The following is a 71,310-nucleotide window of genomic DNA, read 5'->3' as shown; positions in this document are numbered from 1 at the left end:
TAAACAAGTCCAACAAGTAAACTAATAGTACCACAATCAGCAGCTAGCAATACTGATAACGCACTGCTGTCTTGATACAAGTTGCGGATAAAAAGTTTGTTACACGTTCAATTTACGTGTCATTCGCGCTAACGTGTTCATAAGGACACGTACAAGTCAAAAGGACTTATATGTCCGCATAGGATTTCCACATAGCCCACCAGGGGCACTTTCGTGATTTCACAGTGTTTGGAATAAAGTACAATAATTTTTACGACGGAATGTAACACTTATAACGACTTCAAATTGACCGTTAATTATGTGAAATCTAAGCACATAAATGGCTAAAGATCCTTCATGCATTGATTATTAATGATCGCCTATAAACAATTGATTTTAAGATTCCACTAACCTAAAATCACACGAAAGCAAAGAATATTCTTATAACTTCCTTAACGGTCATTCAAATTAACGGTTAATGCTTGTGAAATCTCCACACATAAACAATTAAAGACCGTTTATGTACTAATGATTAACAATCGCCCTATAAGCAATTGATTTTAAAATTCTTCTAACCTTATAACACAAATTGACAAACACAATATTCTTATAACTTCCTCAACCATCATTCAAAGTAACTATACATTTAAACCTAAATACATATATCAATAATTAACAATCGTTACATAAACCACCATTTCCAATCCTAAGATTCTTTTCCAAGGAAAAAAAGAAAACCCTTGGAGGAATAAAAAGAAAAGAGTTTTCGTAATTGAGAAATAGTTTTCGGTTTCCATGAATGGGCGAAAGTACCCTTTCCGCAGGAACAGTGATCCTACAGAAAATCCTGTAACCCCCTACCCCACAAGCCGCACAGGATGAAGTCGTAGTACAGGGGGGCAAAATCGTCCATCAAAATCGATAAAAGGCCGTCCTTCCGGTCGGAGCCGGCTTCTCTAGTTTTCCTTTTCCCCCTATAAACCGTTTTCTTATTCCATAACTCCACCACCAACCGCCCTCCCTCCCCCCTCTCTCTCTCCTCTTTCTCTCTCTATATCTCTCGCACACGAAAACGAAGATACAAAAATTTCAGAAAATATTATAAAAACCAATTTTTGCTGTAATTGAAGAAAATAGGCCTCTTCCGTGTATCAGTCTCTTCTTCCTACAGAGGTTTGTGTTTATCCTTTTTTTTTTTTTTTTTTATACTGTTCTATAATTTTATTTTTTTTTTTTGGATTAATGTGTGTTGATTTTTGTGTTTGTTTGTATATATGTGGATTTGTTTAAGCATTTGTATTGAGTGTGTGCGTTACTTTGCCATTGAGATTTGGGGTTGTGATTGTGCAGAGGAAGTCAAGGGAATGCGGTTTTAGGGTTCTCTCTGTGCCCAGACCCAGACTTCTTTGGCTGATGTAATTTTTTAATTGGGAATGGGAGGCAAAGTTATGGTTTGATTTTCAGGTGCATTGTATTGGGTAGGGGGTAATTTTTTGTGGGGTTTAATTTTTTATTTTTTTGATTGATCTTATGTGGTTTATATAATGTTTGAGTTAATGGGTAAATTTGTTTAACATAGGATGGCTTGTGGAAATTCGATTTTAGTCGAGGGTCTTTTGTGTGAGCATGTCACCGAGCAGCAGATGGGCTCAGAGATCTTGGTGCAATCTGTTCCTGAGCAGCCATCCTGCTTAGAGCCTTTACTTTATTCAGATGTTCAACATGCCAGTGTACCAGATGGGGCTCCGGAATTGTCTAGGAATGACAATGTTGGTTGTGTGAACTCTGGTGAGGTTATAGAGTCGTGCAAGGTTAATAGAGATGGTTTGGTGGGTGAGTGTGTGAATGCCAGTGATTTGGAATTGCGAAGTACGTTGAGCGGAGAATGGAGGCTCAATAGGTGTTGCTCGACTGAGAGTCAGAGTAATGTTGACGGTTCCAATAGCGAAAGTGACTGGACGTGCTTGAAGGAAGGTGGGCCTCAACTTGAGGATGGATCTGCTGCTTTAGTTGGGGTCTGTGAAATCCCTTTGGAAGTCATATGTCAGACTGGATCATCAGGAGATGGTGTCCAACAGGATGAGCAGAGAGATGATAAGAGTTTTAGTTCTCTCTATTCTAAAGAGGTTATGGAAGTTACGGAAGAGATTCTTTATCTTGAGATAAAGAATGATATCTGTGAACCAGTATCTCCTTTGCAGGGTATTGAAATTCCCTCAGAACCAGCAGAAATGGAGGCTTGCAGTAGTCCCCATAAAGAAGAGAAGGGTTTCAACATCTTAGCTGGTCCCTCTTTGGAAGCTGCGTATAAGGAGAGTGTTGTTTCCAGTGGGATAGAAGCTGATTTGTGCAACAGGACATCACCTGCACGAGATGTTGAACTGCATTCAGAAGTATCATTTGCATGTGATTTAGTGCCTAATTGTGACTGTAAGAATGAGCAGATGGATGATAGTGGTGTTAGTGGTCTGAGCAGCCTCTCTACTGAAAGAACTACAGAGGTTGTTGAGATGACAAGTAATGTTGATACATGCACTCAAATATTTCCTTTGCAAGGTTTTGAGAGGGCCTTGGAAGATTTACATATGCCTGATTTACTGGGTAGTTGTGCCCAACAGAATGATCAGAGTAGTGATAAAATTATTGACGGTTCCTTGGTAGAAAGGTCTATAGAGATTCTGGAAAAAAACAGTGATGTTATGACAGATGTAGAGGCTGTAATTCCCATGCAAATATCTCCTGTAAAAGTTGATGTCCACTATTCTAAGGAAGGTCCCTCCAAAATAGCTTCCAACTGCATTATTGAGAACTCTGTTTCTATGCAGTCATGTCAAACCTTAGGGATTGCCGATAAAAGTGTCAGTAGGCTCTCTACTGATATGGTGGTTGTTATGAAAAGCAATATTAATGAAATATTGCCTCCAGAGGGTTGCCAGGGGGCCTTTGAAGGTTCACATGTGTCAGATTCACCGAGTGTTTGCACTCAAGAGAATGGCCTGAGGAACGATAAGGTTATTGATTTTGCGTCTTCTGGAAGGGTAACAAAATTTTTGGAACAGAAAAGTGATGCTACAAACAACATGAAGTTTGAAATTGGCACCCAGATATCACTAATGGAGGAAAAGGTCTCCAATCTAAAGGAATGTTCTTGTGGACTATCCCCCTACAGTATTCATGAGAAGTCTGTTTCTCTGAAATTGTTTCAATCTTTTGATGCTGTCAACAATGGCTCTTCTGAGAGTGTGGATGTGCCAGATAAGAATGATTCCCCTGGTAATGTTGATTCTAGCATTTCATTTGACCGTTCTGGAGAGAAATACCATGAAGGAAATGATAATGTCAAAGTTGGTTGTTTTGCTAAAACCAAATGTCCTGACATTGTAGCATTGTCTTCTCGAAGGAGTGGCCGAAGTCGCAAGACTCAGACAAAAAGGGCCCCAAGGAAAGGCAGAAGCACATCCAAAGAGTTGCAACCACTTGGAAGCCTTGACACTGTCTTCAAGGCTGCTGGAAGGAAGAGAAGCTGCCTTTCCAAACCAGCTCGTTCTTCTGTATGGGGACTATTAGGGAGTGTAACACAATCTTTTGAAGAGAGTAACAGGCTTGAGGTCAGTCAAGGTAAGAATCAAGGATCACAGAAACGAAGGAGTGGACAACGGAATCAGAGTGGTGCTGGTGGAAATTCACAAGGGTCTAGGGGTACAAGCTGTGCTTCAACTAATCGTGTTCGCTTGAAGGTTAAAGTGGGGAAAGAAGTCTGTAAAAGTTCTCTCTACATCACAGTATCTGAGGTTGTTGATACCTCAGCATCAGCAAATTCTGTTAAAAAAGGGAATGGCAATGAGGGTAATTGGAAAAATGCAACTGTTGGGGAGGATAGAACTTATCTGGATGCTCCTGTTATGGATGTTAATCTGGCTAATAAGGACTTGGAGAGTGTTGTTCTCACAGAGAATTCAGCTGAAGATGTTATTGATAATTTTCGTGGGGTTCCATCTCATTCAGTTGCTATATCTTCAGGAGGATCAGTTGGGACTAGCTTTACAGATCCTGGAACTTCACCTGATTCGGAAATTATCAATATGGTTCCAGATGCAGATGTTCAGGCAAGACCGCAAGAAGATTCTCATGGTAATGTTTTAACTTCTGACAATGTTTTTGCTGCTTCTGGATACTTTAAGAGAGGAAATAAGAAGCATAAAGTCCCTCATGGGAAAAATTGTGTTTGGGAAGGTGATAAACTGTATTCAGCAAGCATGAATAAAGAAATGCAATCAGAACAAGATGGGTGCAGGCAAAGTCAGGATTTTTCCCCTAGTGAGATACTCACTTCATACACCTGTGCAAATGCTTCAAGCAACTCATCAAGTGATAAGGAATCATCTTTGGAAGCACTGCGCTTGTCAGGAGAAATTGACCATGGAATTTCTAGAGATGTTCTTAGAGTGGAACTGGGTGCAGATAATCTTGATGTGGGCTTAGGATTACCAAAATCACAATCCTCAAAATCTAAGGGACTGAAGCCTCCCAAGGGCAGGTCCAGAGGCTGTGACTCAGCAAGCAAGAAGGGTAATGCTCATAGACTGACGGAAAACAGGAAAAAGTCTGCTAACAAGAAGAAAGTCATGATGAAGGCTGATGGGGATCAGGTTTCATGCAAAGTGGAAAGTCTCCTAGAATCAGGTACTTGTTTGTTAATGTTAACAAAATGTTTAAGCATGTCTTCTATATATTACTATGTCATCCTCTTCATCATACCACTTTTTTTTTTTGTTTTTTTTGTTAAATATATACACGCTTGAGCTGATTTTACATGCATGTATGGTGTAGGAGATCACTTAGCGGACAACAATAGGAAAACCGACTCTGTTAATGATGCTGAATGCATAGGTGTTCCCAACTTGGACATGGTACCTGTTGACTTAGATAAGCATTATTTACCACCTCGTAATGCTTGGGTGCTCTGTGATGATTGTCATAAATGGAGGCGTATACCAGCTGAACTTGCAGATGTTATAGATGAACAAAAGTGCACATGGTAAGCCATTCATTTTTCATTTAATCATGTAGAAGCCGTTTAAGGATATATATTTCGTTATTGTTTTCCAATGTTTGTGCAGGATCATTAGAATTTAGCCTGTTGATGTTGTATTTATAACAATGGTTTAATATATTAGGCTAAGTGGCATTGGTTTACTTATAAATAAAGGGGTATTTGACCCATTATGATCATTTTTGTTGATTGCAATGCTTATTGATTTATTTTCTGTCCTTACTTTATGCGTTGACATAGTTAAATTTTGTCAACTTATAATTTATGTAGAGAAATGTGTGGTTTGTTCCTAGTATAGTTATAGTCTCTAATATATTATATGGGGTATGCATGGCATGGCAAATATTACTGCTGTTAAGATTATTCCATGGACTTCAAATCTAATATTATCCTCATTTTATTAATGTTTGATTTCAACTTGAAGGACCTGTAAAGATAACAAGGATGAAGCCTTTACTGATTGCTCAATCCCTCAAGAGAAGTCAAATTCTGAGATTAACGCAGAGTTGGATATATCAGATGCCTCAGGTGATGAAAATGCATCCGGCACCCGATCAAAGTACAAAGAATTGGAATGTCGGCGTCCAACAGGCATGTGCAATCTATTTGTGATAGAATAAGATTGGGTTCAGCTTCTTATACTCTCTCTCTCTCTCTGTCTCTCTCTCTCACGCACACACGCGCGTTCATGCTCACACACATTCAAAATTTACATATACTGAGGATTAAAGTTCTGACGCTTATCTTGCTTTCAATTCCTTGCAGTTTCTCAACAGAATGTTGCAAGCATAAAAACTAATCAGTTCCTTCACCGTGGCCGTAAAACTCAGAATATTGACGAGGTTTATACATGACTTTAAGTTTTTACGTAACCTGATTAGTTAGTATTTTATGTCTCTTGTCATGCAATCAATCTGAGTATATTTGAGGGGAAAAGAGTAACCCTCTGAATTCCCTGGTGACAGTACTAAACGAGTGGACTTATTTCATATGGGAAATGGCTCACACTTGGATAAGTATCATATACATTGCTGGTCAAAGCCTTGGTTGAATAGAAACTATCATATGGAACTGACATGGGGCTCACTGCCCCCAAATTATATTTGAATTCCGCTGACCATACCCTATATATTGAAAGCCTATCATCTGTTATCTGAAAAAAGCATGAATGTCTACAAAGGCTCTTAATCATAAATCTGCCTTCATCAGTAACCTTTGCTGTAAAAATATGATGTTGTGACTTTTCAAACCAGCGTACATGGTTTTCCTAATTTGTTTATGTTTCATTATTTTTCAGATAATGGTTTGCCATTGCAAACCACCTTCAGATGGCCAGTTGGGTTGTGGAGATGATTGCCTGAATCGAATGCTTAATATTGAATGTGTTCGAGGAGCCTGTCCATGTAGAGACCTTTGTTCAAATCAGCAGGTATTTTTTTATTTTTATTATAGAAAATTTTGTGTTGTTGTATAAATGAAATGTTTTAGTTAATGTATCTCTTTACAGTTCCAAAAACGCCGATATGCCAAACTAGAGAAGTTTCGAAGTGGAAAGAAGGGTTTCGGGCTCAGGTTGCTCGAGGATATATTTAAGGGGCATTTTCTTATTGAATATGTTGGAGAGGTAAATCGACAAACTTTAGTCTCTTTTCAACTTTGGCTTAGCTAATGCAGTTGTGAATCTAGTATAGGTATTTAAAATTTCAGCTATTTTGGTCAGTAATCAAAGCTAAGTTTGTGTTTTTAGTTTTTACCCAGCTTTGGTTTATGCCTCTCACTTGAATCTCTGTCAAGGTTTTTGTTTCCATTACTCTTCTGTGGTATACTGATGCATTGCTTGTGCAGGATTTTAGAGTATAAGAAAACTCACCAATTTATGAGATAACTCGAAAACAACATTATAGAATAAGGCACAAAGCTTATTTCTTCCTTCAGTTCAGCAGAGAGAACTGATCTTGAAGCGTTCTATGAGAACAAATTCTAGTCCAGATCTATGAGTGGATTGGCGGATTCCTGTGAGGGCTTATGTAATTGTTATGCAAACAAAAAAGAAGTAAAATTTGATTATTGCTAAAGCATTAAAACATTACACGGTGTTTTCAACTTTGCTCTTCTGCTCTAATTGTTGGTTTCGGTGTTTGATTGTGCATATTGGCATGCTTGTGTTATGTATGATTATATGTATCTAAGATCCTTTAATAAGCAGGTGCTTGATACAAATGCTTATGAGGCACGACAAAAACAGTATGCTGTGAAGGGTCACAGACATTTCTACTTCATGACATTGAATGGCAGTGAGGTTTATATCTTTCCTGATTTACGCTTACATCTACCTTTTCCTTCTGATCTTTTATCAGCAAACTTGCAGTTAGCGTGGAAGTTTAACTTGCTAAAATGTTGCATTTTATTTTGCTATTCATGAGTGTTCTTTTATTTCAGGTAATAGATGCATGTGCAAAGGGAAATTTGGGGCGTTTCATTAACCATAGTTGTGATCCTAATTGTCGCACAGAAAAGGTGAAGTCACTTTTCTGCAATTACATTCATTTTGTGTATGTACAAGCTATGGTAAAGATTGAAGTTTAGGGGCAGGGGTTTGGACATGAGATTTGGAAGTAACCATTTCAGTTATCCTATTACCTTGGAAAGTTATACCTGAAATTGGGCTTTCAATTTTTTGTTTTCCTGCTTTTGTAATGTATTACATGACCTCATTTTATGTGCTGGTTGCTTTAAGTGTAATCCTTGGGAAGCTGCTCGTGGGTAATTTACTTTTACTCGTTTCTTCCTTCTAAACTTTTTTTTATTTCTATTTTCAACAGTGGATGGTGAATGGAGAGATTTGTATAGGACTATTTGCATTGAGAGATATAAAGAAGGTATGCTTATACCTTACAGAATTACTTCCGTCCCCGTAATGTTTTGAATGCTTGAATTGCACCATAAGTCATAACTGTAACTCACACGGCTTACAACCCTTTATGAGCTGGAAAAATCAGTTTTTAGTTTTCAGTTTATTTACTATATACTATTTAATTTGAACATGACTTAAGGGCAGCTGCTTATAAGTTGCATTTTATTCATCTATAGAACCGGCATTTGCTGACCTTTCTGTTTTGAAATCTGTAGGAGATAGAAGGTTGACCTAGGTCAGGGTAGTGTATATGCTGTACATTTTAGGGACTTTACTTTATCATATCCACTCTTAAGCATGCTATTCATGAAAATTAATCCAGATCTACACTGTGGTATGTAATTTTAGGGTTAAAGCTTTTTACTGGTCACTTCTTGGAGAATTTATTATTTCAGCACCCTTGTCGACTCACCAATTGCTCTTACACAATTGACAATTTTATTTCTGTCCTTAGTCTAAATCTAGTTGTCTGGAAAGATTATATTTTATGGTAGCCTTTTGCCAAATCATTTAGTTATCCTTTTAGCAAGTGTCCAATTACTAGTGTTCTGTAGATATAATTTAAGTGAAAAAGGATCTAAAATTAAAATAATCCATAAGGAAAACAAAAATCGCCTTGAATTTTTGGGTTATTACTAGCAGCCTATTTCCCTGCATTTGCTTCTGAAGCTGTAATTTTTAGCTATATTTTTTCTTTTTCAATGCCGTGTGTTCATAATCGCCGTTCTGTATATATTGACCCATATAACTGTATTTCAGGGTGAAGAGGTTACATTTGACTACAACTATGTAAGGGTTTTCGGAGCTGCTGCCAAAAAATGTTATTGTGGTTCATCTGTATGCCGGGGTTACATAGGCGGTGATCTTCTTGATACTGAAGTCATTGTTCAAGATGATTCAGATGAAGAATATATGGAGCCCGTAATGATTCCAGAAGATACTGTATCTGAAGATAGGTCTGACAATACGTTGCCTGCAAATAAAGTAATTGATGATTCAATAATTGCTATTGGGGAATTGGAGTATTCCACACAAAAAGAGGAGTCTGTGAATCGATCTGATTCACTTGTTTATCACATACACTCTCCATTGGAATTGAAGCACTCAAGACAGAAATTACCATCTTCTGTCCAACCAGTTGAAGCTTCCCAACAAACAGAAGATGTAGCTAGTATACCCATGCCTGTTATTGAGCAGGAAATTTTTGGAGAAAAGGAGAATACAGAAAAATCCTCAAACTCCTTTGAAAGACTAGAGACTACTACGACAAAAGTGCTTAGCAAATCATTATCTGATGGGACTGACGGTGACCGGAAGTCCAAGTCTGGTACTATTGAAGCTGGACAGGTTCCTTCTAAAGTGCGTTCTAATGTGAAAACTTCCAAATCATCCAGTTTTGTGAAGAAAAGCAAAGTGAAGATTACCCCAAATGGTAACAAAATTCAAGCGACAGCCACCAAATCTCACGTGCTATCTATCAAGCCCAAACGATTAACAGAAGGTTCAGGTTGGGGATTCTTTTCATCTTGTTTTCTTTAAAGTTAGAAGTAAGGGATACATTGATTGATTGAGGCTTGATGCAAATGGTTGCAGTTGAGGAGAAGCTTAACGAGCTGTTGGATGGCGAAGGAGGGATAAATAAACGGAAAGTAAGTAGTAGCTTGGAAGCTAATATGCTTCATTTTGTGGATTCCTCGTCATATATTATGCTATTCTGCATTTATGTGCCTGTATATTATCATAATACACCTTTCATTGTTTGGCTTTATTAGTCAAATCATGTGTGGTGGTCTCTCTGCTATTGAGCACACTGCATCCCAATTTCTTTTCAATGTCATTTTGAAGCATATGCCTTTGTGAAGCATTTACCCTTGACAGCTTTTTCTCCTTTGTCTCTTATATTGGTAGTTTATATATGGTTGGTATTTCTTACAGGATTCCACTAAAGGCTACTTGAAGCTTCTGATCCTTACTGCAGTATCAGGTGATAGTGGCAGTGGGGAAGTAATTCAGAGGTATATTGAAATTTTTTACTTCATATTGTTGCCTATGTTGTAGTATTAGCCACTTTTCAAGCTTCATTTATTGTCATTGAGGTGAAGTGTTTAGTTAACAGTTCTCCATTAAAGTCATTCTTCTCTTTTGCAGCAATCGAGATCTTTCTATGATCCTTGGTGCGCTTTTGAAAACAAAGTCACGGATGGTTTTGATTGATGTAATAAATAAAAATGGTGCGTACCCTCTCTTTTGTCGCATGGGTTCCCCTTTTGTCGGTGTCAAATGAATTAATTTACTGTGCCCCCATTTGCTTCAAATTGATGAATATTGTTTTTTCTTAGGTTTGAGAATGCTGCACAATGTAATGAAAAAATACAGAGAAGACTTCAAAAAGATACCAATCCTCCGGAAGCTTCTGAAGGTGTTTGCACTGAAAACTGTTTTAGTTATATAGTATTTTTTTTTTTTTTTTTTTTTTTTTTTTACACTCCAGCTGCAAAATTGCCCATGTTTTAAGTATTAGCTCTCTCTCTCTCTCTCTCTCTCTCTCTCTCTCTCTCTGTGTGAGTGTCTTCAGGGATTCAAGAAAAAATGTGATAAAGAGAACAATTCTTTATAAATATTTTGGTATTCAGCAGACTGCTGACTAATATTATTTTCGCAGGTCCTAGAGTATTTAGCTATGAAACAGATACTTACATCGGATCATATTACTGGAGGTCCTCCCTGTGCTGGAATGGAGAGGTAATTATTTGTTTCATCATTAAATTTGTTTATTGATTTGGTATAATCACTTTGCTCTTTTTTTCTCCTTTGTTGGGTTGGCATTTTTGACACTGGAAGTTGGTTTTGGATTCAACTGATGGCATCATTTGGAAAAGGTTTTCCAGTTGCTTTGTTGTTTATGTATGGACGCACTTCTGATATTGTTACTACATGGTTGGGGAATCTTTAACCTAATTTTTACATAAATCACTTTTAATGATGGATCTGCTTTGTACAAGGCAGGTTTACTGTCGATTATGCTGTGCTATTTTTGGGAACATTTAACTTTGTGATATATTTGGTCCCAAGACTCGGCTCAGTTGAATGCTTCCAGCTGTTCAGTTTTTTTCCTGCAAATTGATATCAGTGCTCAAACTTAATTCAAGTAAATATTATCTCTTGGTAATGTTGTTTATTTCTGATAATTGTGTTTCTCTGCAGCTTTATGGAGTCAATGCTGTCACTGACGGAACACGAAGACAGACAGGTCTACTTTAGAAAAATCTTAGATTACTTGATTATCTAGTTTGTTATCATCTTTATCAAAATAGTTGCTTATGCGGGCTTCATTTGATCTTCTCTGTCATATGTTGATGCTTAATACATTGACGAATGGATATAACCTCCGAGTCTGAATCAGTTGAGGATTCTACAGGTCCACCAAATAGCACGGAATTTTCGAGACAAGTGGATTCCCAGACCTTTCAGAAGACATGGCTATGTAGACAGGATTGATAGCAAGATGGAATTTAACAGAGGTTCAAACTGCAATAGATTTTCTGCATCACATGATAATTGGCGTGATCAAAGTGGAAGGTCTACTGAAGCTATAGATAGTGCCAAACAATCAATGGTCTCAACAACTTCTGTGAGTACAGGTGTCCAGGAGGTCTCTTCCGCACCTTGTTTGGGTGGTTGCCCTACCAGTGAGACAAAAGTTCGCAAGCGTAAAAGCCGATGGGATCAACAGGCAGACCCAGATTCAAGTTTACTTCAGAACAAAGAACAGAAGAGTGAGTCTGGATTGTGTAGACAGTTAGCACCTAGTCCATCTCCTGGGATAGGTGAAATGGCATTGCATCTGGAGAGGGTGAGTGGAGAAGATGGAACTTGTTCCAGCAGTGTGCATGGTAACTGTCAGCAAAATGATGGAACAGAGATAAACCTTGACGATATTCCTCCTGGGTTTGATGCCCCTGCGATTTCATCTGTTGCTTCATCATCACTTTGTCCTTTGAGGTGTGCTGCCCCAGCGGTAGGGCATCCACAGGAGAAATTTGTTTCTCGCTTGCCCGTCTCATACGGAATTCCCGTATCTGTCATGCAGCAATATGGGACACTCCAAGCTGAAACTGTAGAGACATGGACTGTTGCTCCTGGGATACCTTTTCATCCTTTTCCACCATTGCCCTCGTTTCCCCGTCAGAAGAAAGGCCCTTCACCTTCTCATACCGTCAATCATGTGGCAGTTAGTCAGCCTGCGGAAGGAAAACATGACAGGTGCGTTCCTGCAACATCTCTCTCTAATGAAAGCATTCCTGGCACAACCGGTGCCAATCAGGCAGAGTTTAGCATTCCATGTGCAAACAACCAATATACATCTAAGCGGCCAAGAGGATTCTCAAATGATTTGGGAAGGAGATACTTTAAGCAGCAGAAGTACTGGAATAATAATAATAATACAAAATTTGGACCGCCATCTTTCGGCGACAGAAATGGGTTGGGGTGCAACGGAAACAACTCTGGAGGTAGAACAAACGGCGGCATAGGTGTAGGAAATGTAGCGAATGAGCATAGGAGTTCATATTATGCCAATGTCAATCAGCATCCACAACACCATTAATCAACATTCTTTCATAGGGTGAGGCTGCTTAGCTTATTTGCCTTATACCTCAACGTTTTCCCCAATTCTTTTTCCTCTGTTTTTCGGGTTTATTTAATCTAAATATTTATTCGATATTCAAGTCTCGGAGTCGAAGTTCATGAAAAAATTGCTCCTGTATGGTGAAGTGCTCTTGCGAATATTCATCTGTCGACTCACACCTCGAAGAGGTAAGCAATTTTTATTTAACATTCTCATAGTGATATATGTTTTAAGAGAAATGAAATGACTTGATTAATGTTCTCCATGATGTTCAATTTTAGTTTTAAATTTGACTTAGTTATCTGGTTAGTTTATTGTGTTACTGGATGTTGATTAAGTTCCGTGCATCTTGAACACCAAGGTGGCGGTGTAACAAAGTTACTTTAAGGGAAGTTCGATATCAAATTATTGCTCAACTCCGATTGCCCGTTACAGGCGTAAAAAACTTGTGTTTTGGTTGAAATTTGGACCGCTGTTCATTACCATGTTTTTGCTCGCTCTTTTGATACAAATCTAAAGTGAATTCTGAAATCGATCAGAGAGTGTTAGTGAAGTGTGTAACGTCCTGAATGATCTCGATGGTGTTGTAAATGATATGGTGCCCGTTCTGGAAAACCGGAAGTTTTGCGCTCGGATTCATCCTGAAGAATGAAGCATCCATGTTCTTGCCTGTCACAGAATTGACATGGAAGGATGTGTAATCAATGCCTTTTTACTCCAAAGCAAGCCTCACTCTTTGGCTGTCCAATGAGTAAGGATGGTGATATAACTGCATCGTTAAGGAACCGAGCTCTTCTGTTTCGCCTTTCGATTAGTTAAAACGTAATCAAAAGCGAAACTTTGAACGATGCGTGATGTAAGTAGATGATATTTGACACCAGTTTTCTTAGCAGACAGGTAAATTAGTTGTGCAAATTGCTTTTTTATTTTTCCAACTACGGAAATTTACAAACAAACCAAGCTTGGATTTCACTTTGACATTGATTCTAACCAACGAAATCAGTGGCAGAGCCAGCATGGGTTATTGGTTGATATTATGACTTATTATTGAAAAATTGGGATCTTTTGATATGAGTCCAATTTTATAAGCCTATTTTGAATGGAATCCACTAATATTACATAAGTATAAGTGGGGGTTAATAAGTACAACAATCATCCATATCAGCAATTAAAATGCACATAATTTATAAACAAAATTACAACAATTGCCATTAAATGGTTTATCAAGTCTCTTGCAGATGAATTACAACCCAAATTAATCTCATTTTTTATTCAAAACCTTATCCTCCTATCTCTCAAATTGCTTTGCGTATCCAGCGGAATCTAAATTTTGAATTCTAAATCCGTATGAAGATATGAAAGCTATAAATTTTCTCCCAGTATATGATGAAAACAGAATGGGCGAATATTTGATTCGGGTTTCCTGGTATACTTGGAGAACAGGTATTGCAACTTCTCGGAAGATTTCAATTTCATACATGGTCATGTGGTTTTGTTTTTCTAATTTTTTGGTTTGGTGATTTGGGCTTTGTTTTTGCAGTGTTCGTTACCTGGATAACAGGTATTACACTCCCTCGATTTCAATAGCAGTATTTGATAACAGGTGCTACCGTATCTTTGCTCTAAATTTCTTCTTTTCTTTTTTTTTTTCACTTGAATTGTTTGAGATTTTAGAGTTTGACGACAGGTATGAATTGGTGGCCAGTGTTTACGACGCATTAGTGAAGGCTTGTACTAGTTTGAAATCGATTAGGGGGGTTAAGAGGGTTAATAATTACATTATTAGTAATGGGTTTGAGTTGGATCAGATACAAAAAACAGGGTGCTGCTTATGCATGTGAAATGTGGGATGATGATTGGTTCAATTTGTTTCTCTAGTTTTTTGGTATGCTGCTTTGGCTTTTTACTTTTGTGGTGTTTGATACCTAGATTACAGGTACTATAGTTCATCTTTAATAATTGGTGTTTTAGTATTTGGAACTTTAATAATTGGTAGTTTAAATTGAGACATCATTTATCTTGTAGAGTTACTTTAGGATAATTAGTACAGATTGTTAAATTAGTCTCTTTTTAACATTACTTATATAAACATGATATGTAGTTTGGCTTGATATGTTATCATTTGGGTGTTATTTAGTATGTTTTGGAATAATCATGCTTATAGCAGACTTTGTATTACTTGTAGACGAAGATGTTTTGCAAGGAGAGAAAAAAAAAAGATAAGCCTGGATTACAGGTCTGACTTTTTGAAGTTTCGTCGCATTATGGAAGAAATGAGACATAGTGTTACAAATGCGCATCTTGAGTTAATGAATCATACACCATTCGGGAGGTTGTTCAAAGTGTACCACAAGAAGTTGATCATTGATGGTGTTTGCCAAAAATGTGATGCAAATATTGTGTCTATATTGAAGTAATATACATGTACAACTAATTGTGAATGTCTACACAAATATGTTGGTTAAATTTTACCACATACTTGTTATAAAAAATGGTTGTTGGTAATTTTCCTACATGTTAGGTAGTTTAACAACTTATGATTGCTTGTCATATATAGGTTTGATTTGGAAGGTTTAGTAATGATATCATAATAAATAAATATATAGTCTTCACAGATTGCATAAGCCATATGACATATACGTAGATAATGGAAAAAGGAAGAATATGAGTAAGCTAAAAAGTTGAAGGCATCATTTTATTACATTGATAAAAAAAATAAAATAAAAATTCAAATGGCAACGAAGATGTAAGCATCACCACACCTACTGCACTTGTTGGGGCGTGCTTCTTCCCCAATAGATTTTAGTCTTTTAACTTTTGGTCTACCTGGGGGCCTGTGTGTCAATGGGGGTTCTATCCTATGTCCAGGATATAGTGTGATGCAGGATATGCAGAAGGTGGGAAATTTCATGTCAGGCCTTTGCTTGTACAAGTCGCACACCATTACCATGTTAAATCTATCTCGTCTGCCAAATCCAGGATTACAACCCCACAAACCTTATACATTCTTCCAAAGATATAACTATGAAAGTCATGATTATATGGATTACGGGAATTAAAGAGTACAATTTTCAAAGAGGTATAACATCAAACACCTTCGGTGCATTGGTTTTTTTGAATAAAAAGAGAAAGAAGCATATCAATGAGAGATGATAGAAAGGGATTAGGGGAATTAGGATAAAGTCTTCATGTAAAAATTCGCACAACAAACAACAATAAAGGAGAAAACAATTATAACATACTTGACTTGAAAATTAAATGGCACTCAATTTGTTGTGTTTTAGTCCTTTGATAGACGGAGAAGGTTGTGTATCGCCAAACCACGAAGGAAAACACACGACTCATAAAATTGTATCTAGAGAATAGGTCTCTTGAAAAAATCTGCACGTATAAAACACATCTAATTTGTATAGAAAGCTAAAAGTGATTAAGCCTTCCTTAAAAATAGATTGATAAGAAATTCAAATTTAAAAATTGTTATCAAGAAATTGGGGAGAAAGATGAAGGAAACTAATGAACAATGAATTTGAATGCTGATAAAAATTTAAAACATGGGAAATATATGAAGAACGTGCAAAAGTTACAGGAGGGTAAAATAGTAATAACAATGTCAAAAAATCAACCTAATCAGAAAAATTGCTTACATGGAATCCTAGTCATTAAAGTTAAGTCAAAAGTAACTAAAAATTGAACTAATCCTAATATTAGGCTATAAAATTAGACCTATTTCAAGTTTCCCCTTTTAAAATTCTGGCTACGCCAATGAAACAACCCAATTCAAGTACATAAAGTTTCACCACTTTAATCAATTCAAAAGACAAAACATATTATTTGAATTCAACAACAGCAAGCATTGAAAAAAAAACACCAGGAATTCAGATTCCAACCAAACCATGTCCATAACAACTCAAAATTCAAACTTCAAACTTCCCAAAATTCAAATTTGAAGCTCTCTAAAAACCCAATGGAGAAAACTATACACTTCACGAAACTAAAAATTCTCGAAAATTAAAAAAAATTAAAAAAAAAAAAAAAAAAAAAAAAACTAACTGGAAAATAAGACACCGATCAAAAATTCTAAAAATACAGTTAAACTAAAAACTAGTGTTTAAGATTTCTTCGATGTTTGATATTCCTTGGAAGTATTCAAAAAATTCAGAGAACATATGAAAATGAGGGTGAAGTCTAAACTTCACCTCATATCGGGAAAACATTTAGGCTAAAATCAATAGATATCACAAAGTTCTGATAAATATTGAAGAAACTCTTATATTTACCAATAATCCTTGAAGTTTTATTTTAAATTTTCATTAATTTCATCAAAAGCAAAGATATTTTATGAATTTACACATCGATATTTATACCGCTACCGATATTTTAAACACCGACCTCAATTAGAATTCTATAAATACAGTTAAACTCATAAGTTCATAACATATTTTAACTCTTTTCTTTCGCCCCACTCAAAAAAAATTGTCAACAAAAAAAACAACAACAATCTCATATAACATTGGCAACAAAAACATTAAACTGACAGTAAAAGACAGTGATTCAGAACTTACCCAGAAAAGCAGAAGATTTAATGGAAATTAAAAGACTATTTGGGTTGGGGAATTTGAGGAGTTTGTAGGAAGAAGAAGAAGAAACTCTCACTCTCCACTCTCCAGATGGATAAAGAACTGAAAAGGGTTTTTTTTATTTTTTTATTTTTTATTATTACTAGAAAGCTGTGAGAGTAAAAGGGCACAATCACAACTGGGAGTGGGAGGTACTGTAATCTATGCTTCCAGAAGTTCTAATTCGTTCGAAAGTGGAACCCAACTATTTGGTGTCTTACTCGCTCGAGTATAGCGAGATACGTGTACGTACTCGCGCTGTCTGGATGAGCACGCGTCTACCTGCACTTTTTCCCGGTTTACTTACTAGGTCATTCGCGCGGTCAACTTGTAATCTTTCTACCCGGCTGACTTTCACTCCGTTGTGAACTTTGTCCAACCTTTTACTCTTTTTTCTTTGAAAAAAAAAAAAGAAAAAGAAAAAGAAAATCGTTGATAAGTTACAGTTATCTATATTTCGAATCCAAAGATATTATAAGGAATTTTACCCTCTTTGTGACCATACTCAAGCAGACTCAATAGTTCGAAATATCGAACACGAGATCTCCCACATTTTTTTTTTGTTTATTAAAGAATTGCAATCAGCATTCTTACCTTTTTTTTTTTTTTTGCCAAGTACCCTTACAACCGGGCAATTTTGCTGTGATTTTTTACTCTTTTTTTCCTCTCCCTTCCTCTTTTATTGGTGGAGACCTCCTCTTCTTTTCTCTATTATTGAATAAATCATGACACTTTATTTCTTATAAAAACATAAAAATCATGACAAAAAGAAGAAGAAAATAATGCTTTTGTAATCTTTATAAAAGATTTTACAATACACTTGTAGTGTCACAATAAAGTTAAACTGTCACAATGAGAATAGTCAAAATTAGAGTTTACATGTCGACTCATCACAAATTATATATTAACATAATCATTTTCTATGGAAGTTAAACTTGAAACATATTTAAACTTGAGACATATGTCAACTAAGTAGAAAGAAATACGACTAGACCAAAAGATTGTTGGTAAAGAAAAATAAATCTTAATAGAAATCAATAACATGAAATTCTTACAAGTTCACAAATGCAATATTAAAACAGTTTTGAAGTACTGGGTTCCGGCACAAACCTGCAAAATTTGAAAGATATTTCTTGCCTGTGAAGAGCCCTGATTTGTTATAGCTTATAAAACAAAGATATTTCGACGATCTAGTGAACTTTGTAAGTTGAACAAAAGAAATAGGCTTAGGGTTTAAATATAGCATACTTTAGTGGTTATTAAGAGGAAACCAATTTGGGCATGTCCAAACCTTTCCTTTCCTGTAGACGAAGCCAATGTCATAATTAACAGGTTTGGGGATGCCCGAAAACAAGTAACCTCCTAATATTAGAAAAAATAAAAAGTAAAAACGTGTTGTGACCTATTTACTAACGGGAAAAGAGAAGGTGCGGTGAAAGTAGTGGAGAAATGGCTCAGGGCAATTGTAATGTGTTTCCCTTGTGCCAGTGCCACCTTTATTTATAGTAAACAATAAGAGAAAGAAATTTACTCTTCACTTGTAAGTGAGACGTTTTAGATTCGATCCTCGCGCAAAGGCGAATTTGAACCACATTATTGCTAGCCCATTGTGAAGCTAAGCCCATCTTCTCTCTTTTAATGTAGATCTAGGATTTATACAATCACTCTATGTCAATATTAATAAGTGTTATTATCCAAAATGGTCCCTGAGATTTACATGATCAGTAGAAATGGTCTTTGAGATTGAAAATCAATAGAAATGGTCCCTGAGATTGTCCACCATCCATGATTTTGGTCATTCCGTTAAAAACTCTTTGGGCAATTTTCAAAGCTTCGTAACTCAATCGATTCTTAATCAAATTTGACCTATAATATATCCAAATTAAGATAAGAAAGTGTAGAACAAGATTATACTTATTTGGAAGCCCAATGACTGTCGAATATGGCCGGAAAACAGCTTGAAAGGTGACTGATCCGCGGGAAAACTGGAAAACTTGCCGGAAACTGAGGTAACTTTAAACGTTTATAACTTCTTCAATACTCAACGAAATCGAGTGATTCAAAAACGAAAATCATACTTCTCGACGAGACAAAGAGAATGTTATCTTTCTTTACTGCTAAATCGCCGTGCTTTGGCAGGAAAAAGTTAGCCACTTTCGAGCCGTAGTCCGACCAAACAACGGCGAGTTAGCCTTCAAAAAGGTACCATTCTCTTCATCTTGTCAAGAAGTATTATTTTCATTTTTGAATCACTTGATTTCGTTAAGTATTGAAGAAGTCATGAACGTTTAAAGTTTACCCAGTTTCCGGCCAGTTTTCCAGTTTTTCAGCGGACCAGTCACCTTTCAGGCTATTTTTCGGCCATCTCTGGCAACCATTGTGCTTTCAAATAGGTATAATCTTATTCTACACTTTCCTTTCTTCATTTTGATATATTATGGGTCGAATTTGGTTAAGAAACGATTGAGTTACAAAGTTTTGAAAATTGTCCAAAATCATGAATGGTGGACAATCTTAGGGAACGTTTCTATTGATTTTCAATCTTAGGGACCATTTCTATTGATCATGCAAATCTCAGAGACCATTTTGTATAATAACCCTATTAATAATACACATACAATTTTTTTTTTCTAGTAATAATATAATTCAAATTTGTTTTTACTGCGAATCGGACAAATTTTTTGTGTCCTACAGCGGCTCTTTAGTTTTTGTTTAGTCTCTTCTCTTCCTTTTGTGTGCTGGAGTGCCTAACATGCCTCTTCAATTATGGGCCATGGGTCGTTCTTAATTGGGCCCAATTTGTACATATCAAGATTTCAGCTCATCTGGGCCCATAATTAGTTTAGAACTTTTTTTCGCACTAGAAAATGGAGATGTTATTGGAACTCCCACAATGCCATCTTGCATTTTCTTAATGAGACGTGCGAATGATTTTTTTATTTTATTTTTAACAAATGCTATAATCTACACTAGGTAATGAGGGAGCGAGCTAAATCTTACAATGATATATAGAAATAATGTGGTTCAAATTCTCTTTTGGTGTGAATCGAACTTAAGACCTTTCACTTATAAGTGAATAGGAATACCGTCAGACCATAATATAAGTGGTGCAAGTGATCTTTTTAGAGTGTTATATTTAGTTCAACAAAAGTATTCTCTTGACCAGACCAAAGAATGCACAGTCATTCACTCTTGAACTTGATATAGAGGGTGGAGAATAAAAAAAATGTGTTTTTCAATATTTAATCTCCATCCTTGATTACAAATTCAACCGTGATGGACAATGTATCTCTGGTTATCATGTGACCAAGAGAACGGAATCTTTAGTTCAAATATTTATATTAAGGTAAGGTGTCCTTTAAATGTCCACAATTAATTTAAATCTTCTTTGGGCTTCACGTTTCTACCCAAAATCAAAGCATGTCTTCTCTTACATTCAATTTCTTTTACTTTATTATTACGTTCAATTTCTTTTACTTTATTATTAGAAAATTGTTATTGGCACTAAAATAATTTTATTTTGCACTCTAAACTTTTTATATATAGAAAGAAAAATACACTTATGAGGGGTGCCAAATGAGATTTTTAGAGTGCAAATAACAGTTCTCCATTATTATTATTATTAGGAATTTTTTTTGAAATGACATATGAACTTGTTCATATTTTTCAATTTGTAAACTAAAATTTTAAGCAATTTGTTATACAAACTTTACAAAATCATTAATTTGTCATTTATGACAAATTAATGATTTAAAAAAAATTTATATGACAAATTACTTAAAATTTTAGTTTATATGATAAACTGAAAAATGTAAATTTTCCCTTATTATTATTATTCTTTTGTTATATCCTCCATATATGAACTTCTAAATTTCACGTGCATGGAAAGAGAAATGTCATGTACCTACTCGTGGGTGCCCAACAATAGATTTGAGAGGATATATAAATAAAAGTGACCCTTAACTAACTAAATCCTGGTCACAAAATTTCTAACGTCACCGTCACTCACCTCCCATGTCTAAATCCATTCTTCCAACCAAATGAATTGACACCATATATCTTCATTTGTTGAATAAGATAATATTATGGAGATTATATTTTTCTTTTAATAAACAATATTATCTATACCAAGAGGGTGGGAGAGTGGATTAAGTTTTACAATAGGTTTGCAATAATAATGTAGTTCAAATTTGCCTTTGGCGAGAATCGAACCTAAAATCTCTCACTTATAATTGAAGAGGAATACCACTAGACCGTAGTACTAAGTGGCATAGAGACCATATTTTTGTACCACATTGATATACTATATTATGTGACAAGTAATATATGTACATGTTACGTCACTAAACGAATTTATCTCATTAAATATTTATTTGTTACTTTACTTGTGCATGTGGCTATGACTGCGACCCAAACCAGAACAAACACTACAAACAAAAGGCTTGTACACAAAATTTCCAATCGAAAGTATTCTAAAATCAAATCCAAATAAATGCCCGTCACATTACATTTTATCACAATATAGACGACAAGCAACATGCATGGCTTCTTCTACGTGATCCGATCCGACTATGGGCTACAAGGCAACATGGCTTCTCATGACTTGATGGGTTCATTGTTTGGAGCTTGGATAATTGGTCTAAATGTTTGACTTTTACTAATTAGGGTTTTGTGTGGAAGTGATTCTGAGCCAGAATCACTTGTGAAGAGAAGCTATCACTAAAATGATATATGTAGAAACACTATCATGTGCTTATTAATAAAGTCACTTAAAGCGATTTTACAGAGAAATACCTTGCATGTGTTTCTCTTCATAAGTAATTTTGGTTCTTCTAGAAGTACCTTCTAAATGGGTCTCTATTTTTTTTTTTTAATTGGCGTTAATCTTGTGCTTATGTCTAAAGTTGCGTCGTTTTTAAATTCTGCAAAAGTTATTTTTTCTTATTTAAATCATAGGTTTGTAGATACCTAACCTAACACTCAAGGCATTGAGCGGTCTTAAGTTATTATCATTACATACATGCACTATCTTTAAATAACTCAGTTTATTCTTCATACTATAGTCATTGAAAATAAGCCTACCAACCGAACAGTTACGTTTCCCTTTTCAAGTAGTTAAAGATGTTACGGTCGAATATTGCATCAAGGGCGATAAATTATAAGTGGGTTGCTGCGCTATTGGCTTCCCTTTGGTTAAGGTGCCGTTTTGGTAAAGCTCAACTCTCTTAATTAACTAATTAATTAAGTTATTCGGAACATCACAACTCTAACCAATTATTATTACAATTTTTTTTAGTACAACTATATATTTTACATTAAGAGAAGAGAGAGTTTGGTTAAGCCACATAATGGGCAACTTAATTTGATATCGAATTCGCCATCTACAAGATTCGAACCTAAGACCTCTCACTTACAAGTGAAGAAGAATACCATCAGACCATAGTACCGAGTGACATTATTATTACAATTAACTGCGAAACCAAAAAGCTATATAGTAAAATCTGAGTTTTTTCTTCCTTCTTTTACTACAGAGATATTAGAATGCACAACAATTTACATGGTACAATATATTGCAATTGCAACTTATATTATCATGTGAATAAAATTTGCATATATAACATTGCATTATTAGCACGAAACCATGCCGTAAAAGTCTCACTCTATAAAAATAACATTAAAAATTGATAATGATTTGGTAATTAATTTGTTAAGTAAGCATGCATATTTTTTGGGTTTTGTGGGCAGTGTGACAAGAGTGTTTTACAAGCAAAAATCTAGATCTATAGCGAAGGCCTTCTTTTAAGGCATACAGCAAGTAAAACAATTACATTTTCTTGGTGTCCAACATTTTCATAACTCCCAATATTGACGTGCTGGAGGGGGAAAAGGGTAAAAAATAGGTTTGTGCTATGAAAACAATTTATATAAAACAGATTAACTGTTATATGACGTCTCAATCTAATAAAACATAAAAATGTATTATTAGACAATGAACACTACATGATGGTGAACCATTCCATGTGAGTTATTTTCCTCTGCCAAACGCAATACAATACGTACGTAATTAGTCAATTGCCATGAAACGTAAAGTCAAGTGGTCACGTCAGAGTGAAAATATAGTACGGCGGTTTCATGCATGGCAACTTGCAGAAGTTGGGTTATGGTTTTCGCGGCAGCAGTAAGGTTTTAAGTATCATTACCTCTGGTTTTAGGAAAACGATTTTTATAAGAAAGTGAGGTTCTTAATCTCTCTAGGCCCTTACATTTTTGCTTATTATTTAATGTACAATGAGAAATATAACTAGCATAGAAAATTAATGCATGTCATTTTTTGTGTTTTATTTTTTAGTACATTGATATTTTTATACTAATAGGAGAGAGGGGTTCGGCTAAGCCACAAAATGGGCAGCCTAATTTGATATCGAATTCGTCATCCATGAGATTCGAACCTAAGTTCTCTCACTTCCAAGTAAAGAGAAATACCATCAAACCGTAGTACTGAATAACAAATATATAACTCTTTCAGTCAATTAAAAAATCAAATATGACTTTGCACTTAACTTATAATCATATATGACTAACTTTTATGATGCATTGAACAGAAAATGAGTCAAATTTGAAATCTAAAGTTAAGTTTTTATGTGCATTGGAGATAACCTTATAGAGGTTTTCTTTATAACTTTTGTTCATATAAAAAGTTACGGTGAATTACATATTTCTATCTCAACTTTGAATTACATTACAAACATATAGATTATATTTTGAACATTGCAATGTTATACATCAATTTACGATTTCGTTGCAATATCATACCTCCATTAGTCAATCCGTCAAATTGATTGTTAAGTGATGATGTGGCAAATGTAAGACCCATATTTTTGCTGTTGTGGATATAAAATTTGAGCCACGTGGATATATGAAAAAAAAAAAACCACTAATTCTCTCTCATCCTCAACCCTTGCACCTTCCTCCCACATTCTCTCTTTCGCCCTTTCACGCTGCAACAGCAGCCAAGACGCAACGCCCCAACAACGCCGTTGTCCTCCGACCACCACCCAAAAACTGATATTCCTAAAATCCTATTTCATCAAATTATAAGTTCGAATTTCAGATCTAAGCCTCGATTGGATCCTTCACTTTCACAATGTGCACAGCAAGCACAAGATTCACATCCAAATTCCAAACATAGAAGAAAAAACCTCCACACAATAATCAAGATTTTGTGTGATTAATTTAGATAAACTCAATATGTGTGGGATTAATCCGCAATGAAGGATGACCGCGGCCTTCCAACAACGACGGCACCAGCAGCGCGAAGAAAGGGAGCTGGGAGTCGGGTCTAATACTCCGGAAAGGCTGGTACAATTTCTGGGCTTTGGCAGCGATTTTGTTGCTCGCGTTTTGGTCTATGTTCACCGGCACCGTCATGCTCTGGTAGTCTGCTGGCAACCTCAACCGTCTCTCCGACGACCTTGACTCGCCCATTCACGACGATCTCGACGTTCTTGTATGATTTTTTCTTGTTTTGTTTTTGTGGGTCGATTTGGTTGGATCTCTGATTTGCTGGGTTAATGGGGATTTCGGGTTTTTTCTGGTGGTTTAGAAAATGGAGGAGGGGGAGAAGGTGCTGAATCACATGACTCTAATAGTCGTCGGGTCAGGTTACCAAGGTTCGCGTAGAGGTCTGCACGAGGAGGTGCTGTGGTTTTAGGGGTGAGAAGGAAGGTTTGGTTGGGGTGGGGTGGGATGGGTCCCACTCTCTTTATTTAATTTTTTTTGGCATAATTTTTTTTTTTAAAATTTTAATTTTTTATCTACATGGTCTTCCATGTTAGAAAAACATAGGTTTTATATTTATCACGTCATCACTTAATGGTTAATTTAACGGATTAATTAACTGAGGTATGACATTACAACGAATTTACAAGTTGAGGTATGACATTGCAATGTTTAAAACATAAGGTATGAGATTGTGTTGCTACTCATAGTTAAGGTAGTTTTTTGTAATTTACCCAAAAAGTTAACATCTTACAAGTTTATTTAATATAGTCTCCCTAGCATTACCCATATATGTATCAGAGATTTGGTTGCGCTTATGAAATCCTACATATTACGTATATTATATTTTTAATTATTGGTAGTATACTAATGTCCAATTATTTTCTGTCTGTCTCTCTCTCTTAACTTTGTCAAATATCAGAAGCGGTACACAATCTAATGTTATGATTCTCACATATACCAAAGTTATTATCTAAAACTACATTAATGAAACCCTCGTTGTAGAAACTTAGTGATCCAAACTGTTTATTTTTTACCATTATAAAATTTGTGATAACCTCTCACTTCTTACTATAACTGTCGTTTGCCATCTCCAGATCGAATGAATTTTTCTACAAATAATTCTTAATTAGTTGATGATAAAGAAAATAAACAGTTTCGATTATCATTATTTGTACAATAAAATGATATTACAACTACTTAATTTAAGAACAGTTGCCACGTGTGTCGACTCTGATCGGTTGTCACGTGATAGGTACTTGCACACATTGGATAGAATAGGAGGAGCGCATCGTGTCACCGGAAAAATGATGATTTCTTGGGCCGTCAGGGGCACGGTTATATTCCATCACCGACCAATATTAAATTTCAAAAGGAGAAAGTATTTAAACTAACCCTAGATATTTTGATTTGCAGAAAACCAAATTGGCACTTAAATTTTTTATGTTACATGAAAAAGGAAAGTTTGAGCTGGAGAAGGACAGTATATATGATTTGTCTAGAAGTGAGTGGGAATTAGTTCAACATAATTCATGCATGTTTGCCACTTACTATGACCTAGTAGTATTTTTTTTCACTTGTAAGTAAGAGGTCTTAGGCTCGATTCTCGTCAAAAGTGAATTTGAATCACCTTATTGCTAGCGCATTGTGAGGCTTAGCTCACTCCCCCTACTCTTTAATGTAGATAATATCATTTGTTCAAAAAATTCATGCATGCTTGTGGTTTAATAGTAAAAATTCAGTTAAATTAGATCGGTAATGTAGTATTTAGGTGTGTAAATTTTAACTAAAGCTTTCAACAAAGATTCAGTGCCTACTTGGATAATTCATTGAATGATCTTCATATAGGGATCTTGGAGGTTCATCAACTTAATACTTGGTCAATTTTAGTTCCTTCATCACTTGATACTACATGAATCATTAGATTCATTACTCGTATTAATAAGAATTGAATTCATAATTTAGTGGCCCTCTCTCTTATGTATCATGAAGGTTATGTTCGGGGACGGGTTACCAATTCACGGGATTGAAAGCTAAATTATAAAGGAAACGATTATAAAATATTAGGTAAGAGAGATAAAAAAAATGCATCATATGTGTGGAGTAAAAAATAATCAAGAAAATTATGTAGGCGACACGTGGATTATTAGATAAAAATACAAAATTACCCTTGATGCACACTGGGATTCCCACGCACATGCAATGGACAATAACAGCTCAATCGAGGTCAAAGGTGATCAAAATAGTATTTATTCAAAACCCTCTCATCACTCCTCATCAAATCCTTACCCACAAGGTAACTCCTAATTATTCTTTTCAAATTGGGATTAATTACCAATTAATTGCAAGATATTATTTGATGTAATATCTTGCAATAAGAGCAAGAATTCCACCATAAGTGACCGGTCCCTATTTCTCCAAATAGGGCATGTCACACCCCTATATATAGCCTCACATTTCCCCAAAAATATAAGTCAAATCTCTTCCAGAAATTCTCTAAACACTTTCTCTCTAAAATTCTGAAGGAAAATTTGTGAAAAACAAGTTCATTTGAGCAACATCAACAACATGCAATTAACAATTAAAAGGCGGAATCATGTTTATATGCACTCAAAAACAAAACTTAACCCATGAACTTCAAAGCCTAGTAGATAGGTGAACCAAGACTCAACTCAAAACAAAGTGAGTTGAGAAATCAATACCTTTGTAGATTCCTCTTTGCATAAGCAAAGGCTAATCACCCAAAGAGAGGGCCTTCATTCCTTGCATCTTAGATCCATGGATTTGGATGGATGAAAAGGTTTCTCCAAGTTCCCAAAATTGAGAACCTCTAAGTCTCCACACCAAGGCATATTGTAGAAGAAATGAGTGACCTTGAGGAAGTAAGATTGCTAGATGTTTTCCTCAAGGGTGGCCGGCCTCTTTGAGAGCAAAGGGAGGTTTGTGTTCTCATCTTTACTCCTAAGAAAACCCTAAGGATGAAATGGCTATAAAGATGTCTTTATACCACCTCACAATGGAGTGGCAAACTTGCAATTAAGCCAAGTTCACTACCCTCCTCTAAATGGCCGGCCATATGGGATTTATTGGGCTATTTGGGCCTTTGTGAATCATTATTCATTAAGTTGTCATACAACTTAAGTCAATGGACTTGACGTTCGAAGCCCATTGGGCCTTAAGGTCCAAAACTATCCCGAGGTCTTTTAACGAACTTATTCGTTTGATTAATAATCATATTAATTAATCCTTGCCATAAATAATTAAACCATTTAATTATTCTTACTCATCTCCGTTGAATCTTCAATCTCTACCTTACACGGTGTACGATCCATTAGGTTCCTTTTAGCGAGGCAGTGGGCGATTCAAACTCTTTCAAATCGATTGTGAATTGAAACTTACTTTCAATTCTCCCGTTAGTGATAATACACTTTTAGGGCTTCCACAAACCATGGTTGACGCCTAGCAGCATGTCATGGTTACCCAAGCTAATCAGAAGAGGTGGAGAACCTATTCAGTTTTAGGATTACAAATGCAATACGGTCTTTCTCTAATACAATACTCTTGACCACATTGTTTGGTTTGATAGTTTATTCATGTCTACTATCCAATGTGAGTCTTGTGCTTATATGATTACCTTTAATGTGATTTGGAACACATTCCTAAATCTCATTCATACTTTGGCCAAAGATTCTTAATCATATCATAGAGTATTCTCCCTTAAACAGTTTGAAGGTTAGAGATCCCTTGTTGCGCATTCACTTGCCTACATGGCTAAGTGGCTTAACCCCAACGATGCCATGGACACCCTCCTGATGGAGTGACTTTGACATAATCAAAGATTAAGGACCTAACCACAAGACAACTGTGATGCCTCAGGTCAAAAGACTAATTTGCATTATCCCAACCATGAGTTCTCATGTGACATGAATATGAGAACTCTTCGTTGATCGTGTTCAGTGAACTCATTCTCTATTGAGCACCTACGTACTTGTCTTGATGTCACACACACCAATGACTCGAGACTAGTCACTCTCCCTGAGAGAAGACATAGCACGTACTGATCTTAACGGACTGTCAATGCCCAATTGACAATCCTATGATCAGGAACGTTTAGGATGTGTCAACGAAAGAATGGTCTCATGAATCTAACTTCTTTAGATCGCATTCTTCCAATCACATATTCCTTGGACTTATCGTTTAAGCATATAACATTTATATGAGATGGCTCAAACAATAATCTTTGCCCTTTACATTTAAACTACATTAGTTTGAAATGTCCGTAAAGTATCATCATATGATTGGTTTTAGGGCACATTTCCAACAATCTCCCACTTGCACTAGAGCCAATCAGCTTGTTCATCAGTGATGATACCTCTTCTGTAATTCATTTCATAAATGGCTGAGTAGTAGGCCTAAACAATGGATATCTATATGTTATCCATAGAAGCAACCTTGAGAATAATGACGTCACCATTATACATGATTCTCAATCATGCGGTTCAGTCTCTCATTTGAGTTCGGACCTTGATGAGACCTTGATTCCCTGGCTTGAGCTATCGCCCCATTAGTGTCATACACTTTCTGGTTGGAACCGAATGGAGAGTTCATGAATGAACTTTCCCATCCAAACAACAATTTTGTAAGCTTCTATATGGCAATATATTTTGCATACATGATGGAACACATTAAAGTCATTTACTTTTAACGTTTCCACCCAAATATCTCTTTAGTCATAATAAAGAGATATCTCATTATCACTTCATTCATAATGAAGAGATATTCTATGATGGATTAGATTCATAATCTAATACATTTACGTTTCCATTACGTTACTCTAATTCTTCCTCATTCTTGAGGAATCCATCCTTAGTATTTCTTAAATACCTAAGGATTCACTTGACAGTTGCCATGGTTCTGATCCTGGGCTTGCACTGATATCATCTTGTACCGTTCTAGGTACAACTTATATCAATGTTTTCATACAATATGAAATACATAAATCACCTTTCTGCGTATGCATAAAGGATTCTATTTACGCATTATTTCTTTGGGAGTCAAAGGGTACATTCCCTTTGAGAAGAACAACTTCCTAGTCTCACTAGAATTGTCATTCTAATTGAAGTTTATCATCATATGAGAAACTTCCTAGCATCTCATTGTCTATTTTAGGATTGATATAATCCAATTATATCTTGAAATCTATCATTATAGATTTCCATCCCATGTATATAGACTATGTCTCCCATATACATTCTATCATTATAGAATGTTTAAAGTCATAACTTTAACGATGAAGAATTCCTTTCATTTTCAAAATTAATATATATCATGTATATATATTCAAATTTAGGAATATGATCAACTCCCACTAATCTTTTGTAAACCTAGTAAACAAAAGATTCATTTACATCTTTATGAGAAATCAAACAATTGATCTTTTCTCATAAGACGCTTATAGCTCCCACTAGCTTGCTAAGATCCATGATGGATGGATCTCTACAACTAACATGTCTTAGAAGTATATATCATATATATATGGGTAATTGATAATGTCCAACGAACTAAATCTTATTTATGTTCATTCTTCTCCTAATGGAGAAATTCATTATCTTACGATGCTACTTTCCTTGATATTTTTCAAGGAAATTAATCTAAAGTGTTATCTTTCCATGGATCAAATCTAAGGAGGTAAATACTTTAGACGTCTTACTCATCTACTTACATTTCTTGAATTCTTTGAAACCTTTTGCAAAGTATTCGGACTTGTGTTTATTCAAAATAAACTATAGTCCAACTGAGAGTGATCTTCGGTGAATGTCATACAACATGAGTAGTATTATGTTGTGGGCAAGTGCCACTAACATCTAAGTGAATTAACCTCAACAACTTTGTTATTCTTTCTTCTTTCCAAAAGAATAAAGATTCGAACATTTCGCCTCTATACAATTTTAACAAGAAGGTATTGGATCCGGATCTAACGATCCAAAGCATCCATCTATGACCAACTCGTAACTTATGTTTTAGAGGTATCACAACTCAGTTGGGATTAGTCACTACCTTGCAACCTTTTGGGTTTTAAGCATCGTTATATTCTTAAACAGTTAACACTACCACATCATCTCTACTATAGAGACAATTAATTAGATTACCATAATCTAATCATTCATTAATAAAGAACAATGTTTTGTCAAACAAAACATTCATCCATCTCTACAATGGTGACGGAATTAAGTTCCTTAAAATTGGGACGTAAAGACAATCTTTGGTTTTTCCAATTTCTTTGGTAGTTCATATGAGGACGTAAGTACAATCCGCTTTCGCAGAGATCTATATTTGATTCACGTTTCGAATGTGAAGTACTTTCTCTTCTCTCATTTATCTTCTACTTCTTATTAGCCACACTTTTACAACGATTGTAAAACGTAGTTGCTAATACAGAATCATGTATTCAAGTAGAAGAACTAACTGTTTTGAATTATTTCAAGAACATATTACAACACCTTCGAAAGGTGTGTTCTTGACACTTGCAAGACATTTCTTGCAAATACCCCTTCCAATGTCCATCCTTTCATAAAGAAAGTTTGTTCCCTTGGAGTTATTTTGCCTTCTTCATTTGACTTCCCTTTTGATTACAATAGTCATGGTCCCTAAACTCCCACTATCTCTCTTGAAACTTATTTCAAATGTGTTATACACATCAAACGATTTGGAGTATTGTTCACTATATAGTTTACAATAAACTTAGTGAACCATTAGGATAGGGACACAAAGGTGAAGTCCTTGCCTAGTTTCCGTCTCATTAAGTGGTTTAACACTTCAACAATCAATGATTCAAAATCATCATAAGTCCATATAAATGGACTATTTTTGTCAACCAACCATTATGTTCTAAACATAATAACAAACTTTCAAGAGTTGTTCAAGGCAGCTCTCATTTCTTCATACAACAATTTGTAAGTGAAGAATCATGGCACATAAAGTGTCCATACCCTTGTGCTTACTTCTCAAGTTCCTTGTTCGTGTAACAAAGAGACAAGCGCTAGAGTTTGCGTTGATTAAGGGTTGTTCAAAGCAACTCTTATTTCTTCATACAACAATTTGTATTTGAAGAATTATGACATTAAAAGTGTTGTCCTTCTCATGTTAGACTTATCTAACATATTCTTCCAATGATACATTATCAATAGGAAGATTGTGAGGATGAGACTACTTAGTTACATTTACAAGCCATTAAAGACAATCTATGGGATTGTAGAACTAAGTCCGGAAATTAAAGCATTCGGCTTTTCTTTGTCAAGTTTTGGATAGCGTTTGCAAATATATTGGTAAACAAATACATAACGAATATAAATTGATTGATTTTAAGCCATTTGATTCGGGTCTTTAAATCAAATAGCACCACCCACTATTTTTGGCAAATTCCATATCCCTCATCGGAATTCGAGAGTTTTGTTGAACTGTTAGCAGGGTATGGGAGACTCACCATTACCAAGCCCACCTCAGAATTATATCATTTTGGTTAGCAAAAATAATGATGAGAGAATAACACTTTAGTCATTTACAACTCTTGTAATTACCCATCTAGTTTGGCCTCTAGAGAATGAATGCCTCAGAATTATATCATGTTGGCACCATTGCACTTAGTTAAGTTATTCCCACCATGCTTAGTTTATGTAGAGGTTCAAGCACAACCTCAGAATTATATCATGTTGGTCATACTCGTTGTCTACACTCACCTCATCATATGTTTATGGACTCCTCCTGGATGTAAGCACATACTTTGTACTTCCCCATTATAGGGTGAAGCCGGTGCATGAGTCACAAACGATTGGAGCCCACCACGGTGGAAGGCCTACGAAGAGATATTCAAAGCATCTCTCGCTTATCAACTTAATAATGGTTTGTTGAGGGTTTTAGGTCTCATCACATATAAACATACATTTTAATCCAATTAAAACATTTTGGTCCTATTACAACTATTGGTCCATATGATTGATTTAGTAGTATATAATACTCCCACTATGCTTTTAAAACGGTTTTTAAAGCAAGACTATATGGTACTACTAACATAAGATTTGCATTCATTGATGGACTATATAGTTGCCTTAGGGCCTTAGGATGACTATGAACCTTTGATTTGATTCACCACGAGCCTAGTGTTGAATCTCGGTCTAGGGATGGTGATTGATTTTAGTTACGCGTTTAATCACATTAAGACGTGTTGTCTTATTGGGCGTTGGACCCAACTACTCCAATTTCATGCATATCGAATAAAACAAGAAAGGAGTACTTCAAAGTAAATAAGAGCTTATGCTCTTTTACAACAATTGATCAAATCAAATTACTTTAAAGTAAAGAAGAGCTTATGCTCTTTTACAACAATTGATCATATCAAATTACAACCAAAATTTAATCTACACATTCCCATGGTTCAAACAAATTTGAAACGGCCATTCACATAGCTCAATTATCGTAGGCTAAGGTTCATAATCATCCTTTCTTTAATTAATTAACGCTTTAACTAATTAAACTTGAATGCAACATTTTCATTTGGTTTTTGTATCCATAGAATTGATTTAAATGGAGCTAAATGAAATGAAAATCCAATTCTCATTTAAAGAGAAAAAACAATTTTGTTCTCTACCTAATTTGGGCCAAAATGCTATGACCTCAACTTTTGGGCCATTTTGCAAAACTTAAACTTTTGGGGTCACTTTGTAAAAACACAAAAGTCCACTACTTCATGTAATTACAACTAGAACCCAAAAATTTCCACAAAAGCTAAAACTTCATTAAAGGAGCAAAACAATTTGTCCTTTTAGTGATTTTGGACCTTTACGTAAAAACGTAAACTTTTGGGTCAAAGTACAAATACACAAAAGTATCAAAACTTTATGTAATTGCATAAAAGCCCCACAAGGACCCTAATTGAGTAGGGTGGCCGGTTTTGAAGCAAAGTAATAAAAAAAATTTCAAAGTTTTTGTAAGTGGGGTGTGTGTAATGGAATAAATCATTACACACCTACCCACTAAAATTTCTTTAATTTTTCAAAACAAATATCTAAGATATTTAAACATAAGAAATATTTCAAAACAAAAACTTTATGAAATAAATCAAAAACTTTGAATCAAAACACCAAACCTTTTGTTCTTGGCAAGAACATATCAAGAACAATGAAGAACATCCATGAAAACCCATAAGAGCTCCATGAACATTCTTCACCCAAAAACATACCAAAACCACTCAAACTTAAGGGAAATAACATACAACCATACTAGGGTACATAGGGGTTCCAAAAGTCACTTTAAAACACTTTTAACAAGTCAAACAAGAACCCAAAAAACCACCCTTTGGATTTGGCCGAATTTCCCCAAAAACATGGCACCAAATTTTAGCTCCAAAATTCATGCTCATATGAACTACATCTACAACATTTGAGATGGCAAATTTTCTAACAAAATTTACATTCAAAGAAGTAAGAATAAAGCTTGTAACAATTACAACATTCAAATCACAAACTATGAACTACAAAACCCAAAAGGATTCACCAACTACTAGACTTAGGCTCTTGATACCACTTGAAGGAAAATTTGTGAAAAACAAGTTCATTTGAGCAACATCAACAACATGCAATTAACAATTAAAAGGCGGAATCATGTTTATATGCACTCAAAAACAAAACTTAACCCATGAACTTCAAAGCCTAGTAGATAGGTGAACCAAAACTCAACTCAAAACAAAGTGAGTTGAGAAATCAATACCTTTGTAGATTCCTCTTTGCATAAGCAAAGGCTAATCACCCAAAGAGAGGGCCTTCATTCCTTGCATCTTAGATCCATGGATTTGGATGGATGAAAAGGTTTCTCCAAATTCCCAAAATTGAGAACCTCTAAGTCTCCACACCAAGGCATATTGTAGAAGAAATAAGTGACCTTGAGGAAGTAAGATTGCTAGATGTTTTCCTCAAGGGTGGCCGGCCTCTTTGAGAGCAAAGGGAGGTTTGTGTTCTCATCTTTACTCCTAAGAAAACCCTAAGGATGAAATGGCTATAAAGATGTCTTTATACCACCTCACAATGGAGTGGCAAACTTGCAATTAAGCCAAGTTCACTACCCTCCTCTAAATGGCTGGCCATATGGGATTTATTGGGCTATTTGGGCCTTTGTGAATCATTATTCATTAAGTTGTCATACAACTTAAGTCAATGGACTTGACGTTCGAAGCCCATTGGGCCTTAAGGTCCAAAACTATCCCGAGGTCTTTTAACGAACTTATTCGTTTGATTAATAATCATATTAATTAATCCTTGCCATAAATAATTAAACCATTTAATTATTCTTACTCATCTCCGTTGAATCTTCAATCTCTACCTTACACGGTGTACGATCCATTAGGTTCCTTTTAGCGAGGCAGTGGGCGATTCAAACTCTTTCAAATCGATTGTGAATTGAAACTTACTTTCAATTCTCCCGTTAGTGATAATACACTTTTAGGGCTTCCACAAACCATGGTTGACGCCTAGCAGCATGTCATGGTTACCCAAGCTAATCAGAAGAGGTGGAGAACCTATTCAGTTTTAGGATTACAAATGCAATACGGTCTTTCTCTAACACAATACTCTTGACCACATTGTTTGGTTTGATAGTTTATTCAGGTCTACTATCCAATGTGAGTCTTGTGCTTATATGATTACCTTGAATGTGATTTGGAACACATTCCTAAATCTCATTCATACTTTGGCCAAAGATTCTTAATCATATCATAGAGTATTCTCCCTCAAACAGTTTGAAGGTTAGAGATCCCTTGTTGCGCATGCACTTGCCTCCATGGCTAAGTGGCTTAACCCCAACGATGCTATGGACACTCTCCTGATGGAGTGACTTTGACATAATCAAAGATTAAGGACCTAACCACAAGACAACTGTGATGCCTCAGGTCAAAAGACTAATTTGCATTATCCCAACCATGAGTTCTCATGTGACATGAATATGAGAACTCTTCGTTGATCGTGTTCAGTGAACTCATTCTCTATTGAGCACCTACGTACTTGTCTTGATGTCACACACACCAATGACTCGAGACTAGTCACTCTCCCTGAGAGAAGACATAGCACGTACTGATCTTAACGGACTGTCAATGCCCAATTGACAATCCTATGATCAGGAACGTTTAGGATGTGTCAACGAAAGAATGGTCTCATGAATCTAACTTCTTTAGATCGCATTCTTCCAATCACATATTCCTTGGACTTATCGTTTAAGCATATAACATTTATATGAGATGGCTCAAACAATAATCTTTGCCTTTACATTTAAACTACATTAGTTTGAAATGTCCGTAAAGTATCATCATATGATTGGTTTTAGGGCACATTTCCAACAAATTCTAACTTTGACATCGGAGACTCTTTGACCAAAGGAAAAGAAGGCAGAAATTTGCATTCACAAGTTGGTGCTTTCACTGAGAGTTTTGATTCACACGCTCGAAGAAGACTCTTGCATTCAAGGTTTCTCGTTTCTTGTTCATTCGTAGATTTTTCGTACGTTCTTGTTTCTAGAATTTTTTTTATAAAAATTCTTTGAATAAACATAAAAGAAAAGTAGAATGACAAGAAATTCAGAAAGCACAACGAATGGAACTTCCAATCATCAAGAATTAGGACCACAACGATCCACAAGACTCAACGTGATGACAAGTTAAGCGGCACCACCCCCATGGGGAACCACCATTGCAGCCCCAGCAGCGCGAGCCCAAGTTCAACGCATAGCCTAGGACCTGCAGGGCTAAGCCATGCAGAAGACAGCCTAGTTCCCCGCGCTACTTGAAACCACACAGACCCAAGCCCAAGGCAAGCCGGTTTGAGCCACGACTTGATACGAGCCCAGCGCGCTCCCGAGCCAAGCCTAAGCCTCGCACCTACGTGCACAGCATGCGGACCAGCCTACTCCCGTTGTCTCCCACGCAGCCTAAATTGGTCCAAGATAGGTTTAACTGTCCCAGCTTCAGATTTCTGGGCCGATGATTGAAACAGGGCATTTTCACCCTATTTTTTTTTGCATATTTGACGTTTCCCAATTTAAATCTCGCTCCCAAAGTCCATTACACTTGCATTACTTAAGGAGACGCATTCTGTCCAAGCTCTTCCAAACTGAATGGCGAACAACACTTGTCTCGACAAGTCATAGAGTTGACAAGCGTCCTCACACAGTAGACGACCTTTGTGAACCAGCTATTGCAATGCAACGAGATGCAACATACCCCAGACAAGGTGTCCTAAAGTAGGACAAGGATAGACGAAGAACCTCTCCAACAGCGTCCTGGCAAGCAGCCACTTAACTAGCCACGAACTGAGCGTTCTGGCAGTGTACACTCCTGACTGGGCCCCCAAGATAGCATATACTCTCTTTTAGCACGTGAATGAGCGTGCAGTCTCAGCTAGGCCGGACGAGCATACACTCATGGTTGGAACCATATTCCGATAATCAACATGGGCAACCTTCCAGACAAAGTGTTCATTTGCAGCTAGGCTCGCAAGAAGCATCATCCACCTCATATCGGAGTAAGCAGCATGATGAACGAAGAGAAGCAGTCATTCAATCCGACTCGAGTTCAACCAGCAGCTTAAGAAGAATTCACTCGCTTGCTAGGAAAGTACCACATGCACCACAACCATGGCACAAACGAGCTAAACATATAGAAGAGCAGCCTAGACCAGCATGTTAAGATCAGGAGCAGCAGAGAGCTCAACTACCCCAACATAGACAAATTCAAGAAGAAGTAGAGAAGCTTTTAACCGAACGATTGCGCGATTTCCAACGCAATGAGGTCGTCAATGAGGCACTACGACGGGACATGACCAATATGAATAGGTCACCCTTCACGGACAAGATCGAGCAAGAAGAGCCTCCACGCAAGTTCAGCATGCCACATTTCACATCCTTCAAAGGAGATGAAGATCCAAAGAGACACTTAAAGCACTACCGAAGCACAATGGTCCTTTATCGGAACAACGACACTCTTATGTGCAAGATATTCGCCACTACTCTACAAGGTGAACTGCAAGATTGGTTCTACACCCTACCGCCACTGTTCATCCGAAGTTTCGATGAACATTCTTTGGTTTTCACTAAAGAATATTCAACCTACTGCTCGATCAAGAAAAAGTCCGACCATTTGTTCAACGTCAAGAATGACATTAAGGAATCGCTTCGCGACTATGTGAAAAGGTTCAAACCAGAGAAGCCAAAAATAGTCGGATGCGACAACTCGATAGCAAGTGCAGCTTCCCAAAAAGGATTCCCAGCAAAACACCCGCTGTTCGGAGAATTGATTATGAAAGAAGATCTAACTATGGCAAATTGTTTCGCTTTGGCCGAGAAGCATGCACTTTGGAATGAGTCCCGGTGAGCAGACAAGGCACCCGAGCAGCCTCCAAAAGAATAGGTAGTAGCTCAAAAGAAAGAGGACGGGAAACAATACAATAATAAAACAGGCAGGGGGCCAAGTGTAGGGACCGATCCTTGACTAAAGGTGGCCTGACGCCCAAGAACTACTCTAAGTTCTCGATCCCGATCCACCAAATCCTTCACGATATCAAGAGCAAAACATGGTTTAAGTTGCTGAGACAATCAAAAGGAGATACTTCTAAGTTGGACTATACTAAGTACTGCGTATTCCACTTAGGTCTCGGTCACACAACTGACGATTGCTACACTTGGAAGAACTACCTAGAGAAGCTTGTGAAAGAGGGCAAGGTCGACAGATACTTGGACAAGCTAGCTACGCAACCTAAAAGGAATGCAAACACCGACGAAAAGCTACCCGCTAAGATGATTTAGATTAATGGCATCTTCACAGAATCCGAGCACTTGGGGGCCACCAACAACTCTAAGAAGAGGAATGATCGAGGAAGCTTTACTAGTCTCACAAGTCCAGGCAGTCAACACCCAACCTGGACCTATCGTTAGCTTCACCGAGCAGGATGCTGAAGGTGTTGATTTCCCATATGATGACGCACTAATAGCATCTGTCCAACTAGCCCATGCCATAGTCAACAGGATGATGGTTGACAATGGATGTGCGGTCAACCTACTTCAGCTCTCAGTAATTCAAAAGATGGGCCTGGAAAACACAATTATACACCGAGCAGAGGTACTCACCGGATTCAACGGACACACCTCGACTGCCATCGACAACATCACACTTGATGTGAGAACACCGCCAATTGTCTCAAAGAAAACGTTCACAATAGCAAGCGACCCGTCTGACTACAACGAGATTCTAGGGTGACCTTGGCAGATAAAGCTGGACTTCGTAACCTCCATCAAGTATTAAAAAATTTGATTCTGCATCCCAGGAGGAATAGTAGGAGAAATCAAGTCTAACCAAGTCACATCTGGACTATGCACTATGCAAGTACTTGATAGGAGCATATTTATGCGACTTTGTTAGCTTGTTTCTTTGCATTTAGTAAGTTAGTTTCTATTGATTATAATGATTTAAGCTATTTTTGTGTGTTTGTAGGTTTAAATGAAAAAGTTGGCAAGAAAGTGCAATTTGGAGCTATTTAGAGCAGTTTTGGGCTTGGAATGGATAACTTGCATATGGAGCAAGGTGGATCGACAAATTTGAAGTCAAAAGAAGCTAGGAACATGCTACAAATCTGGAGAAACAAGTTCAAGGAGTCAAAAAAAAGACCTTTAACCCTGTAGAGGCTACCGAGGTCCAAATGGCAATCACAGCATACGGATCAAGAAGATGGTGTCTAAATCAACGTGCCAGCAAATTAGACGGGGTAGAAACCTGAAGAGGACGCCGAACACATCATTCTTGGTCCTGAGTAGCCAGAGAAGACTGCTAGAATCGGCCCACGTCTGAGCCCAAAGGAAAATGAGGAACTCACTGTTTTCCTTAAGAAAAATTATGACGTCTTCGCATGGTCACCTTCTGACATGCTTGGCATCAACCCCAAGATAGCTTGCCACAAGCTGCACGTCGATTCCACTGCCAAACCGGTAATCCAAAAATGAAGATACTTCGTACCCGAACGAGTAGTGATCATCGAAGTGGAAATCGACAAGCTATTGGAGGCCGGATTCATAGAAGAGAGAGCACACTTAGCATTGCTTGCCACATTGCGCTAGTAATGAAGAAAGAGAAGGGTAAATGAAGTGTTTACGTAGACTACACCAACCTTAACAAGGCATGCCCAAAAGATCCTTATCTAGTTCCCCGAATTGATCTACTAGTAGATTTAACTTCTGGGAACCAGCTGCTCAATTTCTTAGATGCATACTTTAACTATAACCAAATAGCCATGCATGAGCCCGACAAGGAGAAAACCGGGTTCATGATCGAGTGAAGCATCTATTACTACAAGGTCATGCCTTTTGGCCTCAAGAACGTGAGAGTCACTTACCAACGACTGGTAAACATGATGTTCAAGAAACAATTTGGAGTAACCATGGAGGTCTATGTTGATGACATTATGGTGAAGGGCAAGCAATGATTAGAACACGTTGGCAACTTGGCGAAAACTTTCGACATCCTTAGAAAGTACAAGATGAAGCTCAATCCTGTCAAGTGCATATTTGGAGTATCTTCAGGCAGATTCTTAGGGTACCTAGTAACCCAATGAGGAATTGAAGCACATCCCAAGTAGATCCGAGCAATCCTAGAGATGAAATCTCCAACTTCCTTAAAGGAGATACAAAGCTTCACCAGACGAGTAGCCGTGCTCCGCTTTCTCTCGTGATCTACTGATCGGTGCAAGCCTTTTTTCAAGGCTATCAAGAAGGCACAATGAGATAAATGGGATGATGAGTGTGAAAGAGCTTTCCAAGACCTGAAGAAGTATCTCACATCATCTCCCTTACTATCCAAGCCGGAAGTAGCGAATGACTTATATATTTACTTGGTAGTCTCGCAAGTAGCTGTGACCTTTGCCCTCATATGAGAAAAGTTGGGGGTCTAACTACCTGTATTCTACACTTCTAGAGCTTTTCTCGATGCGGAAACTAGATATCCGAAGATCGAGAAATTAATTTTGGCTCTAGTTGTTGCGGCTCGGAAGCTCAGACTATATTTTCAGCTCATACAGTCATTGTCATGACTCAGTATCCTCTATGATCAATCTTACATAGTCCGGACGCTTCTTAATGAGTAATGAAATGGGCGTTGGAACTTGGCCAATACGGCTTAGTTCTCCGACCTCGCATGGAAATAAAGGCCCAAGCCTTGGTGGACTTTATAGTAGAATTCACGCTTAGCCTAAGCGACACAACAGAGCAGCCCAACGACACCCCGAAGGCAGCCGAACACACCCTAGACACACCTACTCCACCTTCTGGAGACTTTTAGCATTTACATGTTGACAACACATCCAACTATAAGGGCTCGGGAGTAGGCGTGGTCCTCGTCACACCAGATGGTTCGATGCTCGAGCAAGCAATCACACTAAGCTTTAAGTCATCCAACAACGAAGTAGAGTACAAAGCCCTACAACCAGGCCTCCAAATGGCAAAAGACTTGGCGATAAAAAAGCTTGCGATCCATTCTGATTCCTAGCTAATCACCAGCCAAACTACTGGGGAGTACACGACAAAACATCCGAAGATGGCGTAATACCTAGAAAAGGTACGAAAGCAACTTAAGGCCTTTCAGACTTACACCTTCACTCAAGTTTCGCTAGTAGAAAATGTCTACGCGGACGTGATAGCCGGCCTAGGTTCGACCGTCGACCACCAACTTAAACGCTCTATTCTGGTGGAATATCTAGACAAGCCAAATATAGAGGCGGAGCCAGCAACCAAGATGTCATAAGTTAGTATAACTCCAAATTGGCAAGATTCCATTATAAACTACCTGGTCAATGGCACGCTCCTCATAGAAAAATTGTAGTCTAGAAAGCTCCAAACAAAGGCAGCATACTACTACATGTGGAACGACATTTTTGTCCGAAGATCCTACACTAGACCACATCTCCGCCTAGCACCTCCTGATGACCTAAAGGTTCTAAGTTCAATCCACAAACATGTCTGTGGAAATCACTTCGAAGGCCAATCTTTAGCATAAAAGACTCTTAAAGCAGGCTACTACTGGCCTATTATGACTCAAGATGCTAAGGAATTAGTACAAAAATGTGACAATTGCCAACACTATAAGCTTGTACTAGCATTACCTGCCAACGAATTACACCCACAGACGAGTCATTGGCCGTTCATGCAGTGGGCAATCGACTTGGTGGGGCCAATGTTGTCCACTACTAGAGGCAGAGGCATAATGATCATGGCGACCGACTACCTCACCAATTAGGTGGAAGCAAAGCCCATGACAACCATAATATAGGCAGACATAGAGCACTTCATATAGAGGAACATCATTTGTCGATTTGGCATCTCTCAATCCATCGTCATGGACAACGGCCCGCAATTCGTAGGCAAAGATTTGGCGAAGTTCTTCCAGAAATATGGCATCAAGCAGCACATGTCCACTCTGAGGTATCCCTAAGGCAACAGGCAGGCCAAAGCATCAAACAAGACAATTCTCAACTGCCTCAAGAAATCCCTCTCCGAAAAGAAGGGAAAATAGCCAGACGAACTCCCTGGATGTTTATGGGCGTATCGCACAACCAAACGACGAGCAACCGGTGAGACTCTTTTCTCTTTGGCATTTGGTTCAGAAGAATTTATTCATCCCAATGTCATTGTGCCAAGTATCAACACTCTACTGCCAAGCATTGAGCAGAATGAAAATAAGATGGCCACAAATCTAGATCTAGCAGAGAAAGAACACGAGAAGGTCATCACCCACATCACAGCCTACTAGCAACAGCTTATCTCCAGCAATAACAAAAGGGCCAAGATCCAACAATTCCGGCCCGAAGATCTATTCCTAAGAAAAGCCTCCATCACTGCCCCCAGAAAAGGCTCCAAAAAGATGGATTTCATCTGCGAAGGTCCGTACACAATTAGCATAGTAGGCGGCAAAGATAGTTAAACCTTAGCCACCATGAACGACAAAGAGATTGAAAAGTAGTGGAACAACTACAATCTGAGGAAGTACCATGCGTGACCTCCCACTACATCAAAACCAGAAGACTTAAGCTACTAGACGGGCACCACCTCGCAAAGCCGAGGATTATCCAGTTGTTATGTAGTTCCTACTTTACAGGTAAGTTTTCGTTCGTTTTTCAATGAAGAATTCAGAAGTAATTTACAACTTGGCTCGGCTACATGCTTACAACAACTGATCACTTATGCACTTCAAAAGAAGACCACGCCCTTCTTAGGGACTTATCTCACGAATTGCACCCCCTTGGGGACCAACCATGCTCTCCAATATGAGAGGGTAAACCAATTCCCCAACACCCACATGGGTTTGGTCTCCAATACGGGAGGATAAACTTACACTCCGAATATCCAGATGTGGATGAGTCGGGCTGCCCTAGTGTAACTAAGTGCACGATGGCTTGCACCAGGATTCCTAGAAGTAGCCATAATGGTCTTTTTTAGGCTTAGCTAACTGAAGGATTTTGGGTCTCTTGGCTTAATCTGTAGAGAACTAGGCCTCAGAGATGGATAAGGCACATTATGCAGTACGCCATATAGACGACTACCTTGGAACCCTAAAGTTGCTACCGAGTGCACTAAAGTAGCCTACAGCTTCGAGAAGACTACCTATGGTTTGCCATTTGAGCAATAAGTCACGCTAAACTTATACAGCCACACATTTTTGTGAAAAGTTAAACAAGTTAACGTGCATATACAAAGCTTTATCCACTACCGACATGCTATGTAGGCGATAAGCTTCACCTCTGCCAAAGTGTGAAATGATCGTTTAAGATTTACACTAATTCCTAGAGTGTTGTGATACTTGTTACACAACCCACGAAATTTGTTACATAAAAAGCAAGGAGTTCTCCTAGACCTTTGCTTACCAAATTCCATACAACTGCGTATTTTTTATATGAAAGGTTAGCGAATTTCATAACCCAAAAATCTTTAGTACATTGTGATGTAGGCCACACAGCTCAAAGGATTAAAGAAAGCCAAATGGTCACACAAACTCGTCTGCTTCTAAAAGTAAGGCGTTCGGCTGCCATCCCTATGGGTAACAACTTTGCAAAAGTTCTACACCAACACCCATGGCTGCATAGGCTACGCGGGCCTATTTGCTTATAGAAAAGTAGCACGCCTGCTACTTGCCTAAAGGTCAAAAGTTGGGCATGAACAAAAGAAGCAAAGATAAAGAAAAATGAAGGAAGCAAGTTAATTAAATTTTCTAGCAAAATTGGTAAACAACTAGCAAAGGTCGAAGGAGTTCAAGCAAAGTAAAAAACAACAAGGAAAACAAATAAAATCTTGAAGGCTACCTAGAAGACTACTATTTAGCAGCTTGGACATCCCACGACTACTTAGTCACCACACATTTAGTAACCGCGACGCACTCAGCAACGGCATCATCCGATGCTTCACCCATAGTTGCTCCAGCCTGGGCACCAACCTCTCCGACTACTTCACCAATGGAAGCCTCAAAAGTAAAGACAAGCAAGTTTTCCGAAGAAATAGAGAAGGTCTCGAAGTCTTTCCCAGTAAACTCAAAGTCAAACGGTCTACCAAAGAGATGATCAACATAACCCAGCTTGTAGAAATCGGCTTGACTCTGAACAAGCGAAGCCTCAAGCCTAGCCTTTTCACTCTTCAACTGATAACCTTGGAGTTCCAACACTTGGGGTTTAAGCCTATCAACGACCTTCTTGAAGTGGATCACTTGATTATAAGTGGCAATCAACTATTCATCATTTGCATAAGCAGCTGAACGAAACTTAGAGATGGCACGCTCAAGATCTTTAATTTGAGGTATGTAACAACCAATCTCCTTCTTTGCACTTTCACATTTAACTTGGATCATGTTAAGCGTAGTCTTCAAATCAACGATCTATTGGTGAACGGTCTTAAGCTGCAGAGAAGTGGAGGCAGAGATATTAAACCCTTTCAAAGCGACTAACTTAGATTCCAACCTTTTGATCTTTTCGGCCGAGGAATAAGCTTTGGTTGCCACAGTCTTTACCACCTCATTGGCAGCCTTGGTATCCTCTTAGTCAAGGAACATAAACTCGGCTACTACAATCCCTGTTTTCTGCATCATAGCAAGCAGACCAGTCCTCCTATATTCGGTTACATGTTTCCCAAAGAAACTTGGGCAAACAAGCCTTTTAATGTCATCAACAACCTTGGCACACGTGTCCATGTCTTTGAGCAGATCTGGCTTCAAAAGTGCACAAATCTTAACAGCCTTCTTAGAAACGAGGGGAGTAGGTTTTAGCACCACTCTAGCAGCATAATCTACCTTATTACTTTTCATAGTGGCAAGTCTCTCCAAAGGTGAACCAGACTTAGCCCCCGACGAATGTTTATCAACAATCGTACTAGCCACCTTTGGCACAAGAAGCGTCATTGGCTCAAATCTAGCTGCCTTATCTTACTTCCCCTTGGAAGAAGTCAAGTCAACCACAAGCTTATCAGCAACAGACAACCTCATCTTTCTCAGTCGGCATCTCTAAAGCAAGTAGGGAAGACCTTTTTTTCCACCTTCATTTGCAACAGGCACCACGACGGCTATCGGACGAGCGAATGCCTCTACCTTGATTCTCTTTATCTCCTCTCTTGGGGGCAGCCCACCTTTCTCCCGGTGAAGAGGGCTACGTAGCCAACACAACTCAAGGTACTCTAAAGGGATACCTAGTGCAACATGAACATTCTTCATATCTGGAGAAGTCTTGGGAGTTAAGCCAAATTTCAAATCTACATTAGTAGATGAGGACAATCAGTAAATCAGAAAGCAGCTCAACAAAAGTATAACACAGCCTAGAGGCTAAGCAGTCTACTTACCGGTGATGAAAATCGTCGCAACATGCAACTCAAGGGAAGAATCAGACTCTCATTTTCCACTTATCTCCAAAGTCTCCTTGGCCCAGTCATGATCTACTTTGCTCAAATGATCGAAAAGCCTATGGCAAGATTGCAGCATAACTAATTTTGAAGTGAACAGCCTTGAAATAACCCACCTTACTTAAAGACCCGCCTTAATGATACAACGACGGTACAGTATCATCACTCTTGTGGCCTAAAAAAGACATGCTCAAAGAAATTCTATGAAGACACGAGGAAAATTCGTTAGACGGCTGGATAAAAAAAATAATAATAATAAGGATAGCAATCAGTGCATCAGGCTCCATGGCCCAAAACCTAAGCCACAGCCCAGATTGCAGGAACTTAGTAACCATGCTAAATCCCACGGCCTGGTCTTTCTCTCTCGGCCGACAGGCCTTGCGTCATAATTCAATTAGAGGGGGGTTAGTGCCCCCACGCCTCCCTTTCTCACTTTTCACATAGGTCGAAGCCCAACCATCTAACCCAGGAAAGAGGCCTGAGCCTCCCTTCCTTCTATACCAACACGGGCCCTAGCCCAGCAAAAAAAAAGAAGGAAAAGAAAAGAAGGATGAGGCCCATGCCACCTCGGCCCAATCCATCGCCAACCTGGCCCATGCTAGGTCCAGCCCAGCACCCTATTAGCTCGGCCCAAGCCGAGCCACTTCTAACCCAACCAGCCATCGCAGCACTGAGCCGACAACAGCAAGCCACCCACGGAAGCCATGTCGTGGCTTTCCAGCCACCTTTTCACACCTTCTCGACCCCCGTTGAGCCAAATTTCAAGCTCCAAGGCTCCCAAAAAATTACAATGACAAAGAAAAATTAATTTTTTTCTTACCTTGGTGCGGTGTGAAGACGAAGAAAGCAACGAAGACGGTCATTTGCACAAGCAAGTGTAGAAGATTGCCAGGGGTGGGGGAACAAATATCCTCTAGCTTTCTTTCTCTTGTAAGGTAGAATGAATTGCTCTCTGAAGTTGATTTAATCATCTGCTTAAGGTGAACTTAAATAGACTTTAGAAGTAATTTATTTCCCTTTCCTAGAAGGATCTAATTTCCAATTAAAGAGGGAATCTACATCAAAATAGGAAGCAATCCTATGTTTCCTAAAACAAGAGAAGATCTTTACACCTGCTACCCTTTCCTACAAGCAGCCCAATAGGTGTGGGGGCATTTGTGGAGCCAAAAATAATCAAGAAAATTATGGAGGTGACACATGGACTCATGGGTGAAAAAGACAAAATTACCCTTGAGACACACTGGGATTCCCACGTGCATGCAATGGACAATAATGGCTCAATCGAGGTCAAAGGTGATCAAAATGGTATTTATTCAAAACCGTCTTATCACTCCTCATCAAATCCTTACCCACAAGGGAACTCCCAATTATTCTTTTCAAATTGGGATTAATTACCAAATTAATTGATTAGTTACCAAATTCATTGCAAGATATTATTTGACATAATATATCTTGCAATTAAAGCAAGAATTCCACCATAAGTGGCTGGTCCCTATTTCTCCAAATAGGGCCGGTCACACCCTTATATATAGCCCTATATTTCTCCAAAAACCTAAGTCAAATCTCTTCTAGAAATTCTCTAAACACTTTCTCTCTAAAATTCTAACTTTGGCATTGGAGACTCTTCGGCCAAAGCCTTCCCATTCATCATGGGCACGTGAGGCTCTTAGCCTTGATCTTCGGTGTTATTGTTTTGCAGGTGCATTTTCGTCCAAGGAAAAGAAGGCAGAAATTTGCATCCACAATATGAGCATTATGAGAGGAATTAACTAACTTGTCATTAGAAGGTGTCGTTTGCAAGTCCATTTTACATGCTTTTGTAATGTTGTATCCTACTTTCCGAATCCCTTTCATCCAACATTTCCTCTATAATTTAGGAAATATATATGATCATTCATGTTTGGTTCTGTAACTTTTCTAGGATCTTATTTTGTAATTTTTTTTAAGTTTCCAAAAACAATAAGAAAATAAGAAAAGCTATATGTAATCACTCATTATCATTGGTCAATTTTTGTTGAGTGAGTATACGAGTTGTTGGTATGTTGGAGCATATACAGAAAATATGGAAATATACACCAGAGAAGTGCAACAATAATCATTATAAAAAAAAAATAACAACAAAAGTGTACAAGAATAATGTGAACTATAATAAATGAGGAAAGAAATACTTATAAACTTGAAGATTAAGACTTGTACAAATGAACAGTTAGTTTTCTCCGAATTACACAATGTCATCATTCATGGTTGATCTTCTTGTTTTAGCTCTGGAACCTTTATTTATTTATTTTCTTCTTACCAATTTAGAACTACACACACGGTACATACACTCTTCCAATATGGAGATATATAATTCACGAATTATTACTCAAGGGAAAAGCCAAGTACAAGGCTACTCTGGGCTATAGTCTAGGTATAGCTCTTGTGGGTACAAACCAATTATTCCCTATATTTCATTTATTTTTATATTCATCTCACTATTAGCCCATGTATTTTTTATTTATTTATTTACTTCATTAACTAAATACTATTTATTTCCTAACAAAATATTTTTTACACTTCATATACTATCCATTTATGGTTAATCGTGACAATAATTACTTACTCTAATAGTGCTTTTAATTCTTTTTAAAAGCAACTCGTTGCATGTTTTAGTTTTTGAATTATTTTATGCATGATTTTTATCTGTTTAAAAAAGTTTTGCAGTGTGTTAACCTGTTTTTGTTTATTTATGTATATATTTGCCATATTAAAGGTTGATGAACATAAAATAATTAGACGAGCTTTGCTTATAAGATTAACGTATAGTCATTTTTTAAAAAATCAACTTTTTTTATACTTCTTAGCTAGCCCACTGGCCGTAAATTTTCTATCTCTGCCCTTACTATTATAAGATAAGTGTGCTAAATGATTTGAGCGTATTCCATTTGATGTTTTTATAGAGATTACAAGTAGTATTTAGATGAAGAACAAACTCTTCAAACCAAGGATAATTTACAGATAATACAAAAGATAAATAACCTATTTAAAATCAAAACACTTGCAACAGATAAGGTTTATCTCAGCCTTCCTGTTTACTGATTTGGTTGCGATCTTCAGGAATGTTGTGGCAGGAACCGTTAAATTCAAACTTGGTTTATCACACCCCCGCAAGCTGAGCAGTCGCCGGCAAACAGGAAGCTTGGATAGAAGATAGTTAAATCGATAAGTAGACATGCCTTTAATCAAAAAATCTACAACCTAATCTTAGGTAGCAACATAGCCCACCTGAAGTTCACAACAAGTAACCTTCTCGCGGATGTAATGGTAGTCCACTTCTACGTGATGGGTCCGTGCATGGAAGACTGGATTGGAGGCCATGGAAATGGCAGAAATATTATCACACCAGATCTTTTGGGGAGAAAGGCGGAGATGAAGGTCATTAACTAGTTTGCGAAACCATGAAATTGTTGCGGCTGTAATTGCAAGCTGACGATATTCAGACTCCGTGCTGGAACGAGAAACACCTCTTTGTTTCTTGGAACTCTAGAAAACAAGGTTAGAATCAAGGAAGATGCAATATCCACCAGTAGAGATACGATCATCAAATCTCCCACATAATCTGAATCTGTAAAGGCAGAAATAGTTAGAGATCCAGGTTTATAAACGAGACCATGGTCAGGGGTGGATTTCAAATAACGAAGAATTCGTTTGACTGCAATCCAGTGTGTAGTGGTAGGTTTGTGCATGAATTGGCAAACTTGATTAATATGTAACGCAATATCAGAACGTATGAACGTGAGATACTGAAGAGCACTGACCACACTACGAAATTCAATAATGTCTGACAGTGGTTTGCCATCATAAAGACTAAGGTGTTTGCCACTGACGGCAGGGTTGGAAACTGGTTTGCAATCAAGCATGTTTATGCATGTCAGGTGATCCATGATGTACTTAAACTGAGATAAATGCATGCCATAACTAGACCGATGGACCTCCATGCCTAAAAAATAATGTAAATGACCAAGATCCTTCATGGAGAAAACAGGACCCATGTCCCGTATTAAAGTATCAATGCGCTGAATATTATTGCCTATGATGAGTAATTAGTAAATAGATTCGAACTGAACCATGACAGTAAACAAAAAGAGAGGAATCCATTTGAGAAGTTACAAACCCAAGATGTTCCAAGTCATTGGAAAAACAGTGAAACCACACCCTTAGGGCTTACTTGAGACCATAGAGAGAGCGTTTCAGTTTACACACATGTGTTGGAAATTGAGAATCCACGAAACTTGTGGGTTGTTTCATATAGACCTCATCAGACAGAGAACCATGGAGAAAAGCATTTTGTACATCCAGTTGTCGAATGGGCCAAGCAATCTATACTGCATGAGCAATGATGAGATGAATGGTGGAATGAGTAACAACGGGACTGAATATGTCCCCATAATCTAGGCCAGGTTGTTGATGAAAACCATTTGCAACCAATCGAGCCTTGAACTTGTCAATTGAACCGCCCGATTTCCGTTTGATTCTGAAAACCCATTTGTTGGGAAAGACATTCATGGAAGGGTGGTATAGAACCAATGACCTGGTGCCAGCACATTCAAGGGCATTGAACTCGTCAACCATTGCAGTTCTCCATTCCTGAAATTTGTGAGCCTAAGTGTAACAAGTGGGCTCAGTCAAAACGTTAGTGGTGGAGGTATGGGCATACTTAGGGTTAGGTTTATGGATGCCATCTCTGGCACGGGTGACCATGGTATGGAGTGGTTGTGAAGTGGACACGGGTAAAGTGGTGGAGAGGATAGGGGATTGTAAAGCTGGTAGGGTAGATGGACTAAGGGTTAAGGTAGGGGTTACGGTAGATGTACTATGGGTTAATGTGTGGGGTAGGGTAGATGAACTAGGGGTTAAGGCTTGGGGTAGTGTAGGTGAGGATGGAGATAAAAGGACATTGGGAGAGGAAAGTGAGTCAGAAGAGGTGGGGAGTTGTGTATTAGAGATGGGAGATAGAGAAAGTTGGGTGTGGGGTAGGGTAGGGGTCGGATGTGATGAGGATGGGGATGGGAAAAATAATTCAGGAGGACTAAGTACAGTAGAAGTACTATTAGGTATGAGAGATGCAGGTGGAGTAGCACTGGACATTTCTTGAAATGGGAAACACTGTTCATCAAAAAGGACATGTTTTGACATAAAAACACAACCCATTGATGGATCAAGACACCTAAACCCGAGTTGATGAAGTGAGTAACCTAAAATATGCATTTCTTGGAACGAAATTGAAGCTTATTAGAAATGTAAGGACGTAAATATGGAAAGCATGGACACCCAAAAACTTTGAGAAATTCATACGATGGTTGCCATTGAAATAATTTCATGTATGGAGAAGTGAGATTGAGAACTTTGGTTGGCAGGCGATTGATTAGAAAATTAGCTATATGAAAAGCCTCAGCCCAATAATTTTGAGTCATGGATGCATAAGCAAGGAGAGTAAGTCCAGTTTCAACCAAATGACGATGTTTTCGTTCTGCCATACCATTTTGTTTAGGATGGTGAGGACAAGTATATTGATGATGAATACCATGTGTTTCCAAGTAATTTTTGAAAAGATTATTAATATATTCACCTCCTCCATCCGTTTGAAAAGTTTGAATTTTACGTTGAAATTTGTTCTCCATTTCAGTTTTATTTGACAAAAGTGGGAAACACGTCAAATTTTAATTTTAAAGGATATAGCCAAGTATATCGAGAATAATCATCAATAAAAATAACAGAGTAATGAAATCGTGAAATTGACAAAGTTAGGGATATCTATACATCGGAATGGATGAGTTGTAAAGGAAAATGTGATATAGAATTAGATAAAGGAAACGGCAATTTCTTACTTTTGCCCAGAAGGCATAAATGACAGACAAAAGTTAAAGACTGCCTAGTAAGAGGCAGTTGACTAGTGGACACTAAATGCTTTAAAATAAAAGATGATGGATGACCAAGTCTTGAATGCTAGACACAATCATCAACTTTGACTCCTATGCACACAAAGAATCCATGGCTTTTATTGGAATTAAAACTTGCATATGGATATAGTCCAGTGTTACTCCGGCCTGATAAAAGGATCTTCCCCGTTCAGATATCCTGAACACGAAAAAAATGTGGGTGAAGGAAGAAGAAACAATCATTGTTAGAAGAAAATTGATTGATAGATAAGATATTTTAAGAAGCATTGGGACAGTATAAGGTATTAGAAAGAGTGTAAGATTTAGTGGGAAAGTGTAGGTAGGAGGTTCCTATGTGAGAAATGTTCAAACCTAGACCACCATTAACGCCATTGACGTGATCGGAGCTGGTATACACCTGTGCATTGGTGAGTTGGCCAGGATTGTTGGTTATGTGGGCATTGGCATCGGAATCGAGCAACCAAGTTGTTGGAACAGTGGGTGTTAAGGCACTACGAGGAGTCTGAGCAGCTAAAGCCGTGAGGCAAGCATTGGGAACACGACTTTCATAGGCGGTATTCATGCGATTGTAACAAGTGATGGCAGAATGGCCATTGCGGTAGTAGATTTGGCACCGGAGAGGAGGACGGTCTGCAGAAGAAGGGCCTACACCAAGGACTCCTACACGACCTTAAGAAGACCCGCAGCACTGCCATGAAGGCGAGGAAGAAAACCAGTGCGTCCACCATCGCGGACACCACCAGATCGTCCACCACCACGTCCACAGTTGGCAACCATGGCAGTCATAGAAGGAAGAGAAGTGTCTTCAGTCAAAGGAAATGTGAGATGACGTCTTTCAGCATTGAGGAGCAGTGCAGCCAACGCTGCATAAGAAATGGGAGTTTCACGGGCTTGGATAGATGCCACAATATTCTCATACAAAGGGCCAACGTTGTTCAGAATGGTAGCAATCAAATCAGCATCAAACATGGGAACACCAGACAAAGCTAATTGGTCAGCCAAATTATTAATTTTATCCAGAAAGTCAGAAATGCTAAGGTCCCCGCGACGAAGGTTGAGGAGTTCACCACGTAGTTGAATAACGTGATTATGAGAGGAAGGTGCATACCGTTCCTACAAGGCTGTCCAAGCTTCGGCAGCACTAACACACTTGACAACAACATGCATGACAAGAGGAAAGAGGGAACTGGTGATCCACGAAAGCACCATCTGATCTTGCTGAATCCAGGGTTCAAAAAGAGGATTGATGACATCAGTAAGGTGACCATCATCATCAATCAAAAATGCAGTGGACATTGTGACGTGCCATCGACAAAGGGCATGAGGCTTCGACTTCGAAGTAAAGGGACAAACTGGGCGCACCACAAAGGATAATTGTGATGATCAAGTTTCAAGGGTAAGAAGGCAGAAACATTAGGGAGAGGAGTGGCAGCGGAAGAGGCCATGAGGATTGAGAAGGAAAAATGTCGTGAGACAGTGGAGAGGATGATACCATATAAGATAAGTGTGCTCAATGATTTGAGCATATTCCATTTGATGTTTTTATAGAGATTACAAGTAGTATTTGGATGAAGAACAAACTCTTCAAACCAAGGATAATTTACAGATAATACAAAAGATAAGGTTTATCTCAGCCTTCCTGTTTACTGATTTGGTTGCGATCTTCAGGGAATGTTGTGGCGGGAACCATTTGAATTCTAACTTGGTTTATTAATTATTACTAGTTGGACTAGCAACGCACAATTTCATAACTAAAGGTTGTGCCAACATAAAATAGTTGGTCTAGCGGCCCACACCTTTCGCATTTGCATGGTTACCGTCATCATCAAACCTAAATCGTATTTAGAATAATGAGACCAACATAAAATAGTTAAGATGCTTCCTTGACCAAAGGTTGTGCCTACATTTTGTTTGTTCAAAAATAAATAAATAAAATGATTATTGACTCATTTGGTAAGTGCTTTTATGTGACATCCCGTCCCGGGATTATTAACACGTACGTGTGGAATTACAATTTTGCCCCTAGTGTGTTTTCGTCACTTAGTGGGGTTGTTTTGTGTGTTGTGGCATGTGTTGGGCCACACACACACCTGCACACTCTCTGCCCTTCCCTTTCCCTCTGTCTCTCTCCCTCCCGTGTCTCTCTTTCTCTCCCCCGAGCTCCCACTACCCCTGTAAACGTACGGACATAAACCAAGGACCTTTAAACCGTAGCAGATCGAGGAAACCAAGAGTGCAGTTGTGATCGTGAGGTCGAGGGGAGCACGAATATACCACTTGCAGGTAAGAACTTCGACGTTTTCACGTCGATATCGCGATGTCCGTTTTGAACACTGTTCATGCAACATTAATTTACTTAGTTTTTGGACATTTGAAGCTTGTAGGTGGGTTGGTGAAGTCCTAAGGAGCGTCGGAGTAGCTCGTTGGACGAAGTTGGACGTCGGGAAGGCCTGGTTCGAAGTTGGCCGGTTTTTGAGTTTGGGGACAGGTATGATTGCGTAACTTTTAGCCTTTAAAAGTGGTCCAACGTGATTCTACTAGTTTAGGGCTTTCTTTTGGTCCAAGAATCATAGAAAATGGTTGAGAAACGAAGGAGATTAGTGAGTTTGAAGTTTTCCAGTTTTCCGGCCAGTTTTCCGGTGACCGGAGTCCGGCGAAGGTCGGCCGGAGAAGAAAGGAGAATATTCCGTTAAGTTTAACGGAATATTCCTAACGGCAGGGGTTAAGTTTAACGGAATATTCCGTCAGGTTAACGGAATATTCCTGACGGCGTCTGTTGACACCGTCAGTGTGCTTGGCACGTGACCGCGCGTGGGGGCGCGTGGGTCCGTGCCTGTTCTGGCGCGTGGGGGCGCGTGCGGGGTCCAAAAATTATTTTAAAAATATGGTTGTGATCCTGAGGTTGTGTAGAGCACGTCGGTATATTCATTTGTCCATTTTGAGCAATGTATGAGAAGTTATTACGAGAAACGAGTTATGTGCTTTAAAGTTAACGTTTTTATAGTTGTTTCGCATCTAGGTGACACGTACCCAGAGGACGAGCGTGCACATGCGAGACAGGGGGGCTACGACCCTTCTACATACCAGTGAGTGGGCTTTTGTTTTCCGTATATACCTATATACATTTATATTCCCAGAAATTGATTTAAAAAGGGTTATTTGCCTTATGCCATGTACTTTATTATTTATCGTTTATGCATCGTTGCATGCATCATTTGTGGCATACATATACATATGCATATGTCATATATATTTATGTGTGGGTGCTGTGGAGGCATAGGTAAGTGCCAGGTAAGCGTTAATTAACGATTGCATTACATAGTGTTTAGAGATGCTTAGAGAGCTCATAACCTACACCCCCAGTGTTAGTGCTCCCGCCCAGAGTAGGGCACAGTCCTTCACGTGTTGTTCACCTCCCGCACCATACGCTCAGCTTGGATCCAAGTTAGGTGCATAGGCCTGTCGTACAGACCACAGTAGGTGGTTCCGACTCGTAGATGACCCGCGATTATTCGCACAGCCTTCACGTGATCGTAGCACTAGAGCGTATATACATGTTACACCCAGGCCTGTCGTACAGACCCCTTTAGGTGGTTCCGACTCGTGGGTAGGTTTATTTGTGAGATTGATATTTGAGCTCTATATACAGCCGTACAGGTCACGTTAGGTGACTCCGGCTGCCAGAGGATTGGGTGATTGATACGACTCACACCTGAGCACTTGCATATCATTAGGAGATTTTGACATAGCATATATTGAGCATGATTGGCATACCCTTGAGCATGTTTGGGCATATCTATACATACGTACATATGTTATTTTTCTGGGAAGTATACAGGTTTTACGGCGAGGGGTTAGATTGTGTTTTGCTAAATGGTTTTCAAAGAGCTTTGTTTTTGCCCACTCACGCTTTTGTTTTACGCCCCTCCAGGTTCTAGTTGCTTAGCCGTTGCGGTGGTTTCCCTTGCGAGCTTTTCGGCGTTCTGACAGACACTCCACATTGTAGGGTCGCCTTCGGGCGTACTACTGTTGTTGTTTTATTTGGACTGCTATAGACCTGCTCTGAATTTGTATCACACTAACTAGCACTTATTCTAGTACTAGAATGCTAGTTTTTAATTATTCATACTTTTTTTTATTACTACTCTATTAGCTTCCGCACGTGCACATGGCTACGTCGCCTTTGTGTGACGGCCAGCACGCTCCTATCTCGGTCGGGGTGTGTCATTTTATATATCTGAAAGTGTTTTTAGAATAAATGTTTTTGGGTTCCAAAAGCACTTGAAGTTCTTCTTGCTAAAAGCAGATGTTATGTGCTTCTTGCTGGAAGTACTTTAAATGTTTTTTTAGAATTAACTTGCAATTTTTAACTAAGATTTGGTTCTAAAAACATTTTATCTAAAAGCATTTTCAGTCTTTTAGAAGCACTTGACAAACGAACCCTAGATCTTTGTGATGGTTCCCTTTGGCCAATGGCCACTAATATTATTTATTATCTCATTATTAATATAACTATTTCATTCCCTTATAAATCAATTTAGCATACGTATTATATAAAGTAAATTAATATTAATGTTCTAACTGTTAATACAAACAACGCCATCACAATTTCAAACTAAGTTTTTCAAATTTAAATAATGAGTAATGCTAGAGAATTAAATTTATAAATAAAAATTACAAATTAAATAAGAGAATTTTAATGAAAAGTTCCTGATACTGTTCACTTTAACGAAAAACCACATTTTTACACTAAAAAGTCAATCTTGGTACTATTCACTTTACCTTTTATTTTGTCATTATCGTTAAAACTCAAAATTTTCAAACATTTTTCCTATTAAATAATACCTCATCAATAATTTTAATTATGAGCCATGCAAGTAAAGTGATTACAAATTTGGTAAGCTAGACTAGCTGATTGATGGTCGTACTTAATAAAAAGAAAAGGTTTGATAGATTCGCGGGTTGTACAAATCAAACCAAAAGGAATATAGATAAATGAATAACAATGGTGTAGTGCATCCAATACTGTCACCTCAATGTGTCTGTGTATATATATATAGGTCAAAAACTTTGAGCTTGTGGCTCCCGCCAATGTTACACATACACACCCCATATAGCCAGATACTATTACTGTAAATCATGCACTACACATTATTCCCATGTTCAACGAATTTAAGTCACATCCAGAGAGACTAGACTACTTGTTTTTTTTTTTTTTCTTTTTCACAGAAGTATAATGAACTTCATTCATGAGAGATTTTTTCAAGTATAAGGTATTCAAGCAGTATTTTACATGTCCTAATATAAGCAAAAAAATGATATCTTTTTTTCGTATCTCTCCACTAGTATTATAACACATACAGTACCCGTTTAAGTACCGAATATTTTGAAAATTTTCTCTGTCTATACATGTAATTTGGGAATGGGAATTTTTCGTATGTTATCTTATCTACCATTACTCCTTAATCAAAAGCATTTGTGAAAATCCAAAGCGTTTCTAGAGAAGCAACGGAAGAAGTATTCAAGTGTTTTTTAATGAGTCAATTGAACGAAAATAACGGAGTCCTTGTTAATCCTATGGAGATGGTTAACTTGGTCAGGAAGCAAATCCTTGAATTTCGAGTTGGTCAAGGGGGTAAGAGGGTAGAAACTGGAGAACATGAGACTGAGAACGCAGTGAACTTTGCGGGTCAACCGGTTAGGTGGAGGAGACCAGCGTTTGGAGTGCTAAAGATCAATTTTGATGGGGCTTGGTGTGGGACGACTCGAAAAGGTGGCTATGGGTGGGTACTGCGGGATTTTGCTGGGATGCTGCAAGCGGCTGGAGGTGTGGGAGGCTTGATCTTCAGTACAGCGGCAATGGCAGAAGCTGCTGCAATACGTGCTACGGTGCAGGTGTGTATTGAGTTGGGATGTCAGGATGTGGAGGTTGAACCAGATTCTCGGATGCTCATTCGAATGCTTAATGGGGAATATGCGATTGATGGTACTTTGGAGTGCTTTATTTATGATATTGGGTTGTTGGTATCTCAATTAGGAACGGTGAGGTTTGTGTTTGTTAAGTAGGAAGGAAATGCCGCTACTCACGCTATGGCTTCATATGTTGCCTCACATGGAGGTGTTTTCCGTTGGGATGCTTTGGGTCCAGAGTTTTTATTTAATATTCTAACGAAAGATGTAAACGTTTCTATTAGTATTTAATAAAGTCTACCGTTTGACCAACAAACAAAAAAAAAAACTTTATTGTGCCTCTAATAAAAGATTTTCTAGCATAAGCGATTGTGTTCTTGTTGATGTTGTTCCAGCATTAAAAATTAAATTCTAATTATTTATAATAGCTTAAAGCTTATGTGGCATTCATAGAGAGAGAAAGAGAGAGAAGGATAGAAGAATCAAGTTTTAACTACATATAATGATAGCCATGTGGCCACTTAGTACTACGGTCTAGTGATATCTTTTTCACTTGTAAGTGAGAGATCTTAGATTCGATTCTCATCAAATACGAATTTAAACCATATTATTACTAGCCTATTGTGAGGTTTAGCCCATTCCTCCCACCCCTTTAGTGTATATAATATCTTTTATTTTGAAAAATGACAACCATGCGGCCTTCATAATTGACCTATATCTAATTATTAAAATATAAGATAAAAGCAAGGCATGAGATCTTCGCCTTCTCCTACTGACTGTGTTTTGTGTACACTCGGTAGTTCCCAGTTCTCTCTAGGTTCTCATCCTTCATTTTCACTTCTCATTAATTCAAATCTTTGTTATTTTTTATTTTTGATGACACACCCCGACCGGAGTCGAGGCATGCTGGCCGACACCCGAAAGTGACGTAATTAAAAAGGAAAGTGAAGCATAAAAATATGCATAAATTTAAACCAAAGCTAACATTTATTTAATCTAAAGTAGATAGTGCGCAATAGTGGGAAGAACCCATAAAACATAAGTGTTCAGAGCATAGATGACAGTACGACATAAATAGAACAGTCGAATCTAGTAAGGTACTTATTACACAACAAGAAATAAGCTCCTACATTTATTTATGGAAATGTCAGAACTGCTAGAGATTCCTCGTACGCCACAAAGAATTCAGCTAACCAAGTTCTGGAGGGGCAAAAAACAGAAGAGTGAGTGGGCAAAAACAAAGGTTTATAGAACACATTTATTTTTCTGAACATACTAACCCCTCGCCATAAACACATGTATAGTTTCCAGAAAATCATACTACATATAAGTATGAAATCAAATGCAAATCAACAATAATTCCATAAATAAGCTAACCATAATATCGCAACCGTAGCATAAGAAAATCAGATGCTCATCAATCTATGCTAACACACAAGTTGATGCAGAGGGATTCTGACATGATCAGGATTGGGTGTAATCATAATATACGTTCTAGTACTACAATCACGTAAAGACTGGTGCTAGGCACATCACATACGAGTCGGAGTTGCCTATTACTACATGTACGACAAGACTAGCACCTACAATGGATCCAAGGTAAGCTTGCGGTGCGAATGTGAACATATACGTGAAGCCAGGCCCTGGCGCGGGGCGGGTACTACACCGGTGCAAGCATGCATGATGAGCAAGTATAATGTATATGAAAATGCCATGACAATATATAAATCTCAACAATAATGGCATTTTTAAAATTAAATAAAAGATGGCATGATAGGTGTAAAATCAATCTAAAAGCAATTGTGGAAACTATAAAACTTTATATATAATATATAAAAACAAATGCCTACTCACTGATATGTAATCAGATCGTAGCTTCCTTGCCTTGCTTGTCCACATACCTCATCTGGGTAATTCTCTCCTATATGAGAAACAACTATACTAATCAATTAGGACATACACTAAAAGGCCAGGAAAATCCCCCATAGTTTGCTCAAACAAAGGGTTTAAATATACAAAAACATTCTACACAACGTCACTGACCCGTACACGACAACCATTAGTCGCCACAAGGCCGGACGCGTCCTCACGGGCCGCCAGCTCGTGGCCACACGCGCAACCCCCTCATAGGCCATGCCCTTGCATGCGCTGGTAGATTCCCAGGGAATATTCCATCAGAATTGACGGAATATTTCGTTAAGTCTAACGGCGTCACCTAACAACGTCAAAATATTCCGTTAACTTTAACGGAATATTCTCCTTCTTCTCTAGTTGTCCTCCCCTATCTGGTTCACCGGATTCTGGAAAAAGTCGCTAGATTTCTGGAAATTTTTTAAAACTTCATATCTTCTTCATTTCTCAACCATTTTTTATGTACTTTATATGGAAATGAAGTTTATAGAACAAGTCTATACCTTTTGGAAGTCCAAAAAGTGGACGGAAATGGACTGAAATTAGCTCGAAGCTCTCGGACCTATTTTCAACTCCTTGAAACTGCGTGTTTTGACGTTGGCTTAGCTTTAAGCTTGAACTAGAGACCTCGAGGAGTTGTGTGGATGCTTCCAAATCTTCCAAAATCTTGTAACAAGAACATGAAGTCGTCGGGGAACTCACACCCAAGTCGGAGCTCCGAGTTGGAAGCTTAAACATCACCATTTTAGGATCGGTTTGTACGGATAGTTATTGCAAAGAAGGGAGACAAGGCGTGAAAGATGAGAGAACGAGAAGATGAGAGAGAGAGGTTTTCTGATTGGACAAAAGAGAGAGAGAGAGAGAGAGAGAGAAAGAGAGGTAGAGAAAAAGAGATAAGCTGTCTGATTGGGTGAGAGAAATAAGGAGAGTGACCGATTGGTAGTGAGATAAGGTCACGGGACCCCCTTTTTTTAAAGGGAGAAAGTGATAAGATTTTGTATAATTCAAGGTACACGAAATCTGTCTTCTTATAAAAAACAGTAGTTCTAACACTAAATAATTAACACACACGTGTACAATTCTACCTGTAGTTAACGTACCTTAACTAAGCATAACTTTTTCGTCACAATTCCGACTTGGGCCTAACTCATGCTCACGCATTCGTAACAATGAGTACTATTTAATTATGATAATAGGGAAAATAAATTAAAAGTCGAATAACTATGTCCACGTCAGGTTCCACTTTGCCAATAAGGGCATAATCGTCATTTTACATACTCGGGAAGGAAATTATATGGAAAATTAGGGACGGATCGTCACATTTGATTAAGGTCCTTTGTCTTTTGTCCACTTTATTATTTGAATATTAAATTATTTACTTGTCATTATATGTTAATTTTAAAATGAAAAACTTCTTAATCATTTCCAAGTATATCTTTTTCTATATTTTCAATATGTTTCTATTTTTATTTGTACACATTTTATAAGTTTGTACCAATATTCTTTTTAGTTTTAATTTGCACCAAAAAAATTTAATATAATATGTACCCATATTAAAGAAACAAGGTTTCATTCTATTAATTAGTTGATTAGAGATCAGATGTGACAGCCCGTTCCAGATTTTCAAACCGTAGGGGTGAAATGACAATTTTGCCCCTAGTATGTTTGTTTCGTTGTGTGGTTGTTTTTTAGCTTAGTTTGGCTAGTTGTGGACCACACACACTTCCCCATACACCTCCCTCACCCTTTCCTTGCCCTGCACCCTATCCCGAGCCTTTTCTCTCTCCCATTTCTATCCAATACGTATGGACACAACCAAAATCCATTCAAATCTTCACAGATCGAGGAAACAAAGTACATATTCATGCTCGTGAGGTCCGTAGAAGTTTAACCATACCCATTTCAGGTAAGAATACCTTCGTTTTCACGTCGAACTCGGGATACCCCGATTTTGTCACTGTTCATGCACACGTTAATTCTTATGTTTTTGGGAATTTCAAGCTTGTAGGAAGCTTGGTGAGGTCCTTATGAGGCTCGAGGTGGTTCGTTTGAAGGTTTTGGACGTCGGGATCGTGAGATTCAAGGTTGGCCGGAGTTGGTGGTGTTTTCCCGGCGAGATTCCGTGTGTTTTAGCACTTGAAAGTGGTATGGATTTGTTCCTCTCGTTGTAAGCTTCATTTTGGTACCAATTTTGTGAAATTTGGTTGAAAAACGAAGAAGTTACAAGGTTTTGAAAAATTCCCGATTTTCCGGCGCCGTCGTCGGCGCCGGAGCCTCGCCGGAGAAGACGACGGAATATTCCGTCAGTTTGGACTGAATATTCCTAACGGCGTTAACGGAATCCGTTAAAGTTAACGGAATATTCCTGACGGCGTTAACTGACGCCGTTAGTGTGCCAGGCATGTGCCTGCGCGTGGCCGGCGCGTGCGACGGTGGAAAATTTTTCTAAAAATATGGGGATGTTCCTGAGGTTGAGTAGATCACGTTGGTGTATTCATACATCCCATTTGAGCTATGTATGAGAAGTTATTTCATAAGGTCGGTTATGTGCTTTAAAATTAACGTTTTTATAGTTGTTTCGCATATAGGTGAAACCTATCCCGAGGATGAGCGCGGTCACTCGAGGCAAGGGGGTTACGACCCTTCTACATACCAGTGAGTGGGCTTTTGGTTTTCCGTATATACCTATATACTTATACTTTTCCCAGAAAGTGAAATGAAACGTTATTCGTTTATATGCCATGCTTATTGTTTGCCATTTATTTACGCATTATTAGTTGCATATATATATATGTGTGTGTGTGTATTGGTGCTGTGGACGCACAGGTAAGTGCCAGGTAAGTTACGGTTTATGCTTATGTTTAGTAGTGATTTGAGATGCATAGAGAGCTCATAACCTGCACCCCCGGTGTTAGTGCTCCCGCCCAGAGTTGGGCACAGTCCTTCACGTGATGTTCACCTCCCGCACCACACGCTCATCTTGGATCCAAGTTAGGTGCACAGTCCTGTCATACAGACCACTTTAGGTGGTTCCGACTCGTAGGTGACCTGCGATTATTCGTCCAGCCTTCACGTGATCGTAGCACTTGAGCGTACTTATATTACACACAGTCTTGTCGTACAGACCACTTTAGGTGGTTCCGACTCGTGTGCAGGTATAGTTAGTGAGATGGAGATCTGAGCTCTAGATTCAGCCGTACAGGTCACGTTAGGTGACTCCAGCTGACAGATTACATGACATTGATTTGATATTACTTGAGCACTTGCATTTTACTTCGAGGCTTTGACATGGCATATTTTCCGAGCATGATTATATATATATTTATATTATGTTTCTGGGAAGTATACAGGTTTTACGGCGAGGGGTTAGAATCTGTTTTTGAAATGGTTTTTGAAAAGCTTTGTTTTTGCCCACTCACACTTTCTGTTTTACGCCCCTCCAGGTTCTAGTTGGCTAGCACTTTTGGTGGCTCCCCAGAGGATTCCCCGGCAGTTCTGACAAATTATCACCAATGTAGGACCACCTTTGGGTGTGTTTATGTAGTATCGTTTCTCCCGGACTGCATTAGGTCTTCGTGCTCTGAACTTTGTTTTCACACTTACGCTTGCACATGTATGTTCTTACGTTGTGTAAAGCTGTTGGTTTTTGTTTATTCGTACTTTTATTATTATTTTATTAGCTTCCGCACTGTGCACATGGTTACGTCACTTCCACGTGACGGCCAGCATGCCCTGATCTCGGTCGAGGTATGTCATCAGAACTAAAATAACACTAAAATTTATCATTAATTAAGCCAAAACAAAAATATGCGAATAATATATGGCCAAATAATAAAGTTTTTATTGAGTTTTAACTAAATTATGTTTTATTTTTTACTTTGATATTAAATTCAAAAAATTAATGGTGATAATTTTTTTTTACACTTAGTAATAGTAACCAAATGACATTTTTTTTTTTTTGAAAAGACTATAATGGTTACTGGTTAATGGTTAAATTAGAAAGTTAATTGTGTTTGAACCTACGCCTAAGCACAATAGCATAACTCATTTCTACTACTGGTAAATGTCACTTGCAAACGACATTTTCATTTTTTTGGTAAAATTGAGGGTCAAAAAGACCCAAGAAAAACAACTAACTATTAACAAAGCGGGTATGAGGAAACCCAACAGCATCCTCAAAGATCAACCTATCCACAAGAGGAGGAGGCTCATATCAAACACATTTTCTTTTCCTCTATAAGAACAACTCCAGCGTTGGAGCCCTCCCCCTAGGCGATTCACTATTCAATCCACCTTATGAACAGTAACTGCCCTTAATGAACAGTAATAGCCCTGGCAATAGCCTTTGCATCTCCACTGTTACACTTCAATAGCCTTGGCAATAGGCAATAAAATATTAATATTTTATTTATTTATAAAATAATACAAAATAATTTTAATTGTAAATTTGGGTATCAAATAAATAATATATTGTTACCTGATCCGAGTAATTTTCCCCACTTCGAATATTACTACTAGCTTGTGCCAAGGTGTCTCTCCACGTACTAAACGATTGGCTAAGTAATTTCCAACGACTTGACATTGATTCTTTGGTTCTTTTCTCACCAATTTTCTCAAGATAATTGGTATGAATAAGACTCCACATTTCTCGCAACTGCATCTCATTACCCGTAAGCGAACTATGAGTAACTTCAACCTAGCTAGTACACAACGCAACATCTTCAAGAAGCGATCAATTCGTACCTGCATCAGTAGTCATTTTGTTAAAAAAAAAATGGATTAAAACTTTGAGACAAAGAAAAGAATGTGATTGAAAGTAGTTGAGAAAATATGAAATTGTTGTGTAAGGTAGATGATAATGAGAAGGTATTTATAGAAAAGTAAAAACAATTTTTTTAAAAACATTTCAGATTTTTTTTTAATTTTTTACAACTTTTTCCAATTTTTTTTAAATTTTTATTCAACTAATTAATTTCTGCCGTTGGATATAAAAAAATTTGAATTCCAACACTCCAGATTGTGCCACGTGTCACAACGGTAACTTTTCTTAATTTTAAAACTATTTTTTCTTTTATTTTTTTATTTATAAAGCATATTAATATCCATCGTTGATCTCAGATCGAACGGTGGATATTAAATAAAACTTTTTTTTTTTTACCGTTGAGATCGAACGGTCCAAATTAAAGATTTGTTGAGATTGAACGGACCGTGGGAAGCCACGTGGCTTCCCAACAGTAACTGAAAAAGCACTGTTTTTTTTTTATTTTGTGTCGGCGACGCGCCCCCACACGCGAGTGGGGTGCACGCGCCTGACAGAAAAAAAATTAAAAATGGCCTGACGTCACATTCATTCGGGCTCTCGAGCTGGCAATTCTCCACGGGCTCAGAGCTCGGACCTCCACCTCCACTCGGGCTCTCCAACGCTGGAGCCGGTCCACAGGGCCTCGGGCCCCTTTTCTCTGGCCTGTCCCTCGAGCACCCAGCAACGTTGGGCTTGCTCTAACGTCCATGTGAGTTGAAGGTGGGCCCAACTCCACAGACCCCACATACCATCCATAACCAAAACCTTAATCACTTGCCGAAAAAGCCATTAAACAATAATTAGCACATGGTTAAAACAGCTCGATCAGAGTGAGTTGAGTTAGCGGTAAAAGTAGGTCCGCCCCCTTCTCTTAACTTTGCTACGCTTTCCCTTTCTTCTGCTGCTCTGTGCCTGCTTCTGTTTTTGCTTTTGCGTCCCTGAAACTGAAAACCAACGCAAACCAACCAAACCCATCTCTCTCTCCTCTCCCCGAGCCTTTATAACCCTCCTGCCATGAATTCCCAGCACCGGCAACGGAACCACAGAGCTGCCGGAAACTGACCGAGAACCAAAACGACCCCGTTTGGACAAACGCACATTGTACTGCTTGAAAATGGTGCAAGAAGGCTGTGGCGGAGGACATGCAGAGGTGGAGAGCTGCGGCGGCCGCTCGGTTGTGGTGGGGGTGAAGCTGGACTCGAAGAGCAGGGAGCTGCTGACGTGGGCTATGGTTAAGGTGGCTCAGCCTGGTGACCGTGTGATTGCCCTCCATGTGCCCGGTAAAAATGGATAGTAAAATTTGGGTGAAATCTTTTGGTCGGGTGGAGTGGAAGTTTACTGGTTTTGTTGAATTGGGTAATTGCAGAAATTGTTGATCGAGATGGGAAGTCGTCGCTTCTCTCCCTTGTCAAAGCGTTTGACTCTGTTCTTGCAGTCTATGATGGTTTCTGCAACTTGAAGCAGGTTACTTTCTCGCTATTTTTTGTTGTGGTTTTCGTTAAGATTTTGTTTTCCTTTTGTATAATTTTGTCATACCCTCTGTTTGTTTCCTGAGAAAATGAAAAATGTTGCGACTTTAGAGTGAAAAATTTGAGTTCTAACCAGTTGGAGGGTCGATCATTTTTTTCAGTGCCAGAAAGTTAAAGAGTTGGGATTTTTGTTGAAAACTTTTACAGGTGGATCTCAAGCTCAAAATCTGCAGAGGAACATCAATCAAGAAAATATTAGTTCGGGAAGCGAATTCGTATACTGCAAGTAAGGTTATAGTTGGAACTGCTCAGAACCACCATAAAATCCGGTCATCGACTGCCGTGGCCAAATACTGTGCCAAGAAACTGTCTAAGGATTGTGGGGTTCTTGCTGTAAATAATGGGAAAGTTGTATTTAACAGAGAATGCTCTCAAGCAAATTACGGTAACCCCCAAGGTATTTAGATTTTGGACTTTTGGCTGAAATAATCAGCTTTTGGCATTTGTTTGCCGAAATGATCCATTTTTAGCAGTTGCTGTTATATGATCGATACGTCTTTGATATATGATTTATATGCCGTCGGTAGCTAATTTTGATCATTTCAGCAACCAAAATGTCAAAAGTGGATCATTTTAGCTAATTGCTCTTAGATTTTTCTAGTTTTGGGTTCTTTCAATGGTTTTTGAGTCTGTAATTTGTTTAAGGTGGGCTTCTGAGTTGAGTACTTGTTTGCAGGAAGCGAAGAGCATCACCGGAACAGTTTGCTCAGCGCATTTCACCGATCAGTGCATAAGTCTTCCAAAGTACTAAATGATGGCGGTGACAGTGTGACCTTAAAGGACACATATTGTCAGGTTAATTGTCAAAAATTGGAGCAGGGCTTAGCCAAAGTTTTCTTGGAATGTTCTGAGTCTGTTGCAACACAGAAATGCTCAGTCTGTTCAGGGCCCTCGGTGGATAGTTCTGGTCATCAATCTGCAGAAGAGTTCTCTGATGACGGTGAAGATAAATCTATGGCTATAGTGCCAGTACAAAAAGAAGAGGCACTAGCAGTGAGCTCAATTTCTATGTTGATCAGAGAATTGCCTGAAGTGAAACCTGGTTGGCCACTGCTTCGACGAGCCGTACTCCCAGAACGACAAATTCCTGAGAGGTTTATGGTCCGGACGATCTCCGTGGTTCAGTGGGCAATGCAGTTGCCCATTAGACAGCATTCAATTGCCAGCAATTTCGATGAAAGGAAAAATAGTTGTGATTCAGATCAACCTTCCTGTTTGAATGGAGAAAGTGGGCCCATTGTTGCAGTGGGTGGCAAGGCAATGATTGCCCCACCTTCACCGGACTACAATTCGAAAGCCCTGCCTAAAGAATTGGAGGGCCTGCATGAAAAGTACTTGGCTACGTGCAGATTATTCACCTACCAGGAACTTCAGTCAGCTACATCATACTTCTTGGCCGGTATGTTGTTCAAGAAGTTCATATGTCAAATATCCTATCCATTTTCCCTGATTTCTATTGATTTGGTTTATTCAAAAATATATTTTCCTTTGTAATCCCAGACAACATCATCGGGAGAGGCGGTAGCAGTCAAGTTTATAGAGGCTGCCTTCCCGACGGCAAGGAACTGGCAGTGAAAATCTTAAAACCATCTGAAGATGTATTGAAGGAGTTTGTTTTGGAGATAGACATCATTACTACCTTAAACCACAAGAACATTATTTCCCTTTTGGGGTTCTGTTTTGAGGATAATAATCTTCTCTTGGTTTACGATTTCTTATCAAGAGGAAGCCTTGAAGAGAATCTCCATGGTATATACTACATATTTCTCTGGCTTTTAGATATTACAATGAAGAGCAATAATTGTTTACTTGCCCTTAATTGCTGTTTGAATTCTAGCTCAATTTACAATTTTTTTCAATGTTCTCCAAATCAGGAACCAAGAAAGATCCACTTGCATGTGGATGGAATGAGAGATATAAGGTGGCCGTGGGTGTAGCTGAGGCCTTGGACTATCTGCACACTGGCAGTGCTCAATCTGTAATCCACAGGGATGTCAAATCATCCAATATTCTACTGTCTGATGATTTTGAGCCGCAGGTACGTCTGATCAGTTTCTTGCTTCTAAAGATGCATTTGTTTGTCAAATTTTCAGTGTTCGTTAATACTATTTCGGCAAGGTTTCTTCAGCTCTCTGATTTTGGACTGGCAAAATGGGTGTCAACCTCCTCTTCGCATATAACGTGCAGCGATGTTGCAGGCACCTTTGGGTTTGTAACTTCATTTCACAGCTTTGCCTTTCATCTTCTCTCTGTAGACTTCCATTTTTCTACAAAGATGAAAAAAAATTCAAATCTAGTTCTTTCTTAAGAAGACATGAAAACTGCGATATACTGATTAGTTAATAACATATTGCATTGTTCTGCAGCTACTTGGCTCCTGAATACTTCATGTATGGCAAAGTAAACGACAAAATTGACGTGTATGCATTTGGTGTTGTACTCCTCGAGCTTCTTTCAGGAAGAAGGCCTATAAGCAGTGACCATCCAAAAGGCCACGAAAGCCTAGTCATGTGGGTATGTCCTCTTTGCCCATAAGGTTTAGCAGTACTCCATGTACCTCTTGATGTTTGTCTCTTAAAAGAAGTTGAATTATTGAAACGTCTTGTACAGGCCAAGCCAATTCTAAATGGTGGGCAGGTATCCCAACTTTTAGATCCGCATTTGGGCAATAACTACGACCAGGGCCCGATAGAGAGAATGGTTTTAGCGGCCACTCTTTGCATCAGGCATGCTCCACGAGCTAGGCCCCAAATGAGCTTTGTAAGTTGGATCTGATCCCTCTTGAGTATCTTTCATCAGTTTATAGCATGCAACGAAAATATCTGAATTAATATTGACAAAATTCTCTGGTTACTTTTGAGCACAGATTGTGAAGCTCCTTCAAGGCGACGCGGATGTGACTAAGTGGGCAAGGCTGCAAGTTCATGCTGTGGAGGAATCTGATGTGCTCGAAAATGAAACATGTCCACATTCAAATCTGCAGTCTCACCTTAACCTTGCACTGCTTGATGTGGAGGATGACTCACTCTCCATGAGCAGCATTGAGCAAACTGTCTCCTTAGAGGACTACCTGAAAGGGCGGTGGAGCCGCTCATCGAGCTTCGACTAACGAATTCACTAGCACAATGCTAGTAATTGCACTTCTCCATTTGTGTGATCCATTTGTATATTAATCCCTCACCAAGAAAAAAAAAAAAAAAGAAAAGTAAAAACAATGGCTTTTACATGTTGTTTGAGTGTTTGGGTTAGAGTTGTTATAGATGGGTTTAGGATGAGAGGTTGTTTGTGTTTGTGCCCTCCTCCTTCCCTAATGGTCATAAAACTAGTCCTTATTTGTTGGACTGGTTTTCCTTGTTGGTGTCTTTTCAGTTTACTTCTTGGTCTCAATTAGACCAAGAGTTGGGAGACTCTTGTAATGTTCAAAGATGAATGTTTTTTTTCCTCTGAGTGAGCAGAAATCTAAATATACGGCTAAAGGAGAAAAATTTACATGAAACTGTTGCTTACCCCTTCTCTGTCTCAAAAAATTCTTGAGCCGATTGTTTACAACCGTGTATTCATTAATGTCTCTCATTACATCACTATACATGTGATGAAAAAGATACACATGCCTATATGTATCCGTGATAATTTATACTCTTTTTTTCGTTTCTATTATCAATGAAAAAGATTCACATGACTATATTTATCATTTTTAACCAAAATTTTACCCTTCATTTCATGAGTATCATTTTTGATAAAATATTTCAAATATATCCAAAATTTCGCTTGAAATTGCCCTTAATACAATGACATCCTTTCAAATATTCTAGGTTGGAATTCATAGTTTGGTGATTGGTAAACAAGTTGCGGACATTGTCGAATTAATGGAGGACACTTTCAAATTCTCACATCTTTCTCTGAAATTCGATCACTAGCCCTAATACAATTTCATTTTTCACAGTAGTGATTGATATATCATAATCCGTTAATTTTTGTTTTCTTCTCTAATGGCCGTGTTTGGTGGTTATGAGATTAGGGTTTCAATATGTCCAGCAAGTCTTTTTTAGGCTATTGATTTGCCCCTCTTGCTACCAAAAAAACATTTGCAGAACTACTGATTCCTATGCAGGTTATTATTGGGGGACAATTTCACTAAACATGATTTATTCCACTATCCCTTAAGAAATTGGACCCAGATGGCAAAAAAACCAGAAACTGAAAATACATGCTGCTTTCCATGGCCTTTCATGGTGTATGGAGATTGGAGAGAATATTTATTTTGCAATGTCATGGGATTTGAGAGTGTTTCATTTCAAGATATTTAAGTCTATTCAAGTTAATTTTTTGCCATATTTGAATTTTTTTATAAAACTGATATTTGTGAATTTGGGGGCTTAATTTTGGTTATAAATCATAAATACTCTAGAAAGAAAGGGTATGCAATGGGTACCTAAGACCATCTCCAATAGAGGGGGCTAAAGGTTCAAAAGTCAAAAATTGGTTTGATTTGCTCAAAAATTCATCTTCAACCAATGATTGGACTATAATTTTATGGTGCCCACCAAACCATTATTTGGCCAAAGGGGCACCAGGCTGGCCAAATGTAACCCTCCTTTTAGCCCTTTTTTTGGGGTTCAGCTCCTCAATCACAATGATTGATTCAAATTAAATAGCTAAATTTGAAAACATCCAAAGGTAGTGTAACTAAAATAACCAATAAATTGAATGTATAAACTTAAAACTAATAAATTATTCAGAGGGCTATATTTAGCCCATTCGGTTGAGATGGTTTATGAGTATGGTCTGACACTGTTCATTTAAAAATAATTTTGCAAGCACATAACTATGGACGGGACTATATTTAGCTCTTTTAGTGAGATGACCTAAGTTTTTATACTTTTGAGTACATACATGCATAATTTACATATAAATTTCTAGCTTACATGAAATTGTTGCATTCCCCCTTTTTCTAAGTTTCAAGATATTCTTGGGCTAGATGAATACAACCGTCTTTCCATATCTCTCATTATGTGTTATTCATGTGATGAGAAAGATGGACACATACAATCGGTAACAAATCAAATTCTCTCTTATGTTGCTTTCATCAGATAGAAGATACATAAAGAGAAAGGGGCATGCGATGGAGATACCACCTAAGTATTTCTACTTTTGAGTACATACATACGCAATTACATATAGATTTCAAGCTTTGTGAACCACAATGTCCATAATCTAACAAAAGAAAAGGGCAATGCAAATGGAAGTCATTATCCTCCCTCCAACTTGGTAATAAACATTAGTGAACCATACTGTGCTGTTAGATTCTTTTCCAATAACACAAATCACATGGTGCTAGATCTTTCTTATGCCTCTAAAGTCATGGCGGTCTCCCAACAACCCACAACCACCACCGCCGCCACCACTTCTGTGGACCAAAATTCCCCATGAACCTCACCGACACCTCAAAACCCATTTTGGTCATGTCCACAGCATCCATAAATTTCACCACAAGATATGAAGGTGAAATAAAAGGACTATTTGTTGTACCATGGTTGTCCACTTTGGTTGTGAGTACCACATGCTTGATGAGAGTGCTATTCCTTAGCTGAAATAGAGAGAATTTCCCTAGACAAATAATTGCACCACAACCTCACACTGTTAGCAATAAGTTAAATCATAGGCACCAAATGTGACACAAAAGCCACTTAGTACTACGGTCTAATGGTATTTCTCTTAATTTGTAAGTGAGAGATCTTAGATTCGATTATCGCCAAAGGCGAATTTGAACCACATTATTACTAATCTATTGTGACTCTAAA

At 38.1% G+C, this 71,310-nt stretch overlaps 5 protein-coding genes and 1 long non-coding RNA gene across 15 annotated transcripts; 4 read left to right on the top strand and 2 right to left on the bottom strand.

Annotated features, from left to right (window-relative positions):
- The first annotated feature begins 937 nt into the window (after positions 1–937).
- On the top strand, positions 938–12,834 carry LOC103952480 (histone-lysine N-methyltransferase ASHH2-like). Of its 6 annotated transcripts, XM_048580525.1 has the most exons (20): positions 941–1,152; positions 1,330–1,394; positions 1,559–4,662; positions 4,810–5,017; positions 5,457–5,623; positions 5,798–5,874; positions 6,330–6,461; positions 6,540–6,656; positions 7,239–7,331; positions 7,472–7,549; positions 7,855–7,911; positions 8,706–9,453; positions 9,540–9,595; positions 9,882–9,961; positions 10,095–10,177; positions 10,286–10,365; positions 10,609–10,688; positions 11,151–11,196; positions 11,365–12,570; positions 12,675–12,834. In XM_048580525.1, coding segments are annotated over exons 2-19 (6,396 nt in total). In that variant the 5' UTR covers positions 941–1,152; positions 1,330–1,392; the 3' UTR covers positions 12,553–12,570; positions 12,675–12,834. The 6 variants fall into 6 exon arrangements, with proteins under 6 accessions (XP_048436486.1, XP_048436482.1, XP_009362343.2 ...); XM_009364068.2 differs by having other exon boundaries at positions 11,365–12,834; XM_048580528.1 differs by having other exon boundaries at positions 1,330–1,443; positions 11,365–12,834.
- Positions 12,835–15,221: 2,387 nt separating this feature from the next.
- On the bottom strand, positions 15,222–18,118 carry LOC125475572. Its single transcript, XR_007256921.1, has 2 exons — positions 17,136–18,118; positions 15,222–15,954 (listed from the first exon to the last, which is right to left on the bottom strand). It is a non-coding gene; the product is annotated as an uncharacterized LOC125475572 (long non-coding RNA).
- Positions 18,119–38,310: 20,192 nt separating this feature from the next.
- On the top strand, positions 38,311–38,757 carry LOC103941445. The gene has a single exon (XM_009351636.1). It carries the CDS (start codon positions 38,311–38,313, stop codon positions 38,755–38,757), a length of 447 nt encoding a protein of 148 aa, XP_009349911.1.
- Positions 38,758–56,935: 18,178 nt separating this feature from the next.
- Positions 56,936–57,424, top strand: LOC103941446. Its single transcript, XM_009351637.1, has one exon. It carries the CDS (start codon positions 56,936–56,938, stop codon positions 57,422–57,424), a length of 489 nt encoding a protein of 162 aa, XP_009349912.1.
- Positions 57,425–58,236: 812 nt separating this feature from the next.
- On the bottom strand, positions 58,237–60,097 carry LOC103941443. 3 transcript variants are annotated; one of them, XM_048580594.1, is made up of 3 exons: positions 59,683–60,085; positions 59,123–59,204; positions 58,237–58,468 (listed from the first exon to the last, which is right to left on the bottom strand). In XM_048580594.1, exons 1-3 carry the CDS (start codon positions 59,921–59,923, stop codon positions 58,405–58,407), a joined length of 387 nt encoding a protein of 128 aa, XP_048436551.1. In that variant the 5' UTR covers positions 59,924–60,085; the 3' UTR covers positions 58,237–58,404. The 3 variants fall into 3 exon arrangements, 2 of the variants coding, with proteins under 2 accessions (XP_048436551.1, XP_048436552.1); XM_048580595.1 differs by having other exon boundaries at positions 59,123–59,189; positions 59,683–60,084; XR_666462.3 differs by lacking the exon at positions 59,123–59,204 and having other exon boundaries at positions 59,683–60,097.
- A 4,706-nt stretch (positions 60,098–64,803) lies between these two features.
- LOC103952477 (protein kinase STUNTED-like) lies at positions 64,804–69,005 on the top strand. Of its 3 annotated transcripts, XM_009364066.3 has the most exons (10): positions 64,804–65,269; positions 65,347–65,444; positions 65,657–65,906; positions 66,186–66,908; positions 67,010–67,258; positions 67,384–67,547; positions 67,638–67,717; positions 67,876–68,023; positions 68,120–68,269; positions 68,376–69,005. In XM_009364066.3, the coding sequence occupies exons 1-10, from the start codon at positions 65,095–65,097 to the stop codon at positions 68,616–68,618; spliced, it is 2,280 nt and encodes a 759-aa protein (XP_009362341.2). In that variant the 5' UTR covers positions 64,804–65,094; the 3' UTR covers positions 68,619–69,005. The 3 variants fall into 3 exon arrangements, with proteins under 3 accessions (XP_009362341.2, XP_048436481.1, XP_048436480.1); XM_048580524.1 differs by having other exon boundaries at positions 64,804–65,260; positions 67,384–67,717; XM_048580523.1 differs by having other exon boundaries at positions 67,384–67,717.
- Positions 69,006–71,310: the final 2,305 nt, after the last annotated feature.

This window comes from the organism of the source record quoted next, unplaced genomic scaffold (genome assembly GCF_019419815.1).
Source record: "Pyrus x bretschneideri cultivar Hongxiangsu unplaced genomic scaffold, Pyrus_bretschneideri_v1 Contig15, whole genome shotgun sequence".
Lineage (NCBI taxonomy): Eukaryota > Viridiplantae > Streptophyta > Magnoliopsida > Rosales > Rosaceae > Pyrus > Pyrus x bretschneideri.
Note: the sequence above shows the minus strand (reverse complement) of the source record. Positions and strands in the feature narration are given on the sequence as shown.

What these genes read in the sequence shown, in the direction of transcription:
- LOC103952480 (XM_048580525.1), top strand. An exon ending in ACCTTTGTTCAAATCAGCAG is followed by an intron (nt 6,462 to 6,539) that starts GTATTTTTTTAT and finishes ATCTCTTTACAG; the next exon opens with TTCCAAAAACGCCGATATGC. An exon ending in TGATGTAATAAATAAAAATG is followed by an intron (nt 10,178 to 10,285) that starts GTGCGTACCCTC and finishes GTTTTTTCTTAG; the next exon opens with GTTTGAGAATGCTGCACAAT.
- LOC103941445 (XM_009351636.1), top strand. Translation starts at nt 38,311, where the DNA reads ATGGCATCTTCACAGAATCCGAGCACTTGGGGGCCACCAACAACTCTA.
- LOC103941446 (XM_009351637.1), top strand. Translation starts at nt 56,936, where the DNA reads ATGGAGATGGTTAACTTGGTCAGGAAGCAAATCCTTGAATTTCGAGTT.
- LOC103941443 (XM_048580594.1), bottom strand. Translation starts at nt 59,923, where the DNA reads ATGGTGATGTTTAAGCTTCCAACTCGGAGCTCCGACTTGGGTGTGAGT. An exon ending in ACTTTTTGGACTTCCAAAAG is followed by an intron (nt 59,205 to 59,682) that starts GTATAGACTTGT and finishes TGATTAGTATAG; the next exon opens with TTGTTTCTCATATAGGAGAG. An exon ending in TACGATCTGATTACATATCA is followed by an intron (nt 58,469 to 59,122) that starts GTGAGTAGGCAT and finishes TTGCCCCTCCAG; the next exon opens with AACTTGGTTAGCTGAATTCT.
- LOC103952477 (XM_048580523.1), top strand. Translation starts at nt 65,095, where the DNA reads ATGGTGCAAGAAGGCTGTGGCGGAGGACATGCAGAGGTGGAGAGCTGC. An exon ending in CCTTGAAGAGAATCTCCATG is followed by an intron (nt 67,259 to 67,383) that starts GTATATACTACA and finishes TCTCCAAATCAG; the next exon opens with GAACCAAGAAAGATCCACTT. An exon ending in CTAGGCCCCAAATGAGCTTT is followed by an intron (nt 68,270 to 68,375) that starts GTAAGTTGGATC and finishes TTTTGAGCACAG; the next exon opens with ATTGTGAAGCTCCTTCAAGG.